The sequence below is a fragment of the Antedon bifida genome, chromosome 5 (genome assembly GCF_963402885.1).
Source record: "Antedon bifida chromosome 5, ecAntBifi1.1, whole genome shotgun sequence".
Classification (NCBI taxonomy): Eukaryota; Metazoa; Echinodermata; class Crinoidea; order Comatulida; family Antedonidae; genus Antedon; species Antedon bifida.
This window is the reverse complement of record NC_136230.1, coordinates 17,494,650-17,555,597: the sequence shown is the minus strand read 5'-3', so window position 1 is coordinate 17,555,597 and position 60,948 is coordinate 17,494,650. Positions and strand designations below refer to the sequence as shown.

Here is a 60,948-nt window from a genome sequence, read left to right as displayed (position 1 = left end):
ATTTTGAAGCAAGGTAGTTACACTTATCTAATAAGTATTTTTGGTTTTGGTTCATTTTTATACCTTATATATTGCTTAGTGATGGTTTATTCTTAGCATTTTCAACATTCTAGTGTTTTTTTATTTGAAAACTTTAAGCCAGTTAGGGTAATACATGATGAAAATGATGATATATGAGCACAGATTTTAAAAATCCAAAATGGCGGCTTTCCTCAGGCCAGATGATCTGGAACATTTGGTGTATATATAGACCCTATATAACACAAATCAGTTGAGAAATACTTGTTTCTAATTTTTCCCAGATTGGCCCTTTTTAGACTTATAATAGGGATACTAATGATCAATTTACAATATACTGTTACTTAAATTATTAATTCAGACTCATCATTTCTTTTCCTGATACAGACTATAATTATATAGAATCAATGATTGTTTTAGTTCTTCTAGTATCTAGAGCTTCTACTAAATCTTGGTCGGTTAGTTAGGCCGTCTTCTTCGTTATTTTGGGTGGAGGTGGTGGGGGTCCCGTCACTTATATTCTTAGCAGTAATATAGATGGTGGCTTCTTTTATCAGCAGAGGGTCCTAGATTAAAGTTTTCTCTGCAATACCGAATAATCATTAAATAAATGAATATATTCAGACGTAACCCAATCATTGTTAAACAGGGTTCAGCGAATGAGAAAACTCTCTGTTCATAATGTGTAAATGATTGGTCTGTTGAGGTACTTGGATGGAATACCTGTTGTTATAGACCTTTATCTTGTCAATAATATCTGAACTATATTCAATAAATAGTAATTTAAATATGGAAGTAGCTCATTTATCTGTAACAGCAAGAAACTCAAAGTCTACAACCATAGCACATTGTCGTCCGATCACCGCTGCATGTATAGACAAGAGAAAAAACGTACAAACGTGTAATATAATATGGCGAAATTAACGATGAAATTATTTATTGGTATAAATCAGGAAAATATTTCGTTTCAGAAAGTATTTATGTAATAAATCTAATAGATATATTATTTACACAATCATGCACAATTCACTATTTACTCAAATTACTCAAAAGTAAGCCTAGTTTAAATCCGTATTTTGAGATATTGAGATTATTAAACTATTCATTAAAATTGCTTGCGAAAATGGAACAAGTTAAATTGTACTATTATGTAATATTATTACTATAGTTTTAGTTATTGATTTAGTCTATTATCAACTTTAATTTCACGTATGGAAATGATAAGAGAAATGATGAATGAAAACATGGAACAAAGATAAGAAACACACACTGCAGTTTCAAAGAAAATTATTATAGAAATGAAATTACTCCAATGAGACCTATAATATTAATCTGTATTATATAAATTACTACATGGCTTGTGTAATAAGAAAGATACAATACTGTGGCCATTAACATTACGGTACTCTATATATAATATATTAGAGTTTTGTAAAACACGAATATAGATTGTCACGTGTCAAACAATCTCAGCTATTAGAATTAAAATGTACTATGAATCATTAGTTTTTCTAGAACTATTCATCTAGCCTACATTTTATCATTCCTCGTTTATTAAAATTGTATTTAATTGTTTATTTGTAAAATGTCTTATGACACAAATATTGGCCTTATCATTTTTTTTTCTTTTTTAAAGTCATTGATGATTTCATTTAAATGTTTATATCTTTAGGAATATTTGAATCTAAGAATTTTCTATATAATCTTTACAGTTGAGATTTAGTTTTTAAAACAAATGATAATGTATTATGTGATATATCAAATACGGGTGTTTTTCTTAAAGCAAGTTGACTAAGAAGTAATCCAACAACAGGAGCTAGTTTAAAGCCATGACCTATAAAAAATATACTTATTTTTAGATTATGTTTGATGATGTAGAAAGGTCTACCGCCATTATTATACCGTTTTAATAAAGGTTATAAGACATATAAGACACATGTCGCCACTGACAACACAATAATTTGAAATAAATTATGTCTTACCTGAAAATCCACAGCCAATGACAATGTTTGGATAATGTGGATGAACATCGAGGATGGGATCACAGTTGTTCGTATTCTAAAATTATTAATACAGCTATTAATATTGTGACAATGCATACAGGTAACAATTAATAGGTACAAATGTGTAATTATACTGTATATCATATTTATAGTAACCGTAGTGTTGTTTACCGTGTACATGCAGGTTTCTACAATCGATGGTGTAGATTCTAGTCCTGGAAAGTGGTCTTTTACATATCTCTTTAATATATTAACATCATCTTTTGGGCAATCATCATAACACATATCACGTGAGTCTGGATCAACCTCAACTCCACCATGAAAGCATATCTAATAATATACACGAATTATATAATGAAAGATTTGAATTTGAATTAAGGTCTGTTTAATATAACACAATTGAGTATTTTAGATTTGATTCATCCAATGGAATTAAAAACCTATTTACAATGAAGTTTATTTAGGTCATTTTAAGGCCTGTTTCCATTATGGCGAATATAAAAATACTTGTTTTTCTCCTGTCTGTCTTCATGACAAATTAGTGGAAATATGAATACGTTTGGACCAAAACCATATTCAATTCATGAACAGGCTGACCTTGCTCGCTTTTAATCGTTTTGTTAGAATTGCGTTGGTAAACGATATGAAATATATAAAACTTTTCTGATAAAAAAATACAAAGAATAAGATCGCTACGATGTTGGATGATTACCTTCATTAACCCTGGGTATTCTATGCTTGGTAAACCATATATGTGGTATCCATTAGATGTATCGATAAAAGTAGACATGTCATTTGGTTCATAAAATTCTTTCCAGCGCCAAAAAAAAACATTGACACGTAAGACCTGCAAGTAAAGTTCCCGTTATTTAAGAGCGGTTGACTACAAATATCAACCTTTTTCATTAAAAAGTGACCTAATGCTAAAAATGGTAATTAATCACACTTTAGGTAAATATAACGAAACTGAAATATTTCAGGTTGAAAAAATGGTTGCCATGGTAACATGTGTGTGATTTTCCCCCCAAAAAACGCAAATTTTACCATTTTGGCATGTGAATTTTGCCCTTTATTTAGATATGGCACCTATTTTCTCATGTTATTTGTAATAGGCCTATAGAAATAGGTGGTATAGCTTTTATAATCCAAAATGTTTTGTTGTTGTTGTTGTTAAAACATACTAAAATATAGGCCTATATAGATACTAGTATCTAAAATCTACCCTGGGTTGTTTATTAGTAATTACCATTATGATTTTCCATAAATTCAAAATGGCTGCCATTTGAAAACTTTGTCCCTAATTATCTCTTTAACCACTAAGTTTTTTGTAAAGAATGTTTTAAACACATACAAACATTATCCTTAAAATGCAGAATAACTAATTAAATTTTGCCTTTGGATTCTACTGTAGGTCAAAGATTAATTTATTACACTATATACACTTATTTTATATCTTAAACTTGAGTATTTTGAATAAGAATGTATTAGGTACAAATATAAATGTGGCCTTAAAGCTTTAAAATAACATTTAATCTGTGCTTTCTTCTGGAGACACACGGCTAAAGGTCAAAGGCTTAAATGACCCCCACACTTTTTTTTAAAAAAATATTGAATACTAGAGGGTGAGCTCGCTTCCTCTAGGAAGTGTAGACGATGGTTCTCGGAATGTTAATGACTCGGGTAAAAAGGTTTTAGAAGGACGTTCTCCTTGTACGTTTTCTGTCAGTTGCCATTATTGAAAATGCTTAACATTCGTAAAACTAAACCTACTCTGTTTCACAGTGTCTTAGATTATTAATAACATCTTATTCGAGGGATATGTTTAATTTTTTAGTTTTAATAATATGGTAACATTTATAATAAAATAAAATCCTCTAATAGATATGAAAAGTGGTAAAAAAGAATGACAAATGCTTGGTAAATTGTAGTGCGATGTATTCTACTACAAATAGTATAATTGTGTTGTTATAAATGTAATACAATATTGTGTGTATAAATGTGGGTGGACGCTATTAGATAGATGGGTTGGGGGTGGTAGCTTTGGGGGTCGTGATTATTATTCAAAGTGATTTTTTATTGGGGCCGTTTTGGGCGTTTATTCAAATAAAAACCATCCTAATAAATAATACATTATTTAATTTAAACATCTTTTGAAACTTCCGCGACAGAGTGGGCCGTTTCGGCCAACGGCCCAAGAAGGAAGACGTTTTAGACGGCTTGCAAAATGGGCAAACGTATCGTATATCCCACAGTTATTCCTGCCAGCTTACTCAATAAAACTCGGCTATCGGGATTTCACTCGATTTTAAACAAAAAGGTCAGATCTCCTTATGTAATTTTATAATACTACTCTCCACAAAAATACTCCGATGTTTTATTGCGTATATTTAATTTTATCTTGATTAATTTGCAGTATAACTCTTATTTTCTAACTACTGTACCTTCACACGCGCGGTCCGATCCGAAAATAAACAAAAAACTTAAATGGCTATAGCCACTAACGGCCAACTTAGTTGAAACCAGGAAGTAGCAAGGTGAACGCCCGTGAACGGTGAACCCAGAAATTACTTGGACCGCGAACAATTGAAATTGAATTGAAAATCTACCGATGAAACCAGAATTTTGGTGTTAAAACCCTTTATAATATCTTCCTAAGATAGAAATATGGAACAATATCGTAATAGTGGAAACTAATGTTATCAATTCTACGTTTCGCGGTACATCTGGGATAGATAAGGTAGGCAACCAAGAAGGAGATTTTTACCGAAGTTTTTCCATTGTGCTCGCCTATGTCAGAATTAACCATAATTTATATATAGAAGCCATTTTAATGTCATAATAGTTATTCACTTTGACAAAAAAATTGATAGATACGAAAAATTATTTAACCTAATAAAATCATAAATTAAAAAAGAGTAGTAAATTGGAAGCCCAATGTCTGAAATTCAATGGGTTTGTATTTGATTTACTGTTTCTTATTTTTTATAAGCTAAATCATTATTTTTTTAATAACCTGATTAAAACTACAAAATTACTTTTCAATGTTTGATTTTAGTATTCTTTAATTTTTTGCATAAAAAAGAAACGGACTGTAAATTATAAACGTAATATGAAGTTGCTTGATAGCCTTGCACACTAGATTAATGAAAGTGGTCTATTTTGTTGGCCAGAGGAAGATTAACAAAATCAGGAGACACCTTAACATCTTGTGATTAAGTTCTTGGCATGGCCGGTCACAAGTTTGAGCATTGAAGTAGTGAAGGGGAAAACGGGTTACAAGCAACAAAATACAGTACATGGGATATGAGCGGTCTACACTACGTACATTTGTTGGTGTCTTTATGTATGCCTACCTATATCCAGTGAACACAAAAATCGATGTTAACATTAAATATTCTCATCCCTACGGTGGGATTTTAACGCATTTCTAATTATACCAATCAGTTCCACAGTTTTAAACAATTTTGGGGTATGGAACACAAATATCTGTATCTGATTTCCTTGCTCATAATTTTTGGCATTAATGTATAAAGCAATGTCTCTTTATTTTGATGTTAGTTGATTGTAATTAGATAATTAATGACGTCACATAAGGAAATAAGGTTATGTTTTTTTAAAGATGTATTGTTCCCCAAAAACATGAAAAATGAAGATTAATTACATCAGACTTTGAATAGGTTATTTTGTAGTTTTAATCAAGTTAATCAATTGCGTAGAAAAAAAAAACAACAAAATAAATGATTAAATTCAACCAAAATTTAACTATTTTTTTCTTTAAATTACAGTTTTTTCAGGTAAATATTTTTTTTTTCAATCCAAGTTTTGGTCAAAGTGGATAACTATTAAATGATTGTTTGCCTTTTATCCATTTACACAAGGTCATAGAATATATTTAATCAAGAACAACGCAATTCAAGTGCTACCATAGACGTTGTGAAGCTCCAAACTTTGGTCAAAACTGGATTTTTTACCACAAGTAAAAACACCACTATTGAAAATAAATGGTATCCATGCCCGACCAACAATTTTTTTATTTCAGTTTGTTCATAAGTCTTTCATCATCTTTTATTAAAAATTAAATTAAATTTCAACAATCCGTGAAAGAGTTATTGAAATCAACGTTTACCTTATTTGACAGTGAAACAATAGGAAAAATTACAAGAAAATGCTGTAATTTTAAAAATGGCCGTTACTATGGCAACAAGATACAGATATCAAAAATAATTTTATCTATGCATGTTCCAACCTAACCTCTTTCATTGTGCACATTTTAAAGAAAATCTATTTGTTTGACTTGGCCACCTAAAGGTCGATATTTATAGACAACTGCTCTAAATTATTAACAAAAATCTATTCCAGCATCTTCATCCATGAATAGGTCTATGTTAAATTTACTGATGTAATTTAAAGATGGCTACTCAGTAAATAACCTCTAGATATATATGTATGCATGAATGAGGTTATTGTGGATTCCAGTCAACACCTCTAGTATTCTTTGGGGTCACACAGGATAAATACATAACATGTGAAAACATAAATTTGTAATACGGAGGCAACCAAACTGAAACATGCAAATTACCTTAAGAGGAATATCAATTCCAAGAGGTCGAAGAACTTTAGAAGCCCAAGCACCTGGTGTAATGACAATGCTCTTTGCTGTGTACCTGTTATGTGAAGTTACAACTGTCACTTCTTTTCCCGGAAGAATCGTTATCACCTGCTCATTTTCTTTTATGACACCGCCAAGTTTTTCAAACATTTTCTGTGACGATACAAATACGTTTACCAAATAATTATGTTAATTCATAATTCCTGTCATTCAGCATGGTCCTATTAAATTATTAAAGACAAATAACGAACTTGCTTATATTTTGCCACATAGGGCTACCTGTATTGAACAAACGAATGAGCACTTACTTGAAAAGCAGTAAGACACCGATCAGCCCTTAAAACTCCAGCATCTTCATCCATGAATATGTTAAATTCGGTGCTGTAATTTATAGATGGCCACTTCTTACAAACCTCAAACGGTGTCATATCATGAAACGGTAAATTATTTACTTTCATTAGATTGCGAGTTTTGTGAAATTCGACTCCATCTTTCTTTTCTATTTGAAGCATGCCACGCTTTCTAATAATCGTAATAAAATAGACAGTTAGCGTGAGACACGTATTAAAATTAAATATATTTTCATTCGTTGATAACTGGTCTAACATTATACCAGTCCAGCATCTTCTAATGAATGGCAATAATAACTTAATTCTAAACATTCGTTAGTATTCTATTCATAATAACAACTCACATATATAACTCTTTTCCCACTTCGTGTTCCAGTATTTCCCAACGTCTATAATTCTCTGGCATCATCTTCATATATTGGTCTTCGTAATATGCATAGCGAGTTACTCTAGTGTGTCCATGTGAGCTACCCCTCGTATGAGGTAAACAAAACTAAGAAAACAAAGTCTGATTTGAATATATATTTGTTTTATACTACTCATACATCTACTGGTATTATTAGCATAAATTATATATTTTAACTGTCTGATCTTTTTTTAAATGTCAATCATGACATTGACGGAAGGGGTGGTGGTGTGGGTGGTGGTGGTTGAACTGCAATAATAAAGTTGATTGTACGGATATAGACGGCGACTGAAAACTTCAGGTCAATATCTGTAAAAACAATACCTATATCCGACCTCTGCAGTCAAAGATTTGTTAAAATGGATCGAATTCATTGGATAAAGGTCATGCTGTTGCACTGGTCTTGCTCGATCTTTCGGCCGCGTTCGACACGATTGACCACAAAGCTTTACTTCACAATCACTTTGGAATACACGGTATTGCTAATGCATGGATAGATTCTTATTTGAGTTATTGTTACCAGTCGGTTTAAACTCTTGGGCGAAACCATTTATATGCCGATGACACTCAAATGTACGTGTCCTTTTGTCCTACCGATGACACAGACATACGCCCCGCCTCTGCTAACATGTGGATGATGGTAGCCTAAATATGCTGAAACTAAATGATAACAAAACTGAAATTGTCATAAGAAATATAAAATCACACAGAATTTTTAGCTAACTATTGATAATGCTGTAATTGAAAATACACCAAATGCGAAAAATCTGGGTGTTATTTTTGATGAGCACTTAAATATGGAATCGCATATTCTTTCTATCTCAAGGCAGTGTTATATGCAGCTACGGAATATTTCTCACATTCGTCGCTATCTCACAGTTGACGCTACTAAGTCAATAATACAGTCATTAGTGTTATCGCGCATTGACTATTGTAATTCGTTATTATATGGACTTCCTAAATTCAAAAATCAAGACATTACAGAAGGTTCAGAACACTGCAGCCCGAATCACATGCAAAAAATCTAAATTTAAGCATAATTATTACTCCTGTTTTTAAAGACCTTCACTGGTTACCTGTACACCAACGTATCAAGTTAAAGCATCTCACTATTATATTGAAGGCACTGTCTGAACAGGGGCCTATATACATTAAAGAAATGCTTATAAATTACAATCCAAACAGACCTCTCTGTTCAAAATACTCTAACACGTTACGCGTTCCTATGATCAAAACGAAATCTTACGGAGATAGATGTTTTTTAAAGGCTGCGCCAACTCTCTGGGACGATTTGCCCTTTGAGTTACGTTAAAAAAATTATTGAAAACACACTTTTTTGTCATTCACTATCGTAATGATCAGTGAACTTATGTATTGATTTATTTTTCTGATGCTGTAATATTTTATAATGCTGTATTTTGATGTTTAAAAATTAAAATTTATAATAAATATACAGTATAAATATATAGATTTATTATTGTAATTGTCATTGCCATTGTCATGGTCATTATTATTAATTAGACAGTGTATACCACGATCAGAAAACACCCCTATTTGTGACAAATCGTTAACCTTAATTCGTTTAATAACTCATTTTCTAAGTAAACAGGGTTACATCGGTAACTGTAGGCCTATATACCATCGAGTAAACATTCGCGATTTACCGAATTTTGCCCTTACGTAAATTTATATATACAGTAGATACATACGCACATGAAACAGGGCAAGAACTGGTTTCTCCGATGGAGTGGTTAATGTTTTTTTCACGTTAAAGTTATTTTCATGTATATCGCGATCTTTTGAGAGACGTACGTGGAAAATTTACCAAGTTACCATCACCTTATCGTCCTTATTACCGGGCCTTATTATTCCACTGACACAATGCTACTGAAAATGAACAATGATGTCCTGTTAGCGTTATTGGACAAAGGCCATGATTTTGTCCAAGTTATGTTCGATATCAGTGCTGCCTTCGATAGATCACGCCATACCTTTTGACTACAGCATCCTTACGGTATCAAAGACGAGGCTTTACAATAGATTAAGTGGTACTTGGAACATCGTACTAATTTGGTTCTCACTTTCACGTCGTCAACTGGGATGGTGCGTGTTGGCGTACCAAAGGTTCGGTTCTCCTACCTGTACTATTCCTGTACATTGGTCATACATAGCCAGTGGCAAGAGATGGGATATCACCACCCGACGGGGGACATATTGCCATCCAACTTTTCTTGACCAGAAGGATAGGAAGCGTTTTCGAGATATAAGGGGTCAAAGTGCAAAAATGACCAATTACAACAATGTATTATATATATATATATTACATAGCCTATGTAAATACGTGAACGTGATTGGTTGAAATTGCATCACATGACTACCGCTGCGAGTGTACGATGATAATGACTGAGTAATTTTCGCGTAATTATCGTGTCCCTGTCATTAAACATATAAAATCCAACTTGCTTGAAGAAATTAATCAACTAAACTATTTAAACTGTATACATAGTGCCCTCATTTGTTATTAGTCCTCCCTAGATGTGATGTTCGGCTCCTCGAAAAAGACGAATTATTATTTATTCGGCCTACCTGATAATAATATTATTATTATTATTGTAGGCTTATTGATGGAAATTCTTCTGTTAATTTAAACGACCTAGACCTAAGTGAATTATTTTTGCCAAGGAATCATTAATTAGTAATTATTATTTGTATATTATTCTTCGCAAGGTAAGGTGAATGCAACGTCAAAGGCTTATTACAAAGGAGGCCTAGCTACACCCGACCAAGCAGTAGAAATTCAACTTGTTGTTGGCTATGTATAACAGATATCGCCTTTTATAATCGAGAAATATATGTCCCTCAGCTAGCGCTTCGGGAAATATATATTCCCTCGAACAAAATATCATTCCCTCGGGGATGTCAAATCTTATATTTAACCTCAAAACAGTCAATATCTGTATAATATATATGGTTGTACTTTTGACCTGAAGATAGAGTGTGTTAGCTTTGCTAGCAAATGAAACAAATCTGTAGTCAATAAAGTATCATGAAGTAACCAAGTTTATTTTTATTTGTGATACATATCTAAATTTCGCCGATGAGATCATGTTCCGAATATGAGCACTGTTTCTATAATGTGACAGTATGATTTATATTTAATTTACACAGTGCTACGCAACGCAATTGATTTACATTACACAATATTATTATTATTGTGTCCTTTGCAGCTCTGGTGTGATATTGACCAATCATAGAACTTATAGAACCCTATTAAACCAAATAAAAACTAACATTTAACATAAAATTTGATGTTTTATCCTGTTAATCAATCATACGCAATGTAATCAGTTGACATAAGGATTTTAATATGCGTATTAGGTAGTTACTAAATAAAGGCAAATGTATAGCCCTAATAAATGCAACTGTGTTGTGCCAAATCATTTTAACAGTCATATTAATGTTATTATTTATTTTACAGTATTATAATACATTAAAAATAATGCGCACTAGAAAAAATATCAGAAATACCATAACTTTACTGATCAAATAATGATCGATCTCATAGTTTGGATAACTTTGCATTATTTAGTATATTACTTGTTAAAATGTTGACCTTTGACCTATGTTAACTGGTGAAATGATGAATGTGCTATTTTAATTGCGCATGATTGTTTGATGTCTTAACAGAATGATAAAACATCACATTTTGTGTTAAATGGGTTTTAAGGTAAATTTTGTGATTGGTCAATATTGACATTTGATTAATTGCAAAGAAGTTTTGTTAAAGGTGGTGACTAAAAAGATACCTATAACCATACAAATGTATTCAAATTGAACTTCAATACATTGGTTATAATACTATACTTGCTTGATACTTGCTTGATGTTATGGGTCGGTTAGAAAGCTAATATAGCTTATATGACCCTTCCTGTCTTCTTTTGACCAAAATATAAGTACATTGTTATAATTTTGAACTTTGACCCCTTTTTATCTCGAAAACGCTTCCTATTCTGATTGATTACCTAATGTACGGATAATTCTGGTCTAGAAAAGTTGGATGGCAATTTGTTCCCTTTCGGGTGGTGATTCCTCCTCCTGCCACCGGACTACATGGGATCGAGTAGGCCTATATATCGTATGCCGACGACGCCTAAGATGCTGTAGCCTATTTTACATAATATGGTCCTCTGTTTTTAGAAATAAAGAGTTAAAAACCTCTTTAAAACTTGCCAATAAAACGCTGAAAATCACAATACAAAGACAAATATTTATATCCAGTATGAGAGAACAAAGGGATACATAAAATGTAATTTTTATAAACATGGTTGATTACTTATGCAATGGCAATAAAATAGTTTCAATAGCAATAATGATCTCATTGACTTTGATAGTAAACTTTTAAAAATTGCATCTTCAGAAATATTCAATGTATTATGTAATATTGTCGACAGTTGATCATCATTTATATTATGAAACTATATTTATAAACGATGAGTAAATAAATGTGAATTGAAATGGATGAAATTCAAATATGGTAAGTATAAATACAGTTAAATAAATACAGATAAAACTAAATGCATGGTAATTAAATAATATCCCATATTGTAAACTTGAAGTTCTTTTAAGAAACCAGTGTGTTAATGTTTCACAATTATGGCCGTGTTTTCGTAGCCATAACAAAAATGATCGGTTCATTTTTGTTATCGTCATTAACATAACGTTTAATACTAACCATAATATAACCATAACCATATATATAATGATGATGCAACGTTGTTTAATCAACATGTACAGTACATATAAATTAAAATCATGGAGGAATTAGGCCCTACATTATATCCAAATAGTTTCTCCATGGACCAGGACCGGAATCCGGGCTCAGTATGATTTTGTCCGGCGCAATAAGAAAATAGCGCGAGCATTGAGCATGCTTTTTCACATCGAACACGAATTCGGTTATACGGTGTCAAGCGAGGTCATTCATGCTAACTGTAGATTGGTCAAAAGAAAAACAATAGTACAATTTTAAGAAACAAATGGCTTCTTGATTCATCGCTCCGAATTCAGATTCCGAATCAAGTACGTATTCAAATCGTACGATTTTGGTGTGATTTTATGCTTTACCACTGAACCCATTTTCCACGATATGTTCTCAAGATTTTGGGCGCGACTTTTTTTGTCGTACATAAGTTGGTGTGACGTAAATAAGAATTGACCTGGCTACAATTCGATACCGTATTTATTGTATTAAATCATCAGTACGGAAGCGTCGAAGTGCCATACACGTGACGACTTGTCAAGACAATTTTTATTGTCAAGTCGACAAATAGTCTTATTTATGTTGACATAGTATACGGTACCATTGGTTATGTCATCATGGCGAAATACATTACCTTGCCAATTACAGTAGAGCATCTATTAAGGGGACACCTTCGGGACACCCAACAAATTGTTTTTGTGATGAAAAAACCGGTTGAATCAAACATTTGGCACGCTCAAAAGTGTCCCCTTAATAGAGGTGTGCCTTGAGTAGGGGTTGACTGTAGTGTTACATTATATTTCCCAAAGGGGGGGTTATATTGTAGAGTTTACTTCACATACTACAGAGCATACATTGTTAAAGGAAATACAGTATGTAGCTGAGTAGACTACCATTTTCTTACCTGTTCAAGTAACATAACGTGTTTAGTCTGTTTAACCAGGGAGTATGCTGTTGATGAGCCGATGATTCCTGCGCCAATTACAATACAGTCTAACGTATCTTGAGATTTGTTCGTTTTTTCCATTGTTAAGCTTTCCAAGTTTCCACACAGAGTTATAGGCCGCCTTTGTCATACCCTTTGGAACTCTGCAAATCAAATTTTAAATTTGTAAATAAGTCGATAATTTCTAAACTTCTGTGTGTAGTAGGATACTCAAAAAGTTATAAGATGGTTTCATAGCTGTGTGGGAACACATTTTCATATGCCTAGGCGGAGGTCTGCGCTCTCTGAGTGCCCTCGTACTGTAGTTACGTATTCGTCAGTGACCCCACAAATGGCACTAATCATACAATGGTATGATAAAAACAGTGCACTGTTTTTATCATACCATTTATTGATTTTGGGGTCACTAACTAACTATGTTTTATGTTTTATCCTGTTAATCAATCATACGGAAAAGAACACTTTTATCATTTCTTCAGTTGACATAAGGTTAAAGGTCAACATTTCAATATGCGTATTAGGTAGTTACCAAATAAATGCAAAGTTGTTCAAACTATGAGATCGATGGTTTTACAAGTAATCACATTATTTGATCAGTAAAGTTATGTTATTTCATATAATTGTGATTAGGCCTATATATAATTATAATACTGTAATTATTCACCTTATTGACTTTAAATAAAATAAATTGTTAAAAGCAAAAGTTATAACACCTTTTACAATTAATATTTGCAAAGTTTGGTTAGAAGAAGGTTTCAGAGCTCCTGTAATTTTCATTTGAGGCAATAAAATATCTGATTGATCTGCTTCTTATGTTGGCTTGGCAATCATTTTTGTTTTATTTATGTATTCAGATCATTGAGAATACCTAGATATGTGGTAGCCAGTCTGTGCACCTTAACTGGTAAATAAAATACAGTTATGTGGTTTTTATCTAGATTTGATAGTTTTTTTAGTTTACGGATTATTTTTCGATTGGGTTTTCACAGGCCTTGACCACTTTGGTGGATGAGCATCTAACAAATCTTACTATTATTGGTTAGCACTTTTTCATCCTCAAAGCAAACAGAACATAGTAGTTCAACTAGTACATCCACATGATATGTACATACCAACCCAGTGGAACCCATCTATGATTTTCTGGACTATCCAAACACTATCCTGTGTGCAACCTGTGCACCAAAAGGGCGTATTCTTGCATTGCTATCATTAAAATGATTCCAAAGAAAAAATGATTATCTGACATTTTTTTTTTCTTTTATGGGTGATTTTTAGAAATCCACGTAAGATACTTGTACCACTTGTTAGATTAACCAAATCTAAATACTGTATAACCTTCTCAGGACCAACTCTATGGAATGATTTAGATGATATACTTACTGATTGTAAAACCTTAACAATTTGTTTGTGTCAAATTATCATGAGTAAAGATATATATGTTTTTTGTATATATTTTTTTCCAAACTTACTTATATAATTTGAAGTTTAAATATGGCGTTTACCTTTTTCCTTATCATTTCACATTGATTTACTTCTCATTCGTTGTCTTTTTTTTCCTTTTCTCTGCATGACTTCCTGGGACCGCATCATCCTTATTCGACTCATGCATGTTGTAGTCTTTGTTTGATTCTGGGGTTCTTGGGCGTTAGCAGCTCGGGAAGCTGCAGGCCTAATGAAAGACTTAATACTTTATCTTTTGTCGGGACACTGAAACAGTTGGATATATTGCCATTTTCGACTACAGCCTCTTCTCTACGTACATCATCACTGATATCTTCTTTGCCACTAACATTGGTTTAGTTATCACTTTCATCGCTATCGCCAAGGCTCCATCCTAGATCTTTATTCTTGTCTTGGTCAACGAGGTTCTTCGACAATTTGTGTATGAACTTTTGCTCAAAACTGAAGATTGTTTGTCAGGAATTTCTGTTTCTTGGCAATATTTAGCAACGTGACCTTTCTTGGGAAAGTGTAGGGCTTGATATTAAGGCAGGAGTTTACTTTATGCCAAATTTCCTTACATTGGAAGCATCTGTTTTCATCAACGCCAAACTGTTCTTTGTAAAAGAGCCTTGCAGCAAAGCCATTGATTTTAGTGACGCGTGGTAGGCTTCCTTTAAAGCATTCAACTTATTTCAGATCTGTCGCCATTTATAAATCTAGATAGTTTTCCATTTATACGAAATTGCACATACTGAATTGTTCCGATTATTTTGCATCCTAATTTTTTAAGGAAGTTTCTGATTTCGTCGTTGTGCACAGAAATTGGTACGTCTTTCACAAGAACACGTACGCCGTTGTTCACAGGTAGATACGGATTTACGTCGTGAATTATCTGACTTTCGTTATAAAGCGCACATGTTTCACAATTTCCAGATACTATTCTGTGAAGATTTTGGTTATTGCCTAGTTATGCAGAAAAGTTTTGATCTCTCTCTAATACTTGACCACCCGATTCCCGATTCCTTTTTCCATTAATGTTATTCTTTAGTCTATCGTTTTATAATAATATGTAATATTTTATTATGAATAAACTTGAATTGAAATGAAAATATTTAGGTGTTTACGTTCGTTAGATAAAGATTAGTTTGTTCTCCTGACATCATACTACCTGATAACTTTGAACATTGTATATGCAACTCTGGGAATGATGGACCTTATTATAAACAGGTTTACTTTGGATTGGTCTCTTCAGAAAACAAATTTTGTACCACAGTTTGCATAGAAAAATGTTTTTATGACGATAATAATTACAATTATTATTATCAGTTGTACAGGAACACTATATGTGTCTATCAAACATTGATGATCGACTAACGGTATGACCTTGATCAAAGTTGTGGTCTGTCTGTGTATTGAGTTGTGGGTTCCAGTTTTTATTAGCCAATGAAAGTAAAAATCTCTAACAAGCTTCAACATTGCTTTTGTGCTGCCATACAGTGGCGCATCCAAGATCATTTAACAGAAAGAGATGGTGGTCAGTGAATAGTCTAGAAATTGTGAAATGAATTGCTGAAGTTAATCTACTTTTGCATTGTCGACTATGCCCTATCCTGTGGATGAACTGCTATTCTCTGATTCTGATGAATGGTACTTTATTGCCCTAAAACAAATATTGTTTACCTAATAAATGCAACTGTGTTATTCATTTTATCATATATTTTACAGTATTATAATACATGTAAAATAATGTACAATAGAAAAAAATATTAGAAATACCATAACTTTACGGATCAAATAATGTGAATATCGATCTCATAGTTTGAATAACCTTGCATTATTTAGTATATCACTCGTTAAATTGATGAATGTGTACTTTTACATTGCGTATGATTGGTTATATGTCTTGACATGATTTCCAAACATCACATTTTGTGCTAAATGCTAGTTTTTGTTTCATTTAATTGGCAAGTGTTTTTTTTTATAAATACCTATAACCACACAAATGTATAATAAATTGGTTATAATACATTATTAATACATTGTTATAATTGGTCAATTTTGAACTTTGACAGCTTATATCTCGAAAACGCTTCCTATCCTTCCAGATTCGTAATCTACGGAAAATTCTGGTCTAGAAAAGTTGGATGGTAATTTATCCTCTTTCGGGTGGTGATTGCCTCCTTCTGTCACCGGATTAAAGGAAAATGAAAGCGCGGATTTCAAGAGTCCAGTTGGTGAACATCAGTCAAAAATATGTCAACTTAAGGGCGCTAAACAAATCCAAAATATACGTGTCTTTCCAAAATACGTCAACTTGTGGTCTACAAAATTCATATTTATCCCGAGCTTGCATTAACGTTACGGTCTTTACACACAGTTACCTAATCTAAAATCTAACATAATAGTTATTTGATATAATATAATAATAATAAGCATATGGTATTGTAATTAAAATAATATCAATAATTGGTTAGAAAAGGTAAAGTAATAATTTTTACACGAAAACAGTTAGTTAAATTACAATTATACAGAGAGACTCAAATACTTTAAACTGCCAACACTATCTTTCAGAAGACAGCGGGCCATACGCTTCAAATATTTAAAATGATGCGAGTTATCGATAAAGTAGATGTCAGTAAATGTTTCAAGATGAGTAGTGTGTCCAGTACAAGGGGTCATCGGCTAAAAATACAGAAACCAAAAGTGAAATCGAAAGCAATACAGAATATGTTCTCTATAAGAACTATAAATTGTTGGAACAGAAGCATTACCAGGTAGATTCCCTGTGTGAATGCTTACCACATAATGAACACATGGTGGTATCTTCATCTGGTGGACTACGACAACTACAAACGACACTTACTTTCCATGAGTTAGCCTTTTGAATGTTGAAGATACAATCCTTTAAAGTATTTTGGAAAAACATACTCGCGTATTGAAGGTTCGAATATTTTTTGGAAAATTCGCGTGTTTTTATGAAAACTAAAAGTGCCTTCAAGTTGGAGGTATGTCGGATAACTTAAAAAAAACTAATAGCGTTGGATAATTTTCCAATTTTGGAAAATTACTAGTGGCCTCAATTTGACGTATTTTAGAACAAGCTCCCCAAAAATTGACGTATTTTGGACAGATCGCGTATTTTTTTAAAAATGAATAGCGCCTTCAAATTGACGTATTTTGGAAAGACTCGCGTTATTATAGCGCCCTCAACTTTCCTATTTTATAAAATTAATAGTGACCTCAAGTTGACGTATTTTGGAAAATTACTAGCGTCCCAAAAATTGACGTATTTTAGACAAATCGCGTATTTTGGAAAATGAATAGCGCCCTCAATTTGACGTATTTTGGACAAATCGCATATTTTGGAAAATTCATAGCGCCCTCAAGTTGACGTGTTTTGGAAAGACTCGCGTATTTGGGATTAGTATAATAATAGTGCCCTCAGGTATTTTTGAGAAAAAATTCTTCGTATTTTGGACTGGTGTTCACCAACCCTATTGGATTTCGTGCAGTATTTTGAAAGACATTTCTAATTTGACAATAAAATTATCCATTGTAAAAATAATGTACCATAAAAAAATTGTCAAAACGATAAGCAAATAACAGCATTAAAAAACACAACGAGGCCAGAGGATTCCTATCATTTAACAACTAGCAAAGAATATATCAGAAGGTGATGACAGTAATGTTTTCCATAGGGCAAGGCGCCTACATTTATTTAAGTAATTAGAGGTCAACAGGTAATTGACCTTTTAAAAAACTTAAATGTTTTCATAAACAAAATGATTAACTGTATTGTCTTATGCCATAATTGTGGATGTATGATGTATTTGGTATAAATAATGCTTTTCCTGTACCTATCGTCATGAAATAGGAACAATTATGCTAGCTACAGTAGAATAAGAACATTGAAATCCATTACCGGCGGCTTGTATTATTGTTGTTCATTAATGTTGATCTTGATAATTTGGAATCAACATTTTTTGGGGTTGTCCTAACTCATGATTTACTAGATGATATCAACATGTATAGCCTATAGATTGTTTAATCATTCAAATAGAAAAGGATTCAGAACTTATATGTCATCAGTATCACTTCTTTTAAGGGTAGATTCACATTAGTACAATTCACCACATGTAGTTCTAGTTACACCTGATTGCTTCAAGAAGATACTCAGGTGCTGGCGTTAAGTCTGTGTGTAGAGAAACCATGTTTCCATCACTGAGCTTCCATTCTCAATCTTCGGTACACATATCAACTCCACTCTGAAGTTGCCGATATACGAGAAATGTATAAGTAATGGAGTCAAAGGCATTCCACGTTTATCCAGGTCGTCCATTGTACAGACACAAGCATTTTCTCTAACTAACACGATGTCATCCTTTGTAGCTTGTTTGCATCTGGATGTAGTGTCACCAGTATCGCATGAGCAAACAGAAGGTCAGTGACGGATCTAGAGGGGCGCACGAACCTCCTACAAACAACAACCCCCCCCCCCCCCCCACCCCCACCCAATTTCTGACTGAATTGTAAAATTTAATTTGTTGTCTATAGTAGTACCTAGATATTTTTATTCGTTAACTTCCTCAATCATTTCATCTTTAATTCTAAGAGATTCTAAACTATTTTGTACCTTGCGGAAATCAATTATCATCTCTTTGGTTTTTTCATGTTGATTACTAAATAATACAAAGTTATCAATTTTATTAAAATAGTTACTATCATCATAATTTAAACATCCAGTTATAACAGTATCGTCTGCATATATAATTATTGAACAATTCTCAAATGTGCTTCTGCAATCATTTGTGTACAAACAGAAAATGATTAGGGACAACACACATCCTTGTCGGGCTCCTGTACTGTTAGTTTTTGAAATTGATTTGAATTTGTTTACTTTAACATATTGCGGTCGTTTTGTTAAAAAAATTAAAATCCAGGATAAAATGTTTGTATTTATATTCATAGTTAAAAGCTTATTGATTAAAATGTGGGGCTGGATTGAATTAAAAGCACTTGAAAAATCTATGAATGTAGATCTAGCGTATGCCCTAGGGGTTTCGAGGTGTTCAAGAACATTTTGCATATAGACTGTGTTACTTTGATAACAAAACTGTAGTGGATCCAATGCTATATATTTTTCTTCTAATAGTTTTTCTTAAAAAAATGTTCAAAGCATTTAAAAATAGCGGATGTCAACGCCATCGGAGGATAGTCGTTCAGGCAAGACACTCTACTAACTTTAGGTACTGGTATGCTTGTCCATATCATTTTCGCGAAAAACGTTGCAGTTTGAGCTTTCGAGGCATCCACGCAGTTTGCAACAACAGCAAGTACGATAACTTATGCTAATCGATTTCTTCTATATATAAATTTACGTAAGGGCAAAATTCGGTAAATCGCGCATTATTTCTAGAATGTTTACTCGATGGTATATAAAGTTGGTTAGAATCTCGGTACTGATTTAAACCACCAGATGTAACCCTGTTTACTAATTAAATTAAGTTAGATAGGCCTAATTAGTTATTGACAATTAAAACGAATTTAGGTTGAACGATTTGCCCCAAATAGGGGTGTTTTCCGACCGTAGTATACACTGTCTAATGGATGTCCACTTAAAAAATACCTTCACACAATAATACGAGGATGCTTCGCATTTTCCTATCTCCTCCTACGATAATTGTTTTTAATAGCTGAAAACCGGTTGAACAGCTCGAGTACAGTATCATAATGTTTTCTTAAAAAATACTATTTTGATAGATTTAATATACGTTTATACAAATGCGATGAATGGAACATTCCAATCTCTCAGACTCCCAGTTTGTAGGTAAATTTATGAGCCCTCCATGGTTTAACACAAGTAGGTAAATTTATGGGCCCTTTGAGAATAAACGTAAAACTGAGATATAGCATTGCAATACTTTGACAATATTGTAAATACTGTACGTAATAACCATTTTTGGTCGCCATTCGAATCGAAATGTTCTTACTGTGAATGTGGTTACTGTTTATTGTATTAATTAGTAATTATAAAAAATATAAACGTCGTAGTGGTGTATCGTTACATGTACTTTACTATTTCAATCGACTATAACAGGGACAGTTTTAGTTTGTTGGACTCATTTAAAGACAAGTGTCTCCTTCGGAAGTAGGCCTAATTCCCAGTGTGCTAATTTTAGTTGACTACATTAATCATCGTGTCTATTTATTCGTTTCTGAAAACGACAATGTATTTATAGTCCTGCGGTACGTACATTTGAAATCGCCAGTTTTTTTACGCTGAAATTACTGTGTATTCGAGAACCATCTGTGGACACGACCTAGATGGTACGCGAGCGAAGTTTGTTTCAATTGTTGTCTGTAGCTATGTAACAAAAAAGGGGTGTTGTGATCGGAGAGTATAATAATACCTTAACGTTGTATTTTTCGTTTTAAAGTTTCCATAGCATTTATCCAATATGGCTTCCCCTCTCTCAATATATTGAACAAATTCACATATTTTAAATCGCATTTGTTAAAATCTCACATGACTAATTTCATTGATTCTGTTTCAATTTGATGTATTCTATCTATATAATATAGTTTATGTATAGTGTATTGAAATGAAAATGTATTTAGAGAAAAATATATGTAAAGAGATAGGAACATATGTATGGAAATAAAAGTGGGATGAACCCACATCAGATAAAAAAAAAGTAAACATGTAAATGAATTAATTTATTGTTAACATTGTATTTATAAATCTAAATATATTAAATCCGCAGAAAGATCAACAATGATTTGGAGCTTGTTCCGATTAGAACTCAGAAATTTAATAGCTAATCAATATGCTTGTAATGTAAATAAATGGGCAGCTGTAAAAGAAAAATTAATGAATCACATATTGAATTAACCTTTTTAATACTTTTAACACAGATGGCTACCCCTCTCGAATAAATTCACATATTTTAAATCGCATTTGTTTAAATCTCACAAGACTAATTTCATTGAATCGGGCGATTCTGTTTCAATTTGTATCATTATCATATCATTATTTGCTTTTGGATGAATATAAACAACTGTAATAAAGATTTGACTAACCTCCCTAGGTATGTAAAATGGGCTCGATATCTTCACAGTATAAATGTTCCTTAATAGAATAGTTATTGCAGTTACTTGCATGTAAAAAACGTATGAAGACATATATATTCCAGAGTTATGCGACTTCTGTCGAACTAAACCAGAAAGGACGAACACATACAGCTATTAAAGTGTACAACTTGCATAGAATAATTTAATTCCATGATTCAAGACTGCTATACACTTAACAAAACATTTAGTAATTGGATAGATGCCAATTTCTAACTTGTTTACCAATTATACTTGTTTCCGACGTGATCGAGGTAGCAGAGGTGGTGGAGTTGCATTGTTCGTTCGTAACAATCTAAAGACCACAGAGTTAGAAGTTTTTGTTTTGTTCCGGAAAACATTGAATGCCTTTGGAGAAAATACAGGTCACCAAATCTTATAGGTAATAGTCGGAATATATACATTTGCGTTGCATATAATCCTCCACATTCTCCAGTAAGCTATATTCTGATTGACCACATCATTCAACCATTGACGTTATTCGTACGGGGGAGCCTTGTGCTCATTTCATGATTACTGGAGACTGGAATGACTTGAATACGTCAATGATAGTAGACCATGTTAATTTGTCACAAGTTGTTAATTTCTCAACACGTGGAGGCGTGTGCCTTGACAAGATTTTCACAGATCTCAGCGAATTATACCACCAGCCCTTGAAGTTACCACCATTAGGAATGAGCGATCATGTATGTATACTCCTCAAGGCAACGGAGGAAGTATCTCAACGGAAAAAACGAATTTTTACCTTCAGACCTATTCGAGATTCATCAATAAGAGACTTCGGCCATTGGATTACAAATGAGTCCTGGGATTGTGTGTTGCAACAGGAGGATCCTGAAACTAAAGCCTCTATTTTTACTAATACCTTGAAAGAGGCATATACTGAATATTTTCCACTGATTACCATTAAAAAGAGAGATAATGATCAACCTTGGGTTACAAATCACATTCGTCGACTAATCCATTGTAGAGAGTTGGCCTTTAAACGTAATGATCAAGAACTTGATAGGAATTTAAAACGCGAGATTAAAAGACTAAAACTAAAAATTGCTAAAAGAAAATTCTATACAAAACATGTAGCAGCATTGAAAGTTACTAAACCAGGACAGTGGCATAAGAAAATGAAATCGCTATGTGGTATGTCTGGACCAAAGAAGATATCTACAGTAGATGCGGCTGAGTCTCACAGGTAACTTGAGGACTTGAGCACGCATTTCGCTGACGTATGCAATCACATCCCAGCCCTGAATAGTAGCCATCTACCTACATATCTTCCTTCCAGAGCACCACCAGTAATTTATGAGGGTCAGGTCTATCAAGAGTTATGTAAACTATCTGTTACCAAGGCTACTCATGATATTGACATACCAGCAAGAATCATTAAAGAGTTTGCTCTTGAATTGACTTTACCGCTTACTAATATATTTAATTGCTGCCTGGAAAAGAGCGTCTTTCCAAAAATATGGAAAGAAGCTATTATCACAGCAGTCCCAAAATCGAAAAGTGCTAGTTCACCAGATGAAATGCGACCTATATCTTTGACACCGCTATTTGCACGTATGTTGGAATGGTTTGTGTCTCGCTGGATTACATCAGATTTTTCAAATCAACTTGAAACCCAACAGTTTGGTAATGTTAAAGGAGCCTCCACTAACCATTATCTTATACAGTTGATTGACTTCCTTCATAAGGGTTTAGACAAACCAGGTAAAATGGCGACAGTATGTACGGTGGACTTTACCAAAGCTTTTGACCATATAAACCACACTATTGTGGTGAAGAAGTTGATCGCATGTAACATAAGGCCCTCACTTATCTCCTTTGTATGCAGTTTCCTACAAGAAAGGTGCCAGAAAGTGAGATCAATGGGAATTTTGTCTACATCTAAAACCATAACATGCGGGGTCCCACAAGGTACCATACTTGGACCTTTGCTGTTTTCGGTAATGGTTAATGATGCGGCAGAAGATACCGAAAATAGATGGAAATACGTAGACGACCTTACAATTGCGAGCATCACATCGGTAGTAAATCCTTCTCAAGCCAGTCTACAGAGTGTCTTGCTACCTGGTGTATGTCAAATGATATGACGCCTAAACCCAGCAAGTGCAATACGTTACGTGTTGGGTTTACCCGAAACAAACCAGATTTACCGGAATTAATAATACAAAATGCTGCCATTCAGGAAACTAGCAATGTAAAGTTATTGGGAGTAAACACTGCAAAGTAACCTGCAATGGGATATCCATATTAGTGACATTGTTGGGCGTGCTGCCAAAAGATTATACATGCTTTATATACTGCGCAAATTTGGTGCTCCGAAAAAGGATTTAATCTACACGTATCAAACCTATGTGAGACATGTTGTCGAGTACTGCTGCCCAGTTTGGCACTCCTCCATATCACAACATCAGGCCAAGCAGCTAGAATATATACAGAAAAAAGATCAGTGCGCATCATAAATGGAGGTTATGAATCGTATACTGCAGCATGTAATACCCTTGGCATCCCTAAGCTTGAAGACAGGAGAGACTCACTTGCGATTAAATTCGGAAAAAAGCTTCTGACATCTGAAAGACATCGGCACTTCTTACCATAATTCAATAATACTGGGGAAAAAATGAAACTACGCAACGCTGAAAACTTAAGGATTCCCAAATGCAAAACATCACGCTACCAAAAAAGTACAATTCCATTCTTGGTTACCAAACTGAACGCCATAAAATAACAATAAACTAAATATATATATAATTTTTAATGTATACCAGCTAAATAATAGACAATTGAAATATTTTAAACACTTCTTTAATCTTGTGAAATTGTATATATATATTTAACAAAAATAATTTTAACTATAATAATTTTACTATAAATTGCATATAATATTTTAAAATTTAAATTTTGATAATTAATAGAATATATTTGTATAAAATGTTATATTTGTAATATTTTTCTATTGTTTTTTGTGTTTTTTTTTTTAGGTGCTCCCGTTGCTTTTTTTATTGTTTGTAAATCACAGGTTTGCCCGCTGGGATTGTTGTGATTTTTTTTTTTATACCGAATAAATAAAATAAAAAATAAATAAATAAATAGATATAGTTCCTGGAACAAAAAGTAAAAATGTAAATGTAAAAAAAAACAATATATATACAAATTTAGCATAGATAAAGCCAAAGAAAAACAAAATGGGACAAACCCATAGGAGATGTTAAATTAGATGGATTTATTAAACATAAAAGGTATTATAATTGTATGAAGAAATAAATATGCATGTAGATGAAAACAAAAACGACTATGTAAGAAAAAATAAGTTTGTTAATGATAATGTTTTATAGATAATGTGTATAAAAAGAGGAATGCAGTACTTACTAGTAGAAACTATGTAGAGAAAAGATAAAAATAAAAAGCAATGGAAAATGTGATAATATGTAAAAAAAATGAACAAAACTGTGTATGTAAACAGATGATGAAAACAAACATTGTTATACAGATATTGACTGCTTAGAGGTTAAATATAAGATTTGACATCCCCGAGGGAATGATATTATGTTCGAGGGAATATATATTTCCCGAAGCGCACACGAGTATTACCCAATCACAAACGGTGTTTCATCACATCTAGGGAGGCTAATAATAATCACGCCACCGGATGTTCGCCGCGTCGAGCGTACACGAGTATTAACCAATCACAAACGATCTTCCATCACATCTAGGGAGGATTAATAATAAATGAGGGCGCTATGTATGCATAGTTTAAATAGTTTAGATGATTAATTTCTTCAAGCAAGCTGCGTGGCGCAGCGGTAGAAGCGTTGTCTTGCGATGGATAGACAGGCAGCCCAGAGACATTTGGTTAGATGAGCTAGGTACCAATATCTGACTATTTAAGTGTATATATATATAAATCCAAAGGCAAATTACTGAAAAGTGACAATACTGTGGGTATCAGTGGCTGGATCTCAATGGATACAAAAAAGGCGCGAAAAGCTAAATCAAAACGATGAAAGTAAAACAGCCAGAGAAGTTAGCAGAGCTACTCTCGGGCAACATTATACAATTTGTAAGTAAAAAACAGTAGTTGTAGCCAAATTCTTAATTAGAAGAGTATATTAATATATTTTCAACAAGTACTGTAGCACAATGCTTATTATAAAAGATTATACTAATTTTGTGTACCTTTTTAATAGATCAGTACTACATAACTAGCCCAATGCTTATTAGAAGAGTATATTAATCATTATTTTGAACAAAGTTTGTGTATTAAATAAATAACTTTTACAATAAAAGTACTGTAACCCAATGCTGATTAAAATAGTATATTTAATATTTTTATAATGGAATCTACTATTAACAATAAAATATGTTTAGATGTACATATTACTGACCAAACTCGGGTAAAAGTATTAAAAGTATTTAAAATATAATTATTGTGTTTAATATATTTTTGTTCTCTCTCAAAATACTGGATATTACTATGTAAACGTATATGTTATAGTAAATATTATATTGTAGCCCTTGCTGCATTAGTGAGAGTTGGATAATTGTATTGACATGGACATATAAGCATTTATATTAAATAAAAACCATAAAAACGGTATAACGGGAGAACTATGAATTATGTATGTATGTAAATTTCTAATTTCTAAAAACAGAACATCTCAAGTTCATTGTCAGTGTCATCGCTCCATTCCGGCCCAGAACTTATATCATCCTCGTTGGTTTCGCTAATGCTCACAGGTACATCTTCAAAAAGGTTTTTGGGTAATGCCGATTCTGGAAACCAGTTTATTGTAAAAGTTATTTATTTAATACACAAACTTTGTTCAAAATAATGATTAATATACTCTTCTAATAAGCATTGGGCTAGTTATGTAGTACTGATCTATTAAACTGATAAAAACTGATAAAAAAATTAGTATAATCTTTTATAATAAGCATTGGGCTACAGTACTTGTTGAAAATATATTAATATACTCTTCTAATTTGGCTACAACTAGGCCTACAGTTTTACAGTTACATTATATATAATATAATATAACAAAGAAATATTAAAATAAAAAGAAAACTTTGATTAGGTTATTTATTTAATACTACTGGGTTTGGTCAGAATTATGTTTAAATGTTAATAGTAATTACCACATTATGTTACAAATTATTACTATACTCTTCTAAAAAGCATTGGGCAACAGATCGTTTTTTTTTACTTAAAATTGTATGTGCAGTAGGCCTATTTCTGTAAAACTACAGCGTTTAGTCAGTAAAATATGTTTTAGGTAGATTCCAACCATATCATACGTTGAAAAGTTTTTATTATTTGGCTTATATAAGTTTTAAGTTAAATTCTTAAACTATTTTTCCCTTTAGAATGGTAATGGTCATTTTATCGTCATTGATGGGATATATTTTCAATTGTTTTGTGTTAATTCGATTAAAGTTAAACTTTATTCAATTAAACATGTTGTTTTGGATTTTTTTTGCTGCTGGTGGTATCTACAATATCTAAGGTAGGCTATACTTGGGGTAAATGGGGTCTCTAGTCGAACTTTAGAGGAGTCTGCCAGGGCCAAGGCAGTGTACAGATAGTCTGTAATAGGTCATTTGGTATTGCTTACAATGTGCTAAATCATATAACATTGGTTGCTGGTGGTATCTACAATATCTAAGCTGGGCTAGTTGGGGAAAGGGGGGTCTCTAGTCTAACTTTAGAGGGGTCTGCCAGGGCCAAGACAGTGTACAGATAGTCTGTAATAGGTCATTTGGTATTGCTTACATTGTGCTAAATCATATAAAATTGGTTGCTGGTGGTATCTACAATATCTAGGCTGGGCTAGTTGGGGGAAGGGGGGTCTCTAGTCTAACTTTAGGGAGTCTGGCACTTGCGGTGCAGCAGACAATTAGTCTGTTGTTATCCATTTCGTATTTTATGAACACAAATTGTTCATTTGGCATTAATTTTGAGTGGTACCTCACTCATCTATGCTAGCCCCATTTTAGGCCCTCCCTCGGAGGGTCTGGCGGGCCTATTGCAGCAGACAAAAAGTCTGTCGTTTGTGATACTGGTATAAGGATGCCAATGGGCATCCCGTGGTGGTAAAATTAGGTGGTATCTCTCTCATCTAATCGGTGCCGATTTTTTTAGCACATTTCGGGGTCCCCCCGGTCTAGACGCAACAGGGGGTACCCGGCAGACTCCCATTTTCATTGACTTCAAGTGACCCCCAACACACTTAAATAGTCAGATATTGGTACCTAGCTCATCTAACGAAATGTCTCTGGGCTGCCGGTCTAGGAGTGACAATTCCACCCAGGTTCAAGATCCAGTAGATGACTTTTGTTTATTTATCGGCAAACGCGAGTGTTGCCACACGAAAATTACACAGTCAATATCATCGAACTCGAGAATGTATATGTTTAATGACAGGGGACACGATAATTACGCGAAAATTAATCGGTCAATATCATCGTTCTCGAGGATATATACGATTTACGATCCTCGCAGCGGTAGTCATGTGACGCAGTTTCAACCAATCACGTTAACGTATTTACATAGGCTATGTAATATAATAATATGTATAGTGTATTGAAATGAAAATGTGTTTAGAGAAAAATATATGTAAAGAGATAGGAACATATGTATGGAAATAAAAGTGGGATAAACCCACATCAGATAAAAAAAAAAGTAAACATGTAAATGAATTAATTTATTGTTAACATTGTATTATAAATTTAAATATATTAAATCCGCAGAAAGATCAACAATGATTTGGAGCTTGTTCCGATTAGAACTCAGAAATTTAATAGCTAATCAATATGCTTGTAATGTAAATAAATGGGCAGCTGTAAAAGAGAAATTAATGAATCACATAATTATATTGAATTAATTTTTTTAATAATTTTAACACTTATCGTATTCTATCTATAAAACAAAAAGATGAAAAAGAAAGAAAGAAAAAGTATAGATCAAAAAAACAATGCTTCAACACGTTGGCCAAATTTTATAAGAGGGTATGTGCCAATATAACTAATTATGTTATGTTTTAAAAAGATATAATCTATCTTTTTAATTATATTATAGTACATATGTTACAAACACATGTTTTTTTTATATCTTTGTCACGGAATGAAAAAATGATAAAAAGTGGGCTACACCCACGAAAAAGAAAAAAATAGAATAGTTATTGCACCACATATCATTCAAATATATGCAAACCCCTCCTCCTTTCGTTTTACCCGAATTTGTATTGCGATCACCTCTTATTAAGGTAAAGTTATCAATGCTTACTACGCTATCCGGTAATTTGTTCATTCAACCATGTTTCAGAAAAACACATTATGTTAGCATCCCTGCACTCAAATGTGTATGTGGTAGCTTTAGTCAGCAATATTTTGTAGCGAAAGAACATTTCCAAGTATGATGGTTGGTGCGGGTGTCTTATTTTTCCTTTTTCTAATCCGTAACCTAATTCCCCCTTTTTTTACCACTATTCCTTATCTTGATTTCGCGTAGGTAAGTTTCAGAGCCGGCGGGCTTAAAACTATTCGTCTTTTCAAGTTGGTCTCTGTCATACGTTATACGTACTGGGGGTGCATCACAAAAAGCAGTTTTAATATGTATGTATATTATTTAACATAACTAGGCCAACATGATAACTTTGAAGTCACGTTACTTTTTGCAATGTTAAAAGTAGACCGTACCGGAAGTACCTTCATCGGGGACGTCCCACTGACGTTCGCATTGAACGCAAACAATGTTATCCCTAATCGCGTGTGTTTATTTCCCCCCACCCCCGCTCTCCCACCCCGTCTTTACTAAAAGGCTGAATCCGCCCATGGTCAAAATATAGGGGGAAATGTCACCTTCTATTAGGCTATTTATAATAAGAGCCAGTTCCGACCATATAGATGTGCCATATTTTCAAAATCGCCTCAACTTACACCCAACTATGGTGGGGCTGAATTGGTGTGGACTCTCTACAGTTCAGTACAGTTTATTGGCCAAAAGTAGTACGTTGGTAGTTTCAAAAAGTTCTGGTGGATAACAAAGTTCATGTTCAAAAACGTCCTTGTTGTCCCTGTAGTAATCAGGCGCTGGAACAGTAGGATCAATGCAGAAAGTCTAATTACCTGTATGTATACATTACATTATTGCCAGGACCTTGAATACATTGCAAGATCTTCTGGCCTAACATACCATTCAAAATAGTTAGTGCTTACACAACACCGAATTAACGACGAGGTCGGAAGATAGCATCAGTACTTGATAGAGTTGTGCAAACAAGTCAACTTTCATACTGCGTTGAAACCCCTGTTTTCGTCAGATTACCGAAGTTAAGCAACGTTGGGTCTGGTTGCATTCTGGGTGGTAGAGACCGTCTGTAAATAGCGGTTGCTGTGTATACCGAAGAGTGATGATATAATGATAATATCAGACTAGCATGTCATATGCATGGGTTCGAGCCTATCTGTACCATACTGATTGCATCCTTAGTCAAGATGCTTTACTCTCATTGCCTCGTCCTTCGGATGGAATGTAAAGCCGTTGGTCCCGTGTATATATGGATAGTGCACGTTGAAGAACTATTCGAAAAAATAGCAGGGGATCGTCTCCCGGTGTGCTGATCTGTTAAGCGCTGCACTGCTGGCTGCCGTGGGTCCGTTGAGGGCTTAATCCAAATTTCCTCAGTTTCCCGTTAAGCTTGAGGACCAAGAATAAATGCAAGTCTATGAGTTTTGACGTGTGGTCGTAAGGTCCTTATGTTGGTCACTGGTGGAGTAACGCTGATTTGGTGGTCTGGAAGTACTCATTCCTCTGCCTCTTGTCAAACCTCTGGTTGTCTTCCAGGTGTGTTGATAATTTATCCCAGTAACATTATACAACATAGAGGTTATCAAACTGCTTTGTATTTCTACTGGTAAAACTTACAAAATCGTAAAAATATTATACTTATACATCCAAATAAAATGCCATCTGAAAAAAAATGGAATGTAGATCATCCAGAAGCAACAGAACAGGGGATGTCACTCCTACTACATCTTGAGCTAGTCATGTGTATACCTCTGTAGAAGGACATGGGTATTCGGGTGTGTTTCACATTGTTATTTACAGCGAAATTGACTCATTTGTTGTGTTTTCTAAAAAATGACAATAATAATGATATCACTGGAAAGAAAATTTAATAAGCTTTATCATGACATTAATTGATTGATTGATTGAATTTATTTGATGCTCAACATTAACATTAAAAATACAACATTTATAAAAAAATATATATATATATATATTAAAAGTAAAGCCCAGCAAAACAGAAAAATATAAAGAGATAGTAAAAAAGTAATGTGTAAGATTGCTCGTTGTCCAGACTATTATAGACATGAAGCAAACTTGTATATAATGTATTTCAAATGGTTCAATTATATGTAATTAATGGTCCATATTAATTTTGATTTAAAATGACCTTTATTGACATCTGACCCCTTTATCCAATGCTTGGCTTTTCGATGACTTTTAGTATGTCATTCTGAACTTTATATGGAATTTAAAAATACTTATTTTGTTACTAATGCAATTTGTGGTGGGTATATCATTATATTGACTGGATTAATACTGCCTCTCCTAAAGTGAACAGGATAAAAAACAGAACGGGGAGGTTTTAATCAGGCTATAATAGTAATGGTAACTGGACTGGATTCCTATCATTTAACTACACAGCTAATAGCTCTACTCACCATATAAGTCGCACTAAAATCGCCACAATGTCCATCCATGTTAGAAGGCCTACAACTCAGATTATTGGTGTTTAGGCCTAACCATACTGTATATTTAATTAACAGCTGCTTTATATACAATTAGAAAAAAATGGGTCGGCAGTGTAATAATGTACGAAGCGCCGTTTGTAATCGTACGGTTAAAGGTGACATAATAGCTTATCTATTATTTATTAAACTTTAACTAATTCAAATATAGCAGATACAAAATCAAGAAGTGTGTTACAAGCTAATGTAGAAAACGCCAGCTAATGTCGAAACAACCGTTAAAGATGTATTGTCCATGAAAAACGAAGATTAATAAAATCAGACTTTGAATAGGTTATTTTGTAGTTTTAATATTATTCACTTCCGTAGCAAAAAAAAAACGGAAACAAAATAATGTTTTCCCTTATAAAATGACAAAATTAATGGTTAAATTCAACCAAAAATCCATTGGCTGGCATTCAATTTGACTATTGTTTGCTTTAAATTACAGTTTTTTAAGGTAAATAAATTTTTTTTCGATCACATTTTTGGTCAAGGTGGATAATACTATTATGTGACATTAAAATGGCATATTCAACAAAAAAAAATTAATTTTTAAATTACCAATGTACATTGAGATATGCCTATGATTTTTAGGCACGTCTAACAACCTTGTGTCACTTGTCTTTATCTTCATTGGAACAATTGATTGATAGAATGACCTCTGATCTAATACCAAATTATCTCAGCCTCCTAAGAAAGAAAATGTTCATTCCACATTGGCAAAGTGAATACCTAAGAACTTGTAACATTTAACAATTTCAACTTCTTTGCCTTGGATATTTAGTGGGAACTTTTCTTTTTTTTACGTCTGAAATCAATATGCATTTCTTAAAATAAAATAAATAAAAAGGGGGACAGAACACAATCCTATGGGACACCAGTGTTGAGAGTCAATGTATTTACATTATCAACCATGTTGTGATCTGCCTAACAAGAAAGTTTTAAGATGAATAATGGTATTAGACAAGGATGATCTCTTTCGGCATTACTTTTTTTAATAGCTGTAGAGCCAATGACTATCAATATAACATTCATTGTAAATAAATAAAAAATTGCTCAGTTAGCAGACGATACTATAATTTGTGTTAGGGATGAGATGAGTATTGAAGCTTGTTTAAATACAGTAAACTTGTTTTGTAAGGTTGCAGGAATGTCACAAAATGAAAATAAAAGGAGTGCGGATAGGATCTTCAAAAAACAACGTTCACAAACCTTTTGCAATACAATGGGTTGATGAGCCTGTCAAATTCTTAGGTGTTTTTGTTGGTTATGATAAAACTTCCACACAATAAACTGGGTTGAAAAGATTGAAAATTTGAAAAATGTGTTAAAAACTTGGAAAAAAAGAAATTTAAGTATTTTTGGTAAATTAGTCTATAACTAGATGGTACGCGAGCTTCGCTTGTCTTGTCTTAAAAATGAGGGACACCAAATATATTGTGCTAAACAATAAATCTTCATATAATCAAAACTGGATTGATTCTGGAATTACACAAATTAGTGATAATGTTAATGACAACACTTTTAAGTCTATAGAATGTTATGCTGTAAAAAGAAACTTAAGTTATGGAAGATCTATGATTCAGATATAATTTGACAGATGTAACATAGAAATAGAAGATGAAAGGCACTGTTCTGTTTTCAGACTGTTAACTTAGTAAATAGATGCATTTTCACATGATTTAGACATACAGTAGGTTTGTAAAAATATATAATACGGGAATCGTTCAATTTTTGATAAAAGCATCAGATTTGGCATACATGTTGTATGGAAGGTACTTGGGGGCGAACCCCATCCGATTTCGCATTTTATGAGCCGTCATTTTTAAAAAACAAGATGGCCTACAAAAATCGTCAAATATGGTGATGTAGGCCTATGGTATCATTGGAAATGCAATTATACACCGATCAAATAATTGCATTACATTTATACTACAGTAATAGATTAATATTTACATACAATAAAACAAGTCATGTGACCTTAAAAGGTCAAAAGGTCACATTTTAAAACTGTCCAAATATTGTCGTGTTTGGTATCATTTTCAGGCAGAAGACAGTAATTGTTCAATTAGTTATTTGACTTTCTCAACTGTAGTTTGTATGTTTATCCAAATTCCAAAGCACATTATGGGTTTCATCTCCATTTTCTATTTTCCCCAGATTTATTTGAAGAATGGGTTGGAGCATTAGTGTTATATGTGTCTGCCTTGCAATTTTCCAAATTATTCCAAAAGCGACGCTAAGTCAGAGGATTGTTCTGTGCAAAGAAATAATATTTACTAGCTTTATTTACATTGTTCAATCCAGATATCTGGCTATCAGCAACTCGGTGTATCTTGAATTTTGGTGTGCCTAGATTTCCATACCAAAGGAGGATACTATTAGTTACACCCTGCTTGTTCACGGAATACAGGAAATATCTACGTTCTGGTTCCATATTCCATGAGGCCGAAAGCCGAATGGAATATGGAACCAGAACGTAGATATTTCCCGTATTTCGTTAGAACGAGCAGGGTGCAAGGATTTTATCTCTTAGTGTACACATATAAGCAATTGGACAAGCGACAAAGAAAAAAAACAAATAGGGAGCTTTCAACCATTACGATTAGCTTTTTTACGGACCGTCGAATACGGGTTCATATTCGATGGTTGAAATCACAACTACGCATGCACTCAACGATAAAAATACAATACATAAACAACGCGCGCGTAGAAACATCAAACAGGTAATACGGGATAAATTACCCTTCTGATCCACTTGACTGTAAATGGGCGTAATACGGAATTCTATCTCATACATATTGACCAATCGGATTACAGAATTCACGTGCACTAAGAGATAAAGTATCACATCCAGTTGTTAAGTCTTGAATTAACTGGCAGAAAAATTGGATAAAATAATTCCTAATCGAGGTAGCTGAATATGTGTCTGATCTAACCAACAATTTAACTTTTACTAGCGATTACAATATATGTTTTCTGAAATCCTAATCCTTCTCTTCCTCTTGTCTGCAAAACTGCATAGTCTGCATTTCAGGGTTCCTTCTAAAAGTGTGCAATGCGGGATTTATTAATAAATTTCAACTGCCAGGGGCTATCATTACCAATATACAATTACTTTAGACCGTGACATGATGTTCTCTTGATTGCAACACGCTGCTTCCTTCAAAATAAGACACATTCTACTATCCATTTGAAAAGATTCCCATCGATAGCATATGCTTGTATTTTATTCAATATATTTGATGTGGGACCACAAAGGTCTTACTTTAATCCAAGTTTGCTACCGTACATCATGCCTCTTTTGTCGTCAATTGTGTCCACTCCACTGACTGTTATCAGTTATTGCTTGGATTTGTATGGCTGCCCTTCTTGATTATAGCAGAAACTTGAGCTGCCTTCTATTTGTCAAGACTTTAGCCTCCTTCAGGTTTATATGGTTGTTGTAAAAAAATAAAAAGACAATAACATGTTGAGAAAAAATTATGCCAATGGTTTGTCTGGTTATGGCACTCTTATAGCAGAATGTTTTGGTAAAAATGTCTTTTTTTTTTCAGGAATGTAACATTCTCGCAAATGGTGAACCAGATTGGTCAAACAAATAATAGTGTCATGCAAAATGTATTTTGGGTCAATCAGTGGTAATTTAATGTCAATCGTTAAAACAAGAGTTAAAAATTGGACTGTATTAATAAATGTACGATTTGTTTTCTCTGTTGTAAAAGCACACATTTACATATATGTTGGGGAAACCCTAACTAAAAAGTATAAAATGATAATAATAAACTAGAATTTAATTCGTCACTTTGACGAATTATAGGTGATTATTTTTATCATTTTAATGAAAGTAAATTTTTTTAAACATGCATGTACGTTAACATACGATCGTAAAAAGTTGATGTACGCCATCCTATGACATGATGCATACGCTTATAATGCTGAGTTGTACCTATTATGTGTCATATATATATATACAGTATATACTGTATATCTATATACAGTGTAGCATAGGTGAAATTACGGGACACACATCATGTTTTAGTTTTTAGGTATGATGGAATTATCAAAATAAACTCGAAATTGACAATTTCGAAAGATAATGAATTGAGCAAATAAATATAAGAATTGAAAGAAAATTTGGCACGTAGAAGCGCAATGCGCGCTCTTTGAAATTTGTATAACTTTGACTAAAAAAATTGCTTTTTAACTTCAACTGGCCATATGATAACATCACAACATCCGATAGGCTTATTTTTTATATGAATTCATATCTACATTTCATCAGCTTTCATAATAAGTTATAATCTTCAAGGTCACCTTTAATTCTGAAGAGCTGTAAGATATTCAAATGTATGGTGTAGGTGAAATTACACGACCTACGTTATTCAAGTTTTTACGCGTGATGACGTCATCATCTAAAACGCTGACAACTCATGAGAAAGATAAATAATTAAGCAAGCACATACTGAAATTTGTGAGAAATTCGAGCACAAATAACCGAGAAGCGCTCTTTTGAATGTGATAAACTACACAAAAAGTTAAAAAATCCTAATTTTAAAATTCAAGTGGCCATTTGATGACGTCACAACATTTTGTAAGTCAAATGTGTACATGAATTCATATCTACAACTCAATGGCTTCCCTAATAATTTTAAAAAAATTGGGGGTCATCTTGCATTCTGAAGAGTTATTTTCATTTTAAAAAAGACCTATTTTTCACCATTTCATCAACCCAGATAGGGGGCGCTAGACTGGCGTAGGCCGTTTTTCACATTCTGAACTTCAAGGCTAAATATCTCAAAAGTTTTGTGATGCACTGATGCCAGGCCGGGTGTGTAGAAAGCGACGACCTCGAATTGGACGATCCCAACGACCCGGGCGACCTCGAATTGGACGACCTAGAATTGGACGACCCATAACACGAAACCGACGACCCCTATAGCCTAGCCTAGGCGTTAGGCCTAAGTGTGGTATAACATCCCGAAGCCGAACATAGCCAAAGATCTTTAAACCATACCTTATATAATACTCGCAAGCAAGCAATTGATTGAAAAAATACAGAAATATCGCCATTTGATACTGAATGTGTCGAAACGAACAAACGAACAGATATGGAACGCCAAGAGTGCATCATTAAAACTGCATTCGACTCGATTAGCACACGAAATATCATAAACATGGCAAACCAGGTCAAAACGGCCCCTTTTTCATCGGCGGGTAAGGTTTGCTCAGTGGATTGGTCATTGGTATTTCGACAAACATATTAAAAAGAAATTCAAAAGAAATAAATATTATACATTACATGGTTAAACCATGGACGTATAATTACATCTCGTCTTCATATAACGAACACTATAGGCCTACCAAGCAGCGTGTTGCGAACATGTGCATGGGGAGGGCCATAAGAAAGCTTTACATTTCACATATGCATTGTATACCGTCAAACCTTACCCGCCGCTGAAAAGGGGGCCGTTTTGACCTGGGTTGCCATGTTTATGATATTTCGTGTGCTAATCGAGTCGAATGCAGTTTTAATGATGCACTCTTGGCGTTCCATATCTGTTCGTTTGTTCGTGTCGACACATTCAGTATCAAATGGCGATATTTCTGTATTTTTTCAATCAATTGCTTGCTTGCGAGTATTAAATAAGGTATGGTTTAAAGATCTTTGGCTATGTTCGGCTTCGGGATGTTATACCACGCTTAGGCCTAGGCTAGGCTATAGGGGTCGTCGGTTTTGTGTTATGGGTCGTCCAATTCTAGGTCGTTCAAATCGAGGTCGCCCGGGTCGTTGGGGTCGTCCAATTCGAGGTCGTCGCTTTCTACACACCCATGCCAGGCCTCATATAATAATTACACTTCTGGTCATTTTCAAACAAGATATTTCATTAGATTGAATCTATAATTTCACCTCACCACGACCGTTCCTTATGTAGATTCCAGTCATTTTTAGAAGAAAAAAATATTGCATTAAAGCAAATATAAACATATACATTGTGAACAATTTAACACCAAAATCGAATCTATATGTCCACTAATTACAAAGATACAACATTTTAATATTCAAACCCAATCTAGTAGGCCTAGCCCAACAAATCGAGCTAGCATCGATTTGTTGGGCTAGGCCTAGGCCTACTAGGCCTAGCCTAGATTGGGTAGGCTACTCACCAGTACTAGTCGAATAATGGTGGGTGGGCTCGTAATACCACGCCAGTAAGGCAAAAGGCACACCACAATAAAGACGACCGGACACGTAAGACTCAAGTAGAATATGATCTTTATTCGTCAAAACCAAATATCACAACAATAACATAACAACCAGCGGCCATGATATATGTGTCAACCCAGATAGGGGGCGCTAGACTGGCGTAGGCCGTTTTTCACATTCTGAACTTCAAGGCTAAATATCTCAAAAGTTTTGTGATGCACTGATGCCAGGCCTCATATAATAATTACACTTCTGGTCATTTTCAAACAAGATATTTCATTAGATTGAATCTATAATTTCACCTCACCACGACCGTTCCTTATGTAGATTCCAGTCATTTTTAGAAGAAAAAAATATTGCATTAAAGCAAATATAAACATATACATTGTGAACAATTTAACACCAAAATCGAATCTATATGTCCACTAATTACAAAGATACAACATTTTAATATTCAAACCAAGCCCACTGGGCTTCTTTTCAAGTTAGTATATGCTTCTTTTCGAAATAAACTATTTAAATATCCAAGATGTAATGCCAAATAACTTGTGATGCCGATATAATGTATGATCGAGTTTATATCATAGGCTTACATACAGTTTTAAATTATGTTTTGATCACAAATTGAGGTAATGTCTAAAAAAGTCCTACAATAATCACAAAATGTACAGCATTCATTTCTTCGAAAAGTAATCTCGAAAATAAGCCTATCTCGAAATGAAAGCCATCTTGAAAAGAAGCCCACTCAAGAGTAGGCCTTACTAAAAGATAAGTCCATTGGCTTCTTTTCCAGGATTATAAGCGTTTCTGCATATCGGCGCAAAGTGGGCCATAATCATTTTTTTTTCTGGAAAAAAGCAATGGATTTGATACTGCATGACATTTGATACTGCATGACATTTGATACTGCATGACATTTGATACTGCATGACATTTGATACTGCATGACATTTGATACTGCATGACATTTGATACTGCATAACATTTGATACTGCATGACATTTGATACTGCATGACATTTGATACTGCATGACATTTGATACTGCATGACATTTGATACTGCATGACATTTGATACTGCATGACATTTGATACTGCATGACATTTTTATCTGTTAATAACCATATTATGCAGTAAAAATAAAATTTACATTATTGCTTTTTTGGGAGTGTAAGTACACCAAATATAGGCCAAAAAATCGTATTTTTTTAAATAAAACCACTAAAATAGTTTAGAAAATTTGGCTCCGACAATCCATGACATTGCATATAGCAAGGGAATTAAATGTCCCTATGCGTACTGTTTTCAGTCGTGTACAACGCAACTCTATAGCTCACTACAAGTCGGTCGGTCGGAAAACACTAACTCAAATTTGCGCACGCGACTGCAGCCATGTATGTGGCCTTGTAAATACATATACGCGCAGTTACGTTTGCACATTGATGTACCGCAAATGCACGATTTCATATCATTCTATTACCCTGATAAGACTGGTTGAATAGTTGAGATCCTAGGCTTATAATTCACATAATGAAAAATGTTTATTCAAATCTCGTCAAAATGAGTAAAGAGAGTAATACAGTAATAGTTATTCTTATTCTTCTTGTTATTGCTGTCTACTGGACAGGATAGTTCTATTTTCATATGCTTCATTAAAAAAAAAATACAATATTAGATTTTATTAAAAAGAAAGACTCCTGTTAGAATTGCAGGAAATATTAACGTTTATAATAATGTCCAAGTCAATGAACAACCATTTCTGAAATATTATATACTGTAACTTTAAAAAGGATCAACCAACAATTTTCAGACTTTTATTGTTGTCAGAATAACTAAGCATTTTAATAACACATTTAGGTAGGCTAGCCTGCCAATGCATTTGAAGAAAATAGTTCTTTGAATAAAATAGCAAATTTAACTAAACCTTACTATTTCTTTAGCTATTAAGTTTTATTCTGGAATTCTTCAGTATATGTTTTTTACTTGTTGCTATACTGTCATGTACAGTAGCATGTACATAGATAATTTTCCAAAAGGTATTTGACAATTTTAAAGGCTCCACCAACACTCTAATTTATAAGCTTCAGGTTTTATTTGTGTCAGCTTCTGTTGTTTTTATTGGCACTTTAAACCCTGGCCCATGTCCTGGTATTATGTAATTTGCTAGGCCTAATACTATATTTCTACTCTTTTCTTGCAACTTTTCATCTTCACTGTTGCACATCCAGTACTCAGCATTTATTAAATCTTCCATTTTCTCAAATAAATCACCTTTAAAAAAACAACAAAATACAGTATATAAATACCTTGTTTTTTAAAAATAGATGTGTGTCGAATAAAGGGTAAAAAATCATATCTCAAATACAATCTAGATATGTATACTGTAATATATTTATTTACTGACAACTTGTATTGTTCTCATTCTCTGAAAACTGAAGTAGTAATACATTTTGTAATAAAATATATTGTATGTGGAGGACACAATAATAATTTATGTTTTGGCTGCCTAAAAAAACAATCAATAAATACAACTTTTTTGACAGATTCACAATTGCATCTTTATTTATTAAAACCTTTTAAAACTAAGGTCAAAGATTTTTTGTTAGAAAAGCAGAGCAACTATAAATTCTCATAAACTATTTCACTAATGTACATTGATATTGTTTGTTTGATATCATCTAAAAGAAATGTCATTTCTTTTTTTTCTGGAAGTTGAGCTTGATAGGCATGTTGAGCCTTTTTCTCTCCTTCTTTTTTGTCCATTTTTAAAAATTTGTTTTTTAGAGTGGGGTTGGTGAGCATCAGTCTTCGTCATTTGTGATTATCTTGTAAGTTTTTTATCCATATTTGTAGTACAGCAAAATCTATCTCTCAAAAACAGTAGCTAATTTGTTTATAACATGCATGTTATTTTCCATCTGGTGCAAAAAGCACAGTCCACAAGCACTCCAATTTTGCTAGTGTATTTCTATTTCATGCATAGATATTAGTTCTGGCTTTCTTGGCTCTATTCATCATTTTATCTTGTTTCCTTATGCTGATTGATTCTTTAATTTTACGTTTGAGCCAACCTTGTTCTTTATGTAATATGTCTATATAATATTATCCTAATTACTAATTAGTGTTATGATTATGCAGGGTCATATGGTCAGTTTTAACATCATTGTGTATTCCAAAAACCATAAATAATAGTACTGTTACCTGCAACTACAACAGTGCCTTTGATAGTCTTCTGAACCACAACACTAACATCATTATGTGTGTGACCAGGAGTTGCTATAACTTCTATGTCATCATCTATTATAAAGGGTTCACCCTAAAATAGAAGAATTAATTATTGAAAGCATATAGCAGTATTTCGGTAGTAGGAAGTGTTTTGAATCATATGGATTGAAAATGTTGTTCATTCTTAGTTGGTTGGAAAGTGCCAACAGAACAATAAGCTGGAGGTGGTAATAATAAAACAAATGTCAGAAGAATTAGCAATCCGTGATTTTCGCATTGGAAATTGTATCGCTTTTCACACAAGCAAATGTACACAGACTTTATAAAACATCATCATTAAATAAATGATATTATACACCTAAATAAATTCCTGTCATTTGATTGTGGGTAACATGGTGTGCAAAAGTATGCACTATTTAACGATCGTTAAATAGTACTTTTAATCTATTTATGATGTTATATAAAACAAATAATGAATGTTTATATTCGTGTAATGGTACAAATAATGGCATTTGGTGAATGATGAAAGGTTATATTTTAACTTGGCTTCGCCTTGTTGCAATATAATCTTTCATCATTCCCCTCATGCGATTATTTGTACCATTCCACTTATAAACATTCATTATTTGTATAATATATTTTGCAATTATATAAACTTTCATTGAATAAATATTTAATAAGGTTCTAGTGCATTTACTTCTGAAAAAAATGTTTTGCCATCATGCCAAATTAATTCACAAACAAATTTTTAACTTTTAAAAAACCGCAATAAAAAAAAATCATCCAAGCGTTATCAATTCAATTCAATTATCATTTTTTTCTTCTTTCTTTCAAATAAAACTTAAACATTTGACAAAAATAAAGTATTAAAAATAGATAATTAAAATACTTTTGCTTAAAAAAAACATTTTTTTTTTAAATGCAAAAAGAGGCAAGAGCCCTAAAATCTAAAACATCAATTGGATTACTCAAATCGACACTTGTGGAGGGCAAGCCATGTACAATAAAAGTAAAAATGAAGAAAAGAAAAAACAACATAAAGACAGAACAAAACACATACACAAAACAAAGAGGAAGCATAAAGACAATGAACGATATAAATGGTAATTATTGGAATTTGGTAGCCATATGGGGCAGAGGAGACGACAAACGGCCAACAATAATTATTTCAAATATACCAATAATTTGAAAAAAGGTAGTTTTTTACTTTTACAGAAAAACAATTCCTTAAGATCGGGGTAGATGTAATATCCTTATGAAGTGCATTAAATAATTTAGAGCCACTATATCGGACATTGTGTTGAATTAAAGTAAGTTTGGTTAAAGGAAGATGAAGGGCGTGTGAAGCCCTAGTGTTGTAAGAGTGGATTTCTGAGTTTGATAATTCTTTTATTGCCTAAATGTATGTGGCTCCCCACCCCATGGAGAGCTATTATACAAGAAAATTTTTCTGATATTATCAGAATATTACATAAATTTATATATAGCATTTTTTTTTCTATACAGCCTATATAAAAAAACTAGGCTGATTCTAGTTTTAATTTGAATTACCTCAAATTTTAAATTAATTTATAAGCGATGTACTGACCAATGCAAATGGATGATCAACATATTTATCCTCTTTGCAGATATCAAATCCAACAATTTGTGTTGCTTTCAGAAATAGGTTCAGGTTTCCTACATGATCACAATGACCATGAGTACAAACAACATACTGAATTTGGTCTGGCTCTAAATTATGTGTTGACAGTCCTAGAAAGAAACATTACATTAAAACTTAATGATGTATTGTGCCCCAAAAACATAAAAAATAAAAGATTAATAAAAAAATATTTTGAATATGCCATTTCAGAGTTTATTAAAGTTAATCATTTCCATAGAAAAAAAAAAATAATAATAACCGCTGTTCACTTTATGAAAATACAAAATAAAATTCAACCAGAAACTCATTGAATTCCAGCCAATGTGACTCGGCAATTGATCGACTACTTCATTTTGAAGTTCAAATCAAATATAACTCTGGTCATAAAAGATTTTTTTCCGAACATTTAATTTGGGCTGTAATTTATAAAGCTTATATTATTGATGATCTATAAGAATCTTAATTATGTTGTTCTGATTATTTTTATGACACTGTACTGAAGGTAGATATTGGAAAATCTTATTACAAAATTGAATGATGTGCAGAATTGCATCTATAACAGTAGATTTTTTTTAATTGCATGTTGACCAAGCGAAAAAAATACATGCCAGTTGCACATCTGTAGAATAGCAACTGCCATGACATGTAGAAATTGTTTGTTTTAAAAATATCCTGTAATTGAGTTTAAACAATAATACAAAATGACTAACCATCCAGAATGACTTGCCTGTCCCATGCATTACCCGTGTCCACCACTATGTTCATTTGTCCCTTGATAAGCGTTATTGATCCATCCGCTCTTTGATTTCCTTCTTCGTCAGTGTAAGAATATCCTTCCTTCAGTTCAATTACTTCATAATTTGTTGAATTCTAAGAAAAAAAGCTATCCATTGTAAGTTTGCTGTTTAGTACCAGTTTTCATCCATCCACTCTTTTTTCTCTTACATGGAAACTGTTCCAAAAGTGGAGAACCAAAAAAGATAGTTTCTAGAACATCAATTATAGTTCATGAGTCAGACTCTATCACATTGGTGGCAAATTTTATCAATACATTTTTTAAACGCTTGTCTACTTTTCAGAATGTCATATAGGTGTCAATTGTAAAGCTTTCTTAATAGTAACTTTTGATGATTATATTATTAGAAATGGCCATAATATTTATATCATTTTGTATTATTTATTATACCAATTATTGTAACGAAATTGTATTGTATTCTATTTGTAAATGATAAGATGCTGTATTTTTATAGGTTGTTTTATAAACTCATTATCTATATATTCTTCTTTATCTTTGCAGTGCTGTCTTTATCAACTTCCTGTAGTGTATTTTTTAGATTTTGCATTACAGCATTAGGTACCGGATACCGCAAAAACATTTGGCTATATGCATGTTCTCACCTTAGTTTTAAATGTTTCCTTACCTCTTGCTTGTTAATAATACTGTCTCTTTGAGGTACATCACAAGATGGTTTTTCTGTCTCTATGTCGGTCTGTGATTTAGAAGGGTAATCATCCATAACTTCAATAGATGGTACTGCAACAACGGTTTTTAAAAAACCACATAATTAGCAAAACGTGTATGTAAAAATGTTTGACATTGTCCGTTAACATTTTTAAATTTAGATTTTAAATCATTTGAATTGCTGTTGGTATCAAAGAACAACACAGTAGGCTCAAGACCGGCATTGTTTAAATATAAACCAAACTAACAATATTCACATAAATTCTACTCAGTCCAAATTATGAGTTGGAACCCTCCAAGTGGCCTTTCCCTCTCTCAACATTCTGTATCAGCTTCTTACTGTTGCAGAACATCTATTAAATTAAACAATATTACCTGGAGCACTGCTAATAAGTTCATAGGAAGAATGGTTGGCCCAGCCATTTATTGGTTCAAGTAAATGTTTACCATCTTCTGATGTGCATACAACTTTTCTCTCCTTTCCATCACCACCAACTCGATAGCTAAGTCCTACTGCACCATCAAAGTAGATGCCTTTCAAATAAAATAGTAGTAAACATGTATTATAATTCAAAATTCTGTATCATGTCATCAATTGACTGTCATGAATTTTGCCTTAAATCCATCAAGATGTTTCTTTATGTTTCTCAACTTGTATGAAATTTTATTTAATGATTTTCTTTGTGATTTCTTAATTTTTTTTCAAAGGGTCTTAAAAGATTCCTGCAATAAGTGTATGTAGCAATGTAAATATATATTTGTATGTTTAAACATGTAAAAATACCTTAATATTTTAAAAAATCAACAAAAATGTTTTATTCTATGAACTAAAATGGAGACAAGAATGCAATATTTTATAAAAAAATTACATTATACTTAAAAGTGTTTATAATAAGTATGCATATTTACGGTAATTCATAATTAATAATATATGTGCAAATAATATAATAGATGAATGTGTATGTGTGCAGTATGTGTACTTAAGTGTACACCATACAATGCATTTAATGTATGTAATTAGTATAAAAGCACAGTTAAATGAGTAACAACATTTGTAATTTTGATTAATATACAATTAGTTTTGCAAATAGATGATTTAACCCAAAAAAACACTTAATGTATAGTAATTATACAGAAAACAAAAATGTTAAATGAAATATAAATGAATGTGAAATAACAAAAATCATTTTCACTAATGGTGCGATACTAAAGGTTAAAATTATGATATTAATGAGGGGAAAAAACAGAAAACAAACGAACAAAGGTAGAAAATGTTTAGAAATAATTTACTGAAATATTGAATGAATAAAGGTGGTGGTAAACCACAAAGAAATATATATATATATATATTGCTGAATAAATGTGAATTGAATTTAGTCGTATTCAAGTTTCACTAATCATGCTTGCTAAGACCTAAACATTTGATTAGACCTCAAAGTGACACAGAATGTCCCATTGGCTGATTTATGATGATCCATGATACTTACCAAGTGTTCTAAGAGACACTACAAAGCCTGAAGAAGGCGTCTTTCGTAGAGGAACATCGACACTTGAACTGGTTAACGGATCAAAGACATTGATTTGCATTGTCTAGTTGGCAAGTACTGGTCTGTTTGGGATACTAAAAAAAGAGGGTCCTAAAATTAGAAATATGAAATGTGAATTGATAGGAAGTTTACATTTCATTACATAAATTTTAATTTTAAAAAAAAGAAACCAAAATTTGCTATGCTTGGCTATCCTATACTACTTGGACCGTACGTATCAAAACGATCAATGATTTGTTCAACAAACTACATTATAGTATCCCAGCGGGTACTGCACCAACAGGATTGTAATTGTTTGTAACTACTGTGGAGTAGCTTTGTGTCAGGGTGTAGAGTAATTGGTCAGATGTTTTGCCCTACTCTGATGTAATTTTTGTACGTTGTACATTGAGAATACTTGCAAAAAAATATGCAAGTAATTCTCGGGTGGGACTCGAACCTACGGCTTCCAGATCACTAGCCTGGCGCTCATACTTCTAGACCACCGAGCTTGCTCTGATGCTAGGGGTTATATTCGAGTCAGAGTAAGCAGTTAGAATGGACCGACTAATAATATACAGTACTAGAAGATTGTTATTATAGATTATTTTTTATTATTTTTTTTATTATTTTTATTTAACCTTGATTTATATAGTAGATGGAAAAACTAGGCTTACACACATACTTGCTTTAAAGACATATTTTCCATGCACACTTCATGTATCAAACTACAATTTCAGCCTTAAACAACATTTTTTATAAAATCAATTTGAGGTAAATGTACAGTATCTAACTCTTTTAATTTTCTCTTCAAACTACTATTTTCATATTAAGATATTGTGGAACCACAAAGGTTTAATATTGGATTAAAACATGGCAAGCTAGATGCTTGACCTTTTACATCAGCCTGAAATACAAAATATTTTTACTTTTGATATTTAAGTTTGTTCCAATAGAAGAGCACCATATACAATTAGTAAGTAAATTTGTGATATTAACATTTGTGTTGGTGCTAATTATATTTACACATATTCTGGAATAACCAATATAAAACATTTCAATACACATTAGCAGTATTAATGTACATTACTAAATAATTATACAGTATGTATGCTGTACTAAAGTTAATTATAATACTGTACTAATGTACAGTAGACCTATAAATTGAACAATGTAAATTGTAAAACATCGTACTCTACTATCAAAAATATTAAATCTTCCCTCAAATAAAGTCAAAGTTGGTTAGGCCTCTATATATAGACAATATCTAATACTCAACTAAGAAAAAATGATTTGTTGTAATTTTGTTATGGATGTACACACCTAAAATTGTGCACAGCCAGCATTTTTTAATTTCTAGGGAAAAATTATAATAATTATTCTTTTTTTTTTAAACATTCAAATAAATTGCCCATGTTTACATTTGTTTGTGAATTCAGATTTTAGCAAAATTCAGTAAAAAAATGAGAAAATGTATTCAGACAAAAATATTTGATTTTTCTGATTATATATATATATAAAATTATAATTCATAAAAGTTCAACTAATAATCTTTAAAAGAAATAACACCATTTGTTGGCTACCAATAATTATAATTAATCGTATTCATCAGCAGGGAGTTGTAAACTGCAGCACAGGAGGCCAGCACATTCAAAGTTGATTCAGACAGACTCTTTTAATATTATAATAATGATTGCATTAATTAGGCCCTATGCCTAGTCTTAGTAGAAAGTTTAGTTTCAACAAACATCTTTTAAAACCTAATAAATAATACCATTAGGCCTATATATAAATTTATTAGGTGGAACGTTTCGGGCTATCTATGTAGGTATAGGCTAGGCCTAGCCAGCTAGATAGAGTAGAGGTCAGAAAATCATCATAGCATGCAGTCACTTTTCATTCCGGGCTGGACTGAGTGGCACCCAGTCTAGCTAGGCCTAGGTAGGCTACTTACTTTCAATGAAAATATTACTTGGCGCTTATAACCATTATTGTTAACTTGTATTGTAATGTAGGCCTAAGTTTAAATTAATTTACAATGTAGGCTGTTCTTAGTTTAGGCCTTGTTTTCTCTTGCCTACTGCTAAGCTGCTAGTCTCTCTGTTGTACGTCGTGTTTATGATGGGGGAACAGACGATCGGGACCCATGGGCGATCGGGCCCAAGACGATCGGGCCCACATTTTGCGGTCCCGGTCGTCCTATGTGTTGGGCCCGATCGTCTTACCAGTTGGTCCCGTTCGTCCAGTATTTTCAGAACCACGTTGGGCCCGATCGCCTTACCAGTTCATCCCGATCGTCTTAGCGTTGTGCCCGATTGTCTTTTGTGTTTATATAAAATCTTTGATAAAATAATGTGCCACATTTCATTCCTAGTGCTTAGTGTCAACATGCTTTTCTTGCGTAAATTAAGATTTTACTTAAAAATGTTAAATTGTTCTGATTTTATCATAATTTTCCCCTAATTAACACTACTGGTTTTCTTACCAAATACTCTCGATTTATGAATAAATGTGATTGATTTTGATTGCGATGACGACAAACGATAAATATCATTTATGTACAGCAAAAATAAGGAGGGCCCCAAAATTTCTATAGGATCAGACATTTCATTATGAACTGATACTATTTGGATCCGATTTGATAAATAACCTTTTAACCACTTTGAAGCCACACCTCGAATTCCGTAATATTCTATTTTTTTTAGTAAGATGTCATGGTCAATGGTGTCAAAAGCTTTCTTTAGATCTATAAAGACGCCAACCGAGTAATTAGACTTGTCTATTGCAGATGTAATGTCTTCATTAAGTTTAAATAAGGCATGGGTTGTGTAGAATAATTTGGGCGAAAACCAAATTGTCCACTATATAATAAATTGTGTTTTTTTATAAATGTCATTAATCTATTGTTAAACATCTTTTCTAATATTTTTGAAAATTGCGGAACTTAAAGAGATTGTAGTTGTTAAAATCTTGTTTATCACCAGATTTATAAACATGTATTACCTTTGCACTTTTGAACATATTTGGAAATGTTCCACATTCTAATGACAGGTTACATATACGCGTTACAGGTTGAACAATTTCATATAATACTCTACCATATACATCGATATTATCAAGTCCATAAGAATATTTACTTTTTAAATTTAGAACTTCCCTTAAAACTTCCTCACATGAAACATTGTCTAAAAATAATGATTGTTGTACACTTTCATTATGATCTAAAACTTGTATCATCAATATGTGGAATTTCCTTAGCTAAATTAGGTCCAACATTTGAAATAAATTTATTAAAACCATTTGCAATATTTTTTGGATGAGACAGAATTTCATTTACCTGTTTAAATTCTCTTGGTAAATTATTATATCACATGGACACAAGAACCAATCAAATTTTTTGGAATTTACGTAGCTATGATAAAGATATATGTATTATAAAAAACTGGGACGAAAAGGTTATTGAACTACAAAACGTTCTCTTATAGTTATGGAAAAAAAGAAATCTAACTTTTTTTGGAAGGATAACAATCATCAAAACTCTTGCAATCTCTGAATTGGTTTATAACGCAAGCATAAATAACGTACCCTTACATATAATTCCACTTGTTGAAAAAAATACATTTTCTGTGGAATGGTCAGCGTGAAAAAATTAGTCTTGTACTTATAAAAAAAAAGCATGCGAACTCCATAATAGATTTATTAAAACTAACATGGATAAAAAGATTTATAGTGATGAATAGTGTTAAATGAACAATTTTATAGAAACAGTACTAGGGCCCTTTAAACAAAATTTAAAAAAATAATACATACTCTAAAATAAAAGTGTATATATAATTAATAATTAAGCAATATTAACTTTGCAATATCAACAACTAGCTTTTAAAGTAACATACTTATGTATTCTGTAGTAAACATTAATATATTTCAAAGTTTCATAGCTCTAAATAACATTTGACCTATTCAATTTACCCGCCCTGTTACAACCGCTAATGTAGAAAACGCCAGCTAATGTCGGAACAACCGTTAATGTAGAACAATCCACCGCTAATGTAGTAAAACCTCCAGCTAATGTAGAAACACCAACAGCTTATGTAGTAAATAAAAATCAACACCCCAGCTTATGTAGTTACTATCGCCAGCTAATGTAGAAAATGTTATATATTTTACAAAAATGTCTAAATCATGTGCAAATGCATCGACCTTTACTTAGCTATCAGTCTTTCCACTACCTCTCGCAAGCAACGCAGGGACCGATTCTCATAATCGACCATCTTCCATCACAACGACCACTCGAAAATGACCACCTCTAATGAACGAGCACTCTCTTCTAAGGGACCACTTCTCATAATCATAATCGATCACCTCTCGGAAGTGATCACCTCCTTCCTTAAGGAACCACTATTCTTTTTTCTTTCTTTCTTTCTTTCCCTTTTCAGGGAATTTATTATTTCAATGTATATTGGCCTTTGGCCCTAATACAAACAAATAAAAAATAACTATAACTTAAGATAATGGTTTCTTCTTTCAAAAGCAAAGTAGACGTATTTTCCTAAATTATAAGTAAAATTTGTGTTGGAAAGTAATAAACATAGCTTATTAATAGAAGGAAAAACACGAATAAATCTTGGAATAAAACTTTTTCTTAAATCATTGTAAAATGTGCATTGCAAAATAAAATGATATTCATCCTCAATAATGTTCTTTTTACATAATTTACACGTTCTCTTATACCTTTCTACACCCTCCCATCTGCCCTTTTCAATTTCTAGCTCTAATATCCCTAAACGTAACTTAGTTAATAATCTTCTTTGTTTAAAATTAATGATGTTGGTCAAGTGATAACTTCTTTTTTATAAAGAGAAAAGAGCTTTAACTTATTATGTAAACTAAATTTTTGAATGCATTTTTGTTTTTCAATATCACATAAGAAGCGCAACTTAAATTCTCTCAAAAATAAACCTTTACTATTAACATATTGTTGTAACCATATATAACCAAAACCAGTAGAAAAAAGTAAGTGTTTGACCTGTTGTGCCCAACAATTCTCATTACGGTTAACTTTTCTAAGTTGAAACTCATAACACTTAAAAATGAATCTGTCATGATCTAAAGTAATAATATGTAACCAAAATCTTATAACTGTAACTAAACAATCCAAAGAAAGTGGTAATCTACCTAACTCAGAAGTAACAGCGGCATTTGGTGCATTTTTCCCAACTTGCAATAAATATCTACAAAATTTAGTATGTGTTTTTTCAATAATGTTTATGCTATCTGACATTCCCCAGATTTCGCTTCCATACGTTAAAATAGGAAGTAATTTCACATCAAAAATATGGTTCCATGTATTAATTGGAAGAAAAGATAAGTTACGATAAATAAATGATTTTAAGCAGAATAAACTTTGATTTGCTTTTTGTTGATTATGTTGCATTGAGTTGTTCCATGTACCATTTGAACTAAAAATAACACCAAGATAATTATACGAATTAACAATTTTTAATTGAATATTTTTATACTTCCATTTTTCGATGTTCCTTAAATTGCGGCCATTTTTAAAAACCATAATTTTGGATTTTGTAGTGTTTACAGTAAGTTTCCAAGTATCACAATAAAGTTCAAGTTTATTTATTAATTTTTGGAGACCTTTCACCGTATCACTAACAAGCACTAAGTCATCTGCATAAAGAAGATGATTCATATGACAATCTCCAATTTGAATGAAATCGTTTACCTGATTAAGTATACCACTCAAATCATTAATGTAAATATTAAAGAGTAAAGATGACAACGGAGAACCTTGTTGTACTCCAATCGAACAATTAAAAGATGGACTAAGTTTGTTGCCAATTTTAACATGAGCAGATAAGTTTTGGTATAAGGAATTTATTATGTTTAACATTCTGCCTGAAACACCGATATATTTCAGCTTATGTAGTAAAAGTGTATGATTTATAGAGTCAAAGGCACGTTTAAGATCAACAAAACAAACAAAAATCCTACCCCGCTTTTTATCTAAGTATTTAGAGATGACGGTATCTAAAATGAATATATTATCTGTCGTTCTATATCCCTTACGAAAGCCTGCTTGTTCCTCATGAATTAACTTTTTACTATTTGTAAATTGTGTTAACCTAGAATTAAGAATATGTAAAAATATTTTTCCTAGGATTGGAATTAAAGAAATACCTCTATAATTTTCAGGTTTGTTTTTATCTCCATTTTTAAAAATTGGAACAATTAAGCTTGTTGCCCATTGTTTGGGAAATTTTCCAACTAAAAATATAGCGTTAAAAAGAATTTTTAAAATATCAAAAATAATGTTGGGGGCGTTTAGCAAGAATTCAAAATTCATTCCATCAATGCCGGGAGCTTTTCCACTATTTTGAGAATTAAATGCTCTATTTATTTCATCCAACGTTATGTCGTGGTTTAAATTATCATTGTCCTCATTCTGGTGGCATTCTGCGATTTTTGGCAACTCAACGCTAACAATAGACTCATCGTTTTTAAATAGGTTCTTAAAATGAATATAACATTGATTAATAGAAATTTCACAAGATAATTTCTGTTTTGTCTTCAACTTCATCCAAAACGTTTTGCTATCCTTTGTATTGAGTGCATCAATAATTTGTTTGCGTATTTTTTTATGAAAGTTAATTTTTTTGCATTTTAATAGCGATTTATATTGCTTTTTTGCCTGAATATAATTATTTAAAAAAGGTTGAATGCGCATAATTCTAAATCTCTTTAATGATTGTTTAACCTGCATTTTAAGGTCCTTACAATCTTTATCAAACCATTCGTTTCGTTTTGTAGAAGTTGAAGATTTACTTGTTTGTGTATACTTAATTCCTTTACATACGTATTCAAAAATTTTACATAAATGTGAAACTGCCTCATCAATTTCATTTTGAGAGATAGCATTCATAAAATCATTATCAATAGTTTCAATGACATCATGTTCCCATCTGACTTTGGATGCATTAATGTAACTGTTGGACCATTTGAACGTACTCTGAGTAAACGTGTCATCTTCATTGACAATCAATTTAGGCCTAGTGTGTTCTTTGTCTTTGAATTGAATACTAAAGGCAATTGGCATATGATCCGATTCAACACGGTCATCAATTCTTAAATAAGATATTAATTTAAAGTTGTTTGAGTTAGTAAGAAGGTAATCACATACACTTTTACCTTGTGAACTGATAAATGTAAAACCACTGGATGATTCTTTATCAATTCTACCATTTGTGATTCGCATACCAGTTTCTTTGCAAAATTCTAATATATCTTTACCGTAGCTATTTAGTATACAATCAGAATTCGTTCTACTTTCAATCCGGATGTTGTCTTCCACATATAGATTATTGTTCCATGTGTCGTTTTCATCAGCGGATATGTAATCGTCCTCCGAACCAGTTCTACCATTAAAGTTGCCAACTACATATACTATGTCAGATATATGCTGTAATGCAAATATTCGTTAGATAAAATGTCAAAAAAGTCAGTTGTCGCGTAACTAGATGTACTTGGTGGTCTATACAAAAAAGCGATTACAACCGTGTCGGTTGGGGTTAGAGTAATCTTTAACCAAATAATGTTATTCGATGCACTTGACAGTTCTTCAACGACGAGATTTAATTTATAATATACCATTAGGCCTCCACTATTTCTTCCATGACGACTTTTTTTATCTGATAATTTTGATATGCAAGTGAAACCTTTAATATTGTAATCGTTCCGATATTTATCCCATGTTTCACTAAAACAAATTATGTCAAATTTGTTAACATACTCAATAAAGTCAGAATCAGCAAATTTGTTTCTAATACCGTTAATATTCCAAGAAATACAATCAATGTGTTTGGTGACTTTCAAAGATGGTTCAGATTGTTCTTCATTAGGACCATGGCCAAAACCCTATTTTGTGAGGTTTATGATTTTGTTGTCTTCTACGTTGAATGTATATACTTCGTCGCCTATAAACAGCTTATCATATCTGAGCCGAAAACGATCGTTGTTTTTGATTGCTTGTTGTATTTTTGGTTGCAGGCCTTTTCTAATTTTACGGACTCTGAGAGTATAATCTTCACCCATGTTAATTTTTGATTTATTTCCAGCCATTTTCTTTTTGAGTGCTCTATTTTTGGACATTATTTCATCTTTTTGTTTGTAGCTAGTAAGTTTTGCTATGATGGGTCGTGGGTTACTTTTGCTGTGCAATCTATGCGCTCTCTCGAAAGCGACCTCTTCGATTTCTAAATTTGTTGTTATATAATCCTTTACCTTTCGTTCGCAGTCAAGCCACGTTTAATTTCTATCATCTTCAGGGATATCATAAATAATGATGTTATTACGACGACTTTCAGCTTCTAGTTTATCTAGTTGTGTAGTTATAACTTTGTTTGTGTTTTTTAGTCTTATATTTTCTTCTTCCAAATCAGTTATTTTTTTAGTTAGTCTGTCAAATCCTTTCGACATATCTCCTTTAATTGAAGCGAAATCAGAAGCTATCCTATCCATTTTATCGTTTAAAACTGTATTCATATCGTTAAGTTGTTTCAAAACATCTTTCAATGAAGGTTCCATTCCCATCGATTCTTTAATTGTTGTTTGTCTGGTTTCTATAGAGCCCGGATTTGTTTCTATATCGCCGGCTATAATAAGTAGCTTGAATATAATTGGTACGAGAACGATGATATTTATAATTGTACTGACAATCATTTTATAGTAGTCTTGGGTATTCCAATTGTTAATAGCCATCTGCTATAGACCATTCACAATTTTACGAAACATTCCTCATTCATAATCGACCACCTCTCGTAAGCGACTACCACTCTTGACGACCACACCTCTTGTAAGTAACCCCCTCTTTTAAGGGACCACCTCCAGTAACGATCACCTCTTGTAAATGACACCCTCTATTGAACGACCACCATCTCTGTTAAAGGACCGCTTCTCATAATCGACCACCTCTCGGAAGTGATCACCTCCTCTCTTAAGGGACCGCTTTTCATTCATTTTTTATTTCATAGGACATGTCTACCAAATTTGGTGCCTTTATAAAAAAATAAATAACAATAATATTAATAAAAAGGAGTCGTCACTGACGAGAGATGTGGTCGTTAAGAGAGGAGGTCACTTACGAGAGGTCGTTGTGATGGAAGATGGTCGATTATGAGAGGAGGTGATCCCTTACGAGAGGTGGTCGATTATGAGAAGCGGTCCCTTAACAGAGATGGTTGCTTACGATGTATGGTCGTTTTGCTTACAATTAAGAGGTGGAAAGACTGATAGCTAAGTAAAGATCGATGCATTTGCACATGATTTAGACATTTTTGTAAAATATATAATATTTTCTACATTAGCTGGTGATAGTAACTACATAAGCTGGGAGGCAATTTTCGTTACTACATAAGCTGTTGACTGTTTCTACATTAGCTGGTGTTGATTTATATTTACTACATAAGCTGTTGGTGTTTCTACATTAGCTGGAGGGGTTCTAGGACACCTACCCCCTAGACAGTTACCCCCCGGATGTTTACCACCCGGTCAACTACCCCCTTAGGACAACTACCCCCCGGACAACTACTCCCCGGACAACTATCCCCTTAGGACAACTACCCCCTTAGGATAACAACCCCCCCCCCCCCCCCGGACAACTACCCCCGGACAACTACCCCCCGGACAACTACCCCCTTAGGACAACTACCCCCTTAGTTGTCCGGGGGGTAATTGTCAGGGGGGTAATTGTTCCTAGGGGGTAATTGTCCGGGGGGTAGTTGTCCAGGGGGTAGTTGTCCTAAGGGGGTTGTTGTCCTAAGGGGGTAGTTGTCCGGGGGGGTATTTGTCCGGGGGGTAGTTGTCCTAAAGGGGTAGTTGTCCTAAGGGGGTAGTTGTCCAGGTGGTGGTTGCCCGGGGGGTAGTTTTCCGGGGGGTAAATGTCCAGGGGGTGAATATCCGGATACGGCTGGAGGTTTTACTACATTAGCGGTGGATTGTTTTTCATTAACGGTTGCTTCGACATTAGCTGGCGTTTTCTACATTAGCGGTTGTAACACGCCCACCTACAATAACTGTTTCCACTTCTTAACACAATATGTCAGGTGGACATTATCGGCGGTCCCAGATTGATTCAAATCCTATATTCCGCGTTTCAAATCACTGTTCAGAATGTTCATTGTAATGATTATCATAACCTCTGTTTGCACTTGCATAGAGTGATAGCAAAGATTATCGACCATAGGCCCTACGATAACAATTGTGTGATTAAAGTTTTGATCGTTTTGTGTTTTGATTGTGAAAACATATGCATATCGTTCTTCATGTGTGGGCAGACGTGTTTGCAACAATGGCAGGTAAGTCCAAAGTACCATTCGGTGTTTGTGTATCATTATCTTGTGTTTCTGGTGTTTTCGACACAAAAATTAATGTTGGGGGTTTTCTGTTTCTTTTTTGTTTTGTTTTTGTAAAATTGATTACGAAAGTCAGTTTCCTGGGTTGAATGATGAGCCGTCAGTCTCGGCTCACAGTCACAGGAAAGTACTGTAGTATGGAGGCTTATGTTTGTTGAATCCGCTATTGTTTTTAATTAATATTTATTTGCCAGATAAACTAAAATCAGCGGTGGTCAAAACGGGTGGGCCAGTTTCATTGACATGAGGTTTGAAGAATACTTTTAACATTCTAGTTTTAAGAATAAAAAGGGGCATGTGGCTGTCCTAATTTTGAAGAGATCTTTTTTTTTCATAAACACCAATGATTATTACCGTTAATGGCATACAACAACTATACAGTACAGACATATGGGTAAATGAAAAATAAAAAAACATAATCAATCAATACAACACATGTTTTCTTTAGGAATATATTGTAAGAATTATCCCAACATGAAATATTATAACAAACATTCTGTGGCTACTAAGAGTCAATTGAAATAACAAAATTAAGACAAATCTAATCTGCGGAGATCTTACCTGGATAAAATTAATAATAATAATATATTGTTTAAATTAGTTAATACATCTTGAAACTAAAAGTCTCAGCAATAGTTTACTGAGTGAGGTTTTTGTTTTCTAACTTCTTTTATTTGTATTCAAATTGTCATAGTTATTTAAACCAATTGAAATTACCTAGAAAGTGGAAAAGCTGTCGGTGCCCTCTAGCCGACCACTTCTGGCCCCCACCATTGTTTTCGCCACGTTTGTAAATTACGGTACTCCAAATATTTGACGCTGATTTTATCGCTGACTGCGCCCCTGGAGCGCGCAATTTTCCTCCACTTGTAAACAAGACACATAAATAATATTGACAAATGGCGATAATTTAGCTTACTCTTAAAGCTTATAATCCGCAGCTACATGTGCATGTCCACTAACTACTGTATACTGCATGCTAGAATATAGCAATACATAGTCATATAACGTTATCTCGTAAACAAGAAAAGAGTGCAATGTACCAACACTATAAAACATCATTTCCTGTGCCCTGTGGCTACTATAGACACAATCACATGAGACACAATCGAATATTCTTTTCTGAATGCAATGAACCTGAAAAGTAACAACAATATTAAAGAAAGTTTGTTATATTTGGAGACTTCTGAGCAAACGTCTTAAAATTAATGAATGAATAAATAGCTGTTGTTTTGTTATATACTTAAACTGCAGCCAACGGCGCAATGCAGAATTCCAAGCCATGTTCAAAGCAGGCAACTTTAAGAAAGCTGCTGAAAACTATGCACCTGACTGTAAAATAATGTTAGCAAACCATGAAACATTAGAAGGCAGAGCCAGTGAGTATCCATGTATCCACTCTACTATGTTATATCACCATAATTATGGTTGCGTTTTAGTTTTATTTTGAGAAACCTTCTATGGGTTGGAGGTTGTCGTTTTAGTGGGGAACCTAATGTTCCAAAAATCAGTTCCGTGAGATTTTAATGCTCAAGTTGAGTTCTTGGCAGTTTTGGAATCCTTAAGACTAGCAGAATTCATTGCAACTGGGGGCCAATTTTTCCCGACCCTATTTTGGCCGCCATCTTGGATTTCAAAATGGCCCCCATTTTTTACTCAAAACTGATAGTAGCTCCTATTTTAAACCACGTACGAACATAATTTGTGTGATAAATCTTACAATATTATTATAAATCAGTCCAATGGTACAATTTATAATAATAGCATATGGCAGCCATATTGAATTTCAAGATGGCCGCCATTAAAAACGTATATAATGTATGCATTTTATAGTCAGGGTCCTCGTGTATTTCCGTAGGATTTTAATGCTCAAAGTGAGATTTCACTTCTTTAATATGGTGCTAGGATACCAAAAATGCTAGGCAACAAATGTTCACGATCCCGTAACCATGGTAACAGTCCCAAGAACAAAATGGCGCCCAATTGGCCCTATCTCCATATCCCTTTGGTCTATCAACAAGATATTGGTATCAAAATACTCGGAGCGTATATATTTATATTCATTGTAATGGAACATTTTGACGAAATGTAATAGGAAATGCTATTTTTCTGCACTATTGACCTTTGACCTTGACTTGCATTGTATCTAAAAAACGGCTGCTCATTGAAATTTAAAAATGGTCTCAAATTGCTGAGACCATACATATTTATATTTATTGTAATGCAACATTTTGTTAGAAAATGACCGGAAGTAAAGTTATTGACCTTATATGTGGAAATATGTTGATATTATATGGCTGCCATATGCTATTATTATAAATTGTACCATTGGACTGATTTATCATAAAAAAAATCTCACGGAATTACATTAGGTTCCCCACTATTTTGACAGCTGCTTTAACAATGTTTTATTGACTATTAGTGGCAGAAAAGATGTTAGAAGACATGTGGAGAAATTCACCAGAATTATCATTAGAAGTAGACGAGGTTGGTCCATCTGGCGGTGAATATGTATTTGAGCGGGGTCACTATCGATTGATTGGTGATGATGGTACTATCAAGGATATTGGAAAGTAAGACGTTTCCCAATAATGATAAATAGGCCTACATTCGAAAAAATAAAAAAAAGTACAGTACTATTTTCATGTCTTAGTTAGGCCTAAATATTCCATTGGTCCAAAAACGTTTGTAAAACAAATAATTGTGTTACTTCACAGGTATGTTGTTATATGGAAACGAATTGACTGCAAGTTGTGTATGTATTTAGATATATTAAACAGCAGCTTGTCAACATAAAGGAGTTACAGTACAAATACATTGGTTAAAATGCGAATTCAATAAAATATACTACTGGAGGCAGTGTATGTCTTTTGTAAACTTGTTTAAAGTATAAATTGGAGATTAACTAACTATAGTAACAAATAATAATGATAAGGTCGGATTTTTTATTTTAAACAAAAAAGATAACAAGACAAACGCATTATATTGTCGGGTAGGATATCTGTCAATGTTATGCAAATCTAACAATCCATTTACTAACATTTCACAGTATAGTCAACTAAATTCTTAATTTATTTTTTCATTTAATCTTTATTTCGGAATCTCTGGTCCATAGAAAGCAAAATTACATATAAATGAATTAAAAATAAATAAGACTGTACTAATTACTACTACTAATCTCAGGATGGCATTCCACCTGGAGAGCATCTTTGACTTATATAAGACGTTGCCTATAATCGTTGAGACTAAACATTTTCACTTGAGTTGAGTCTACACATCAGTTCATAAATCGATTTTCATTCATAAAAAGAAGGAATTCTACATTCCGTAAACATGAGGCTGGCACTACATTGTCGAGCATACCTGGAAAGATCGCAAGGTACCCTGATTATAGTTGCACCATTATGTAGCACAATACATATTTCCACAATATGTTCTAAATAAAACACATTTCACATCGACAGAACACATGCTAAATTTTCTGACCAATGAGTTGGCTCTGATACACAAAGATCTGTATTATATATTATGTATTATATTATTATATCGAACTCATCACCTACTGTAGATCCAAGGAGATAGCATGACCAAGATGTGGTTGAATCAATATATTCTAAGCATTTGCCAATAATGGTTCAATCCTACGTGACTTAGGGCAGATTATCATACAAGATGATTTATTAGCATTGTAGACTCGCATTCAGAAATATCAATTAAATGTTGCAAACCTGATGCTGAAGTTGTTAAAAGCACCATGTCACCTGCATACGATAGGTTGATAAATTTAATATTATTTAACTCACACCCTTCTTTTGGTGGTGCTAAGCTTAATGATAAGTGCATTTATATACATATTATACAGATGGATGGGGAGACATCACTCCTCTCTGTCTAACACCATTTGATACATGAAAGGACTCTTTCTCCATTTAACAATAACACAAAATAAAATATTATACCAAGCTGTTAGTACTCTAACAATTGGACATAGAGTACCGCTAACAATTCATTTCTTGAAAAGTTTCCAGTGATTCACCCTATCAAAGGCTTTAAGCATTGAGGTAGCATACATAGACAGGGCTACCATTACGATAGTAGTATTCAACTATTTGTTTTAAAACAAAAATACAAGTTTCTGTACCATGGTTAAACTTGAAGGCAAAATGTATGTTATCAGAAGTTACAGTATCACCAGATAATTCGATAAGAATATCCTAAAATCTTAGACATTACACTGACTAGAGCTATCGGTCTATAATTATCCTTGCTTGTAATGTCGCTTTACTTACCTCTTGGGATCGTATCTCATTTTTAACAAAGGTTAAAACAAATACTGAGTAGAACTGAGAGTTTTCCACTATTATACCGCAAGTGTTCACTGGACAGGCCAGAGAGACTTACCCAGAGCTAACTTGAATCATTAACACCACGAGGGGAGACAAACAACTCATCACTATTCATAGATGACCTATCTAGTTCATCTAAAACAAATTGCTTAATATTACAATCATTTTTAACACAGTTAAATAATGTTTCATAATGTTTAGCACAAAGCTTTAAACAGATATCATTTTCGCTTTATACACAATCAATGTGATCGCACCTAGGCTATTAATTTTTTCGATATTCCCCCAGACATTATTATAATCATTTTCAAATAGAGATTTTGCTAAGGCATCAGCTTTATATATCTCCTCATTAGTTTTACACTGACGAAGTGCTAACTTAAATTTAGACCTACAAATTCTAATAGATTCATAGAGTTGACCAAAACGAGGCTTACTATTATCACTCCCTAAAAGGCTTCTCTAGCAATATCATGTTGGCACATTCTAATTTAAAGGAGAAATTGGATGCCTCTTTAACATTAACAATAGTATCATACAATATATATTAACATAATCGCAGTGAGTGTGCTCAGTACAATTAATATTTCTACACCTTATAATTTCAGCATCAATCTCTATTTTATTTATTTATTTATTCAACCATATTTCACGAGGGTGACCCA

The 60,948-nt window shown here is 33.1% G+C and overlaps 3 protein-coding genes across 5 annotated transcripts; 1 reads left to right on the top strand and 2 right to left on the bottom strand.

The window, feature by feature from the left end:
- Positions 1-962: 962 nt before the first annotated feature.
- Positions 963-38,223, bottom strand: LOC144842675 (peroxisomal sarcosine oxidase-like). 2 transcript variants are annotated; one of them, XM_078699196.1, is made up of 9 exons: positions 37,626-38,223; positions 13,050-13,234; positions 7,325-7,473; positions 6,939-7,152; positions 6,601-6,783; positions 2,734-2,868; positions 2,193-2,351; positions 2,001-2,076; positions 963-1,852 (listed from the first exon to the last, which is right to left on the bottom strand). In XM_078699196.1, the coding sequence occupies exons 2-9, from the start codon at positions 13,170-13,172 to the stop codon at positions 1,725-1,727; spliced, it is 1,167 nt and encodes a 388-aa protein (XP_078555322.1). In that variant the 5' UTR covers positions 13,173-13,234; positions 37,626-38,223; the 3' UTR covers positions 963-1,724. The 2 variants fall into 2 exon arrangements, with proteins under 2 accessions (XP_078555322.1, XP_078555323.1); XM_078699197.1 differs by lacking the exon at positions 37,626-38,223 and adding an exon at positions 21,615-21,704.
- Positions 38,224-39,180: 957 nt separating this feature from the next.
- LOC144841930 (metallo-beta-lactamase domain-containing protein 1-like) lies at positions 39,181-47,632 on the bottom strand. Of its 2 annotated transcripts, none has more exons than XM_078698231.1 (8): positions 47,474-47,632; positions 45,481-45,630; positions 44,369-44,527; positions 43,953-44,065; positions 43,242-43,401; positions 42,478-42,641; positions 40,866-40,980; positions 39,181-39,935 (listed from the first exon to the last, which is right to left on the bottom strand). In XM_078698231.1, the coding sequence occupies exons 2-8, from the start codon at positions 45,578-45,580 to the stop codon at positions 39,748-39,750; spliced, it is 999 nt and encodes a 332-aa protein (XP_078554357.1). In that variant the 5' UTR covers positions 45,581-45,630; positions 47,474-47,632; the 3' UTR covers positions 39,181-39,747. The 2 variants fall into 2 exon arrangements, with proteins under 2 accessions (XP_078554357.1, XP_078554356.1); XM_078698230.1 differs by having other exon boundaries at positions 45,481-45,614.
- Positions 47,633-57,198: 9,566 nt separating this feature from the next.
- Positions 57,199-58,779, top strand: LOC144841847 (uncharacterized). The gene is made up of 3 exons (XM_078698107.1): positions 57,199-57,316; positions 58,360-58,510; positions 58,655-58,779. Exons 1-3 carry the CDS (start codon positions 57,220-57,222, stop codon positions 58,731-58,733), a joined length of 327 nt encoding a protein of 108 aa, XP_078554233.1. The 5' UTR covers positions 57,199-57,219; the 3' UTR covers positions 58,734-58,779.
- The last annotated feature ends 2,169 nt before the right edge of the window (positions 58,780-60,948 follow it).

Excerpts from the sequence above, each read along its gene's own strand:
- LOC144842675 (XM_078699196.1), bottom strand. The coding sequence starts at position 13,172 with ATGGAAAAAACGAACAAATCTCAAGATACGTTAGACTGTATTGTAATT. Across the intron at positions 7,474-13,049 it reads ACGTTATGTTACTTGAACAG|TTTTGTTTACCTCATACGAG; the intron begins GTAAGAAAATGG and ends TTGTTTTCTTAG. Across the intron at positions 2,077-2,192 it reads TAGAAACCTGCATGTACACG|AATACGAACAACTGTGATCC; the intron begins GTAAACAACACT and ends TAATAATTTTAG.
- LOC144841847 (XM_078698107.1), top strand. The coding sequence starts at position 57,220 with ATGTTCAAAGCAGGCAACTTTAAGAAAGCTGCTGAAAACTATGCACCT. Across the intron at positions 57,317-58,359 it reads AACATTAGAAGGCAGAGCCA|TGGCAGAAAAGATGTTAGAA; the intron begins GTGAGTATCCAT and ends ATTGACTATTAG. Across the intron at positions 58,511-58,654 it reads ACTATCAAGGATATTGGAAA|GTATGTTGTTATATGGAAAC; the intron begins GTAAGACGTTTC and ends GTTACTTCACAG.
- LOC144841930 (XM_078698231.1), bottom strand. The coding sequence starts at position 45,580 with ATGCAAATCAATGTCTTTGATCCGTTAACCAGTTCAAGTGTCGATGTT. Across the intron at positions 44,528-45,480 it reads AGTGTCTCTTAGAACACTTG|GCATCTACTTTGATGGTGCA; the intron begins GTAAGTATCATG and ends TTTATTTGAAAG. Across the intron at positions 40,981-42,477 it reads TTGATCATCCATTTGCATTG|GGTGAACCCTTTATAATAGA; the intron begins GTCAGTACATCG and ends CTTCTATTTTAG.